This window comes from Cynocephalus volans, chromosome 1, assembly GCF_027409185.1.
Source record: "Cynocephalus volans isolate mCynVol1 chromosome 1, mCynVol1.pri, whole genome shotgun sequence".
Taxonomy (NCBI): domain Eukaryota; kingdom Metazoa; phylum Chordata; class Mammalia; order Dermoptera; family Cynocephalidae; genus Cynocephalus; species Cynocephalus volans.
Genome location: NC_084460.1, coordinates 161,658,006 through 161,730,094, shown reverse-complemented (window position 1 = coordinate 161,730,094; position 72,089 = coordinate 161,658,006). Strand labels below are relative to the sequence as shown.

General features: G+C 35.5%; 1 long non-coding RNA gene across 1 annotated transcript; it reads right to left on the bottom strand.

The window, feature by feature from the left end:
• Positions 1-34,065: 34,065 nt before the first annotated feature.
• On the bottom strand, positions 34,066-49,981 carry LOC134363032 (uncharacterized). Its single transcript, XR_010021676.1, has 2 exons — positions 49,768-49,981; positions 34,066-34,623 (listed from the first exon to the last, which is right to left on the bottom strand). It is a non-coding gene; the product is annotated as an uncharacterized LOC134363032 (long non-coding RNA).
• Between the last annotated feature and the right edge of the window lie 22,108 nt (positions 49,982-72,089).

Below are 72,089 nucleotides of genomic sequence, written 5' to 3'. Positions count from 1 at the left end.
TGTAGAGGAAATACAGCCTTGAGATCTGGCCTTAAATACTCATCTTCCAATAAGCAAATGTAGCTTTGTCCACAAGTTAAATTGGTCACAATTTCCCTTGGTCACAATTTCCTACTGTGTAAAGTCAATTGGTTGCACTGATTGTCAATAAGGTCATTTGGTTCCATGAAATGATGGAGTTTCTGATGTTCCAATCAATAGATTTAATGTTAAAAATCATCATCTTAGCAAGTAGGCTACTAGATAGTAAGCAGCGAATATGTAAATGGAGAAGGACACTATCACATATTTTCAGCAAAATCTTTATGAGAGAAATCTCTTTAATTTTTCTTTTAAAGCATTTCTAGCAAGTATGATGGATGACTAATTAGATGTTAATTGCTCATGTCTACTGATTAGGAAACTTAGAAAGGGTTTTAGAGCATTGATTTAATAAGAAATGACACTTGAATATTACCCATAATTAGCTTATTACATTTGGCTGCAGTTTGAATCTATGCTATGGGAATGATTTAAAGAGATTAATCTTTTTCAAGGACCAAGTTAGTACCAATACATTACCTGAGAACACCTTCAAACTAACAGACAGTGATGACCTGAATAATCTGTGATATGTTGATATGTTTGCTAGGTTAGAGGGAAAAGCAAGATACCTAGCCTTTAGGTAGATCACAAACTCTCTCTGTCAGCTATTAAATGGTTAAACAGTTGTTAAGGGTTACACCATTGTGCCTCTTTTAATGAGGTTAATCTCAAGGTGCCAAAACAATGAAAAATCCATTTTTCAGCCTGTGCTTCAAAAAAGAAGCTATGCTGTTCTTTACCAAATTTCTTGGTTATAAATCCTACTTTTATTCCAGATGGACAGAGCCCTGCTGACAGCAGGAAAAACAGAATCAAGTGAGAGTTGCTCAGCTTCAATAAAGGAATCTGCAAAAATGTTTTCAAGAATAATCTAACAAATTATTGTGTACCTAATATCCAGCTTAAGAAATGGAACATTATTAAGAGGATGAAGCCTTCTGTGTTGCCTGAGGTTGGAGATTATTCTCAGGCATAGCTTTACATTCCCATGACATATTTCTGTATCCCTAAACAATACATTGCATTTTTTCACTGTTGGAATTTGATGGAGCTTAATAAATAACAACTTTTTACTTTGGTTGAGTTCAGAACCAATTGAGAGATTAAGAAGTCAGAGAGATGGAAATAGCTTGATAGCTGGCTCAGAGAGTGAAGCTTCACTGTGCGGCAGCCCTGAACTCCAGAAATAAAGTAGCCCCCTCATTCATTAGAAGGACAGAACAATTACAGGCCTTCCCATGGAGAGGTAAATGGTACTGCCTGCCGGAGCAGGCCAGAGTGCCTCTCTGTGAGGGCAGCCAGCTCCCAGTAAGGAGAAGTGTAGATAGAACAAAGATATGTAGAAGCCAAGGAAAGAACGCTGGCATCACCAGGGAATTCCTCTGTCCGTAATTAAAAGGGTTATCACCTACTTCCAGTAAGGAGGAAGGAAAACTTATTTCACAGCCCCACTGTATAGCAGCTTTAGTTATTGCATAAATTTATGTCTGTTAAAGTTCTGGTAATAGAGACAGTTTTATTTCAGGTTAGAGGCTTAATCATTATTCTGTGCCATCTTCAGAAATGTTTAAGTTTAAAGATCTGTTGAGAGGATGTTATATAAAGGATTAGTGAACTGAGTGGACCCTATTTGACTGGTAGAGACAAGATTCTTTTACATAGAGTGAGAAAATGCAAATATGTAGAACTGCTAATGGAATTCAGCCCCTATGTGACTTATTTTTGCCTGGTTATGCTACATGTTCCAGACTCAAGAATGTTTATACCTTGCAACAGAAGCAATGCCACAAACATAAAAACAATATAACCTTAATCTGTATGAAATTATATATTTGTATATATAAAATAAGAGCATACATATGCACCCATATAGAGATTGATAGATGCATTGTGCATTGTCAAAATAAGAAAAATGTATATAAATATATGAACCAAATTTAGCATTAGATACATAGTTTTTGAATATTTTCTTAGGCTTGAATAAAACGTCTTCTCTTTCCCACTGTTTCCATGCCACTCATAGTTTAATTGGGCTGCTGAAGGATTTTGAGTCATGCATTATTTACCTTGATATAGACCAGATAAATTTGCTCTCTTCCATGGCCTCAAATCATACCTTTAACTTGAAAAGCCATTTTCAAATCATAAATTGAATGAGAGAAGCCAAGATGAGACAAACAAATCCATAAGCATTTGAGGAAAACATAATAGCGTTCACATTTTAGAAAAAGGATGTTAGGACAATAATAGAATCGTGAACTCTTTGTGATGATTTTTGACTTACTTCTGGTGAAAGGATAATAGGAAAGTTCTTTTCTGTCTGAGGAACAGGGAAATGTCAAGGAACTTGCTAGGTTTCACATATGACTCTTCCCTTCTTTGCTACCACCAGGGGCATCCTCGATGCTATTCAAAAGCAGTACTTGGATGTGGATCTGAGAATCATGCAATTGGTTGTCCCCTGTGCATGAGTCCGGATATGCCTGTGTGTGTAATTATCATTACAAGACAAAATAGGTAATATTTTGAATCATATTGAAATATTAGCCAATGTAAAGGCTACTGCTTTATATCTGTATAGTCTTCATAAGCATTCTCTCATTTAAAGCTCACAATAAAAGGAGTAGGTATTACCTCCATTTTGCTGTACCCCGTCATAGAGATGAACAAGGTAAGGCACAGAGACTTAAGTGGTTTACCCAAGATCACACAGCTGGAAAGTAAGTTATGAACCTAGGTGGTCTGATTTTGGAGCCTGTGTGCATAACCACTACACCATACCATAAGATTAATGGAAGGCAAACTTCTTCATCCAGGTCAAAATATATTTACCACGTTATTCAAATACACTCCAAAACAACTCAAAAGAACCCAATTCAGTGACTTTTCTCCCTAGTCTTCATTTTCATTCCACTGAAGTATTTGATGCCTTTGGAAAATTCTGTTTTTAAAACTCCCTTTCTTTGGTTTCCATGTTGATTAAAATAATTATATGTCATATTTGCATAGTGTTTTGGTGTTGCTTTCATATATAATTATTTTATGTATACTGCGCTTGATCTGTGCTGGAAAGTTTTGTGATTACTATTATAGAGATGAGGAAATTAAGGTGCAGACATGTTCAGTGACTGACTCACAATTACACAGTCCAAGTGGAAAAAACACATCTAAAACTTATGTCTTCTGATACCTCATCGTGCACAGTTTCCATTACAAACTTGTACCTTCTTAAATTTTATTTCTGTTAGTCTTCTTCAGCTAAGTTAATTAGATAATCTTAAAGTTAATATTGATTTTACTTATATTGAATCATCTCTGAATTTGTTCATGATGATTGGATTTTACTGAGATTGAGTTAAGAGTAATAGTTGCCATCCTATATGAAAAAAGTATTATGTGTTGATAGTGTTCAGGAATTTATGGATTACTACCACAAAATCAGGATACAGTATAATGCTTTTAGGGATGTGGTATCTATATTTATTAGAAAGAATAGCATACTTTATTCATTAGATGCTCTGTCTACATGAGTAATACTGGTAGTGTATAATTTATTTCTCAATCTTCCTGAGGACTTTGTAACAGCCTACTGCCATCTACTGGGTTCTGTTAAGAACTGTCATGTAATTACCCAATTAGAGCTATTAGTTTTTCTAAGTTTAGGGTCTGACAACTTGATATTGAGATTTCGGTGACTTTTAAACTCTGTTCATTTTAGAGATTCTGAAAGTATTTAATGAAAGACTGGTTTATTCGTTCTTTAGTATCATTTATAGTTTGATCCCATAGGAAAAATGAAATTCAAACTTCACCAAGAATATCATTACTATGATTTTTTTTTGTTTTATTTAGACCTTATAATTCATTTCATAAAGTTTTTGTCAAAATTTTCTTATCCTTTTGTATTCCAAATTGTATACACCATAGATATTTCCCCTATTAAAAGTAGATAAAGTCTTAAAATAGCTTAAATCTCCAACAATTCTTCATGGCTAATGAAGTAGTTATAATAACATATATTATTACTTTATTTGGAATAAGTATAATTGTAAATAGGATTTAAAATTTTTTGTATGTTAAAACATAAATCGTTCATTGAATACAAATTACTAGGTATTAGAAATCAAATTCTCCTGATAGAATTGAACTTAACAGAGTTAGAATTTTGTTTTTATTTATATTTTATAAGTGTTAGTTTGGTTTTAAAATAGGATTAAAAGTCTGATCAACTTATATATATGTTATTCACTTATTTTACTTATATTAGATAATATAGTAATAATTGTTACTACGTGTATGTGTTACGTTTTTCAAGGCAATTCCTTGTACCTTCTTTCATGAATAATAACTAACATGGAAATAAGTACTCTAAAATCATTTATAGTGATGGTACTAGTTTTTTAAATAACCAGCAATATTGAAGTTATTGCCAGAGGGTCTGATACAGCTCATAGTCAAACTGATAAGCACAGTTGAGCCTACAGTATAATAAACTATCATACAGAAAAGTGCGTCATAAATGGGTTTTATATTTCCCCAGATAAAAATGCTTTTATATATATATATAGCTGTATTAGAATGCTTCTCTCAAATTGCAGGAAAAGGAGAAAAAAAAAAAAAAACTGACTGATTGGTAGGAACAAAATTAAGGGTGGTAATGGAATTTTTTTTAAAGGGAAAAAATAAAATTACAGCAGTGTGGGTTTGATGATTTAGAAGGGTAGAGAAATGCTATATTTCAGGTAGTACTACTAATAATACCATATGTCATTTGTGAGATAAAATATACATGGCAAAGTCGTTGTCACCCTAAGGAACTTCTGCAGAAGCCTGTGAGTCATCACTCATTCCTCCGTTTCTCATTAACTCCACATATAATCATTTACTATGAATATGTCTACTGTTCCTCCTTCTTTCTATGCTTTTCATTTCTCCTTCCACTAGCTCTTTATTCTGGCCCTTTTCCCATGTTTTTACTGATACTGCAGTAATTTCTTAACTAGGCTCCAAACCTCCAGCCTTCCATTTCTCTAGTTCATCTTCCCCACTGCCCAAAGCTAAATTTAAAGAAAGGAAGGGGTAGGGAGTTAGCAGTACTGAAAACTCTCCATTTGCCAAATACTGCTCTGAGCACCTTACCGAAATGTGCTCCACTGTCATGAGATAGAGTGGTCTTCATTTGCAGGACAATAAAACTGAGTATTGTAGAATTTTCATAACTAGTCCAAGTTCACACAGCTAGTGACTTTCAGAAACAGGATACATTCCCAGGTTCCTATTCCATCTATCCTAAATTATATAGATGGGAAAGCTTCCTAAAGGTATGAGCATTGCCATATTTCAATGTCAGTTTATACATTAATAATAATAATAGCTTATACATAGACAACAATTTCACCTTACCAGGCATTCTTCTTAATGTTTTAAGTACTAGGTACTATTTTTGTCCCCTTTTTAATGATGAGAAAATCGGAGCAGAGAAAGCTAAATAGAATGACCAATATTAGGAAGCAAGAATTTGAAGAACAGGGATTTGAAGCCACATATTCTGGTTCAAAGTACATGTTGTTAACCATTGCAAAGGACCTGATTGTTGCTCAGCACATATTTATTGACATGAAATGGAACTCAAACAGACAAATTCGGTGTATGCAAAGGGATTTTATGGATTAAATATAAAATTAAAATATGAAATAAAAATGACATTGATGTCTTAAAATTAAAGGTCAAAACAAGAAAATAAATTTTACTAGTTATTTAAGAACTTTGGAACTGTGAGATTCTGAACCTTGGGATTAGGGTAAAGAAAAACTTTGAAAATATATAGGGAAAAGGCAGTTATGACACTAACAAAATGTGGCATGCTTAAGAAAACTGAAAAATTCATTAAGCAACGCAGAATAATCTTTATTTATTTAATGAAATAAATTAATAAGTTTGTAAAAACATCATTTTTCTTGTTTTGAAAGTGTTCTTCATCATAAAAATAGTATTAAAAGCTCACATTGTTTTCTCTTTTCAATCTTAGTTTCAAGAAAATTATCATTTTTTATCTAATCTTTCTAGCCAAGCAAATTATGACCTAAACAAGGAGACTGTTGATTTTGTCAAAATTTTGGCTTACCTAGTGTTAGGAGTTGAGTTTTGTCTTCCAAAATGACGCGTTGAAGTCCTAACCCCAGTATCTCAAAATGTTACCGTATTTGGAAATAAGGTGTTGCAGATATAATTAGTTCAGATGAGATCAGGCTGAAGTAGGATGGGCCCTTAATCCAAGATGTCACTATAAAAGAATGACAGAGGACAGATGGCCCTTATGCAGACACAGGGACATATAGGGAGAACGCCATGTGACAAAGAGGCAGAAATTGGAGTGATGCCCCTGCTAGCCAAGGAACACCAAGCATTGATGGCTATCACCAGGAGCTAGAAAAAGTCAAAGGAAGATTCTCCCCAGACTCTCAGAGGGAACATAGCTCATTGACACCATGATATTGGGCTTCTCACCTCCAGAACGATGAAAGAATAAATTTCTGTTGTATTAGGTCACATGGGTGTGGCACTTTATTATGGCAGCCCTAGACAATTAATAAATCTAGTGTCATGTCACACTCTTGGAGATTCTTGCTCCCATGCCAGCCAGCCATAGAATGTTCTCCATCTGTGGACCTATTTCTGCCATCACAATTTTATGCCATTGCCCAGAATGGTTATATGCAGAACAGGTAAAGCTCCTTTTGTAAATGTATAGCACTTTATAACACTAGAAGGTGTGAGTCATCCTCTCTTGTTATGACTCAAAACACATCTGTCTTGAAAAGGCACTCCATGTGATTCCACTGTGCGGTTATATTTCCTTTCCACACTCAAAAGGACAAGGAGATGCACCTGCTCCAACTAGAATGTAAGCTACACAAAGACAGCCACTCTTTCTCTCCCTCTCTTCTATCAATTCAATTAATGGATAAATGACCTGTCAAAAGGAAGGGCCTCACTGAATACCGAGCTTCCTCACCAGTCTGAATACTGCATACTTCTCAGAACTGACACAAATAATGGTCTTATTACCCATGGCAAAGACATCCATATTCTGGGGCACTTTGGAATAGAGGACCCCCACCTCACCCCACCCCACCCCACCGTCAAACTGTCACAATGAGCCGAGAACTCACAGTAGACTTCTCCTTCTACCCTGCCATAACTCTTTATTCATATCTCTCTTTGCCTTTTCTTAGCTTCAGGGATTCAATTTAACTTCCTCTTATATCCAGATTTTTTCCTATCTCTTGGGAGTTCTTTTCTAAATATTAGACTGGAGAGAGAAGTCTTCTTAACCATTCCATATCTCGATCCCCAAAGTGATTTTTAAAAATTTTTTTTGTGAGTTGGTCAGATATGATACTATTATTATCATGGGCATTTGGCCAAAATTTCAGAATCCAAACATGATTCTCATATTGAAATACAAACAACCTAGGCATATTGCTCCTATTCCTCTCTTCTTATCAAATCTGGTAGAATCTTCTATATCTTAATCATATTACCAATTATCCGTGGGTTTTAGGCTATTCATTTGTTTTCTTATTCAGTGAGAAACCTCCTACCATGCCACTTTCCAGCTGTAGATAATATATATGTTGGATTATAGTGAAACTATGGATATGGAATTCAAGTGTCCTATGCTTAAGAGTGTAATTTGTCTTTCAGAACAACTCTTAACTATAGACAATACTTTTATGTGTTCTATCCCTGCTTTACTTGGAAAAATTCAAATTAGATTATTTTTAGTCCAGAAGCAAAATAAATTATTTTCAAATAATTTTAAAGATATAATAAATATTCATGTAATTAAGATTTTACAATTCATTTTTGCATATCTATTTTTTCTAATTTTATATTTTCATAAAGTAGTATTTTTATGGTTCTGTTTTCTTTTTAGCAGGCAAAACTATTATACATCATAGAAAACTCTCAAATTTAAATGGACAGTTTTTTAAAAATGATAAAGTACTTTAAAAGTAAATTTTCAGTTGACTATGATTGATTGACAATTAGTTTGTATTAATCCTTAATGGAATCATGTCCACAAATAAATTCAGTGCCGTGTTTTCTTGGTTGTTAAACTCATAGACTGAAAATAAATGAAAGACAGAAAGATGAGAAATAGTTTACAATTGATGTAGAATACTCTTGATGTAGAAATAGCATTAATCATTAAAGGTTTATACAACTATCCTTTACTGTGCGTAATAAGTGAATGTGAGAAAAGGTTGTAATAAAGATTAACAGAGGCCCAAAGCAGCTGAATTTTAAACATGGGTCTCCAAATCATCTTTAAGATAGCAGTGAATGTTAAGTTCAATTTGCATAAAAATGTGAATTATGATTTAGAATTAAATGAAGAAAAATTATCAAGAATATTATACTGAGATTTTACCAAAGGCAGAGGCCTTTATCCTTAAGCCTTTACCATCTTCATTAAAAGGTATGGGAACCTTCTTTGTGGAGAGAACTATTAGCAATACATGTGTAAGTGGCTTTCAACAACAGCCCTTTACCTATAACTCATCCTCAAAATTATGGCCTCCAATAGGAACTAAAAAGAAATGAAAATGTGAAGATTGAGTTATGGCAGTATCAGAGTACTTGAAATTTAAAATTGTATTTTCCTCCACTAAAAAAGTAATATATGCTTAGAAAAGTTTGGAATAGAGTGAAATTATAAAGTGATATAATTATAAAGAATCATACAAGGATTTGATTTTTTTTGTATTTTTTTTCTGAGCTTTTTCTTCTAGATAACTGTATTTGTTATTGCTGAAATCTTTTTGTTAACCAAGAAAAGCTTTTTATGCTAAAATAATTTTGTGTTATACTAGACATTAGGACACTTCTGCAGTTATTGTAACCAGAAAAGAATGTTTTCTTTAGCTTTATTTTTGGTTAGTCTTTGGGATGTATTACATAAACGCTCCTGCCCGTGCGCTACCTGTGTCCAGCTTTCACCCACTAGACGAAATAACACAGGTCTGTCTTGCTATTATACTGCAAACCTGAGAAATAGTACTTCAAAACTGATCACACACACACACACACACACACACACACACACACTCACTCACGAACCATGAAAACCTTCCATTAGGAGAAATAAGTAGTGTAGGTACTAATAAAGCACTTTCCTCTATAATCTATCAATAAGGAGTTGATAAAAATGTTTATAAATTACTTGCTTTAATTGTTGAGTAGTAGCAACACATTACAAAAAAATAAATAATTGAGAAAATAAAGTAGATAAAAGAATCAACTCCCCGATGCAACTGCCTTGGTGTATTCCCTTAATAGTCATCTTAAAAAAAAAAAATTGTAGTATTCATAATAGTTTTTATACAGTTTTTTATTCTTCAATTTTTAAGTTGCCACTTGACTTTTTTTTCATTTGTTGCATTAAATTGAATAACCGTGTCATAATTTACCTTCCTTTTCCTCGTTCATGGACTATTTCATAAAATTCTAGAATAATCCTCTGTGTATATTTAGACTTTTAAAGATTATTTTCTTCCAGTAGACTTTGAAAAAATTAATTACTAGATCTAAACAACGTGAAAACATTTGTCTTAATACGTATTGCCATATTACCATCCACAATGGCGCTAATTTTTATTAGGCAAGTTGGACCATTTTCCCAACTTCTTTTGCTGCATGTAGGGTGATTTTGAGCAATGAGCGGAGGGTACCTTATTTGATTCATTTCTTAAAATCTATTTTTCTTCTTATTAAAAAAGGTATAGTCTAATTTAAAGTGAAGTTTCATATTGGCCAACAGCCAAAAAATTTTTAAAAAAATACAATTTCAACTTATTAAATAAAGTGAATTTTAATATCACGTGTTTGTGATCCCCAGTTGCAACCTCTCAGTGAAGGAAGAATATTAATAAAAATATTATAATAGCAAGAAAAACATTAATATTTAATGGCTACTTAGAATGTCAGAATGTTGATTTATATGCATTATTTTAGGCACTTTGCAGCAGCCCCTGAAATAATTATTATCACTATTTTTAAAGATGAGGAAATTGAGCTTTATTGTTGTTAAGTGATATGGCCACACTGGTAAGAGATCAAGCTGGAGTTAAGACCCAGATAAGTCAGACTCCAGAGCCCATGTACTTGTCACTTTATTACACTAAAAACTTAAAATTTAGCTTCTGTTTAGTAAGGGACATATTAGTGAAAAATTGAAAAAAATAATTGTTCCCACAGTATCAATTTTTAGAGCACACTGTGATGATCATTCCTGAGTGCTACCACAGATACCAAAGTACTAAATGCAAATTGTCTTGGGCACTCGGAGTGAAACTGCTCCAAAGTGAGCTTTGTTGTCATGTGACTTATAAAAGTGATTTTCCATTCAGTGAGATTATGATTTGTGATAGTTCCTGGATTTCATTCAAATGGATTTTGAATAACTTATTCTCTCAATGTGGCACATGCTTGTGTGGAACTAGTACTCTAATAATTCATCTCTCTACCAGAGAATCGGTGTATATCTTTGGAGACCACTGTTCCTGAACTGATTAGCAAATCTTCTAGATGGCCTGGTTGCAATAATCACTTGTGGAACATTCTCTGCCTATGTGTTATGAACAATATTCATATTAGAAGCTGGTTACTGGATTTCTCTGCTATGTAAGGATACTTCACAAAATTCATAGAGAGATTTGTATCATCTTTCAATTCTATTTTTCCATGAAGTTTTTGAAATACCCTCTTATGAAGATGGGCTACTACAAATAGAATCATTGGAATCCTTAAGTGTAATTCTCACATGCTATTTTGGTTAGCCAGTAGTCCTTTTAGAATTATAGTTCAAGTGTTCTTAAGAATACTATTTTGAAAGAAAATATTTCCCCGCGATAACGGTAAACTAGATCTTTAATGAAAGTTCTTATGGTTAGAAACTCCAACTTTGCATAAATCACTGTAAGATCAAAAGAAAAAGATCACTAAGTGACTTTCTCAGAGTGACATTAATGAAGCAGTTATAGTCTGTTTAACCGGAATCAACCAACATAAACATTTCTATTAAAAAATCCCCTTTTCTTGCACAAAGATAGGCACCAGTTAAAAGGAAAAAAATGACTGTGACAACAACAGATAAGAACAGTTCAGATCCATTTTGTGTAATACAACAATTAATTCTGCTTTTTAAAAATATCTTGCATTTTAGTTATGTAAATTTTTTTTTTTTTTTGTCCTCACCACCACAAGACGTGCCCCAAATAGACTTTGTGGTTAAAGATTTGGATTCAAATCCAGGTTCTTCGGTTTACTAGCTATGTGAGTTGGAGAATCATGTTTTTGGCTCAGCCTCAGCTGCTTGGTGTGTAAAACTGATTTAAAAATAGATCCCTTCACATGATTATTATGAGATACAAATGCAGTCACATATATTTGTCAAAGTGAATACGATTTTAAGTATCATGATACTAGTATAACTAGCATGGTCCTAAAAAATTTCAAATAAACAAATCTCAGTTGTTTTCTCCATGCCTCTTTGCATTACTAGCCTGAGATGAAACAGCTATAATAAAGTTCAACACTTCTTCTCTTATGTCTTTTAATTCAGCCACGCAGACATCTTCCTGTATCTCAGCAGCTATACATAATGACAGCCAATCTCTTGAGCTACCCCCAGAAACCCCAACACTGGATTTCAAGTGTGCTGTGGCACATAGATTTCAAATTATGCCATCCCAAATGCCTTCAAATTTGTTGAAAATACAGACACAAAGTTTAACACAAACGTTTTAAAGATAATATATGTCTATCCCATTTAAATGAGAACACTGTTAACTGGGTTTAACCAAATTCAGACGTATCAGTACTGGCAGAACACTAGAGATCTAGATTTTAGAGAGGCAGAATAGCAGGGGCTCTACAGCTGACAGATTTTGTTCAAATCCTGGCTCAGCCCCTCATTTAGTATGTGACCCTGAGCAAGTTACTAAAATGCTTCTGCCTGTATTCCCTCATGTAATGCCTGAAAGAGTGTCCCTAGGATTAAATGAGTAGGTTTTGTATTAAACATAACAGTATAAAAGTGGCAGGTGCAATGCAAGTAATAATGCATTTTGCTGTTATTTCTGACATTCAATTAAGTATTCTTTCTATCCCCTCTCCTCAATGATGGTCTTAGTGGAATTCTCTAACAGTCATAGAATGAATTAACATATGTAACTGTCCCAGTCACTCTGCTATACCCCCTCTCTATATAATTCCACTGAATATTAGCCAAGCACTTCAGAAATATTAATGTCCTCATTTTACTGATGTAGACTTACAGGGTTAGAACCAGGAGGCAAACCTAGATCTTTTTAGTGCCTAAGTTCATTCTATTTTTATGACTGAATCTAAGTCTTGCTATGCAGGAGATTTTGGACATCATTGTTTTTATAGATGTTCTAGTTTCTCAGCTCTTAATCTTTCTTTTACTAGAGTCAAGTACTCGTAAATAATGTGTTAGCTATTGATTTTATCTTCAATTCTTTTGATGCTACAGACAATTGAGCAACATCCATGAATTCTTTAAAATAGTTTTGCAGATGTTCTACTGTTATCGGCTAGAAGTTTCACTAAGTTCCATGTATGTGTAATACAGGTAAACACAGCCACTTTTCTGACCCCTAATTTAATTGCTTCTTATTAGGAGCTCATGAACTACTTTAAAATTCTGCTTTCAGAAACAACTTCATTGCAAAGTTCAATAATAATTGACTGTAAACCAAAACACTAAAATATCTGGTGTGGAGTGGAAATATAGGTAGGCATTTTAATAACTTTGAAATGAATTCTTAAAATGTGTGGAGAAGCTCCACGGGTAAGATCTACCATCACAGCACATTTCATGTAGAGCGAAATTTATTCTGGAAAACATCGGCTTATTCATAGTTATTTGTCATGAGCATGATGCCATTCAATTTTCTAGTCCATTATCATGGCTCTTTTAAAAAACAGTGAAGTTGAAGGAACTGATTAAATGAATTGGCCTCTTTTGAGTCTGACCTTAACCCATTTGAGAATATAAAATCTATTTAACTCAACTAGGATAAAACCAGCGCAGTAACTATAGATGTTTAAAGTTATTGTTTCCAAAGAGAAATTATGGGACACCAAGTTCAACAAGAATATCTCTGTGTATGCCATTAAAAATCAGTAATGATAAATATTTTGTACTCATATAAACTAGTCTAAGAGCCAAGCACTTTGTTGTGATATCATATCTGTTCTGATTTCATATGAAAAATTGTGTTCTGTAGTTGAGGTTTTGTTTCCCTTTACTAGCTTCATAATAGTCATCATTTAACAAATGTAGATCCTGTTCTAGGTTTTGCGATTCAATATAAGCAAATGCTATGTTCTCTGCTCTCCTAAAGCTTTCATTCTAGTAGGAAAACAGATGTCAAAGATAAAAGATTCAAAAAATTTTAAAGAACTTTGATAAGCATATTATAAATTTTATAAATATATTTGATAAATCAATTTCATACTAAAAGAGAGAACTAACATTGTCTCAGTAGCCAGGGAAATTTTTCCTGACCTGGAACAAAAGCCATAAGAAAGAGCAAAATTTTTGCTTTCCATAAAAATAGATATATTAGAAAATGACAACATTACTTTTCACTTTCTGCTGACTACCTAGGGACAAACTGAGGAAGGAAAAGGGAGGGGAGGGAGGAGAGAGAGAGACAGACAGAAAGTCAGTCTTTCAACTGCAGGTAAAATGGAAATAGACTACTACTTGAAGAACCACTCAGCAAAGTTTATCAGTTATTTGTAGCAATGGCTGCCAACTGTTACCTGTTATGCACCCATATATGCAAATGATGGGAATGACTCACTAAAGAATTAGTCTCAGTTCGGGGTTTTAGGGTTTTAGATTCCTTTTTTCTTTCATTTTCTTTTCTTTTCTTTTTTTTTTTTTTTTTGGCTGCTGGGCTGTATGAGAATCAAACCCTGGACCTTGGTGTTATCAGGCCAGGCCGCTGGGTTTTAAAACAATATCTAACAATATCCTAATTTATATGTTAGTGCCAGGGGAGAACTCCGTAGTTCGAAAAAGCTCCTTCTGAAATTTACTATGGAAAGGTCACATACTGTTTCTCTGAATGAGAAAAACAAGTTAAAATCTGATGGAAATAAGAGTCTCAAGGCCTTTCTACTCAAAGATTTTGACATGAGGAAGCATAGTAAAGCTGGAAAACATCAAGGATTGTGGTAGAACTCTCGTATTATTGGATCACACTCGGCCCAGGCAGATATGGGATGCACAAGAAGAGTGTAGTAAAGGAAGCATCTCATTTCTTCATCACTAGGAAGTGCATTTTCCTGTTTCTCTTGCCTTTTCCCACATGCATAGAACTAGATGTGTTTCTGAAAATGTAAATCTTTTCTTATCTTAGTAAGAACAATTTGTGATTTATTTAAAGAAATGTCAAATACCAATACCATTGCTGCTATTATCTTGAATACTTCTAGTACTACTATCAATAACAGTATTATCAAAATGAACAAGGTTTAACTGAAAAATCTGTGCCTGTTTCTGTGCTATGCTGAGAATGCCAGGGTTCTTGGCTCTTTCGAAATATACGGCAAAAAATGTTTTGGTTAGCAATATCTTTTGCATGGAAAACCATCCAGCTGTAGGGAAAATGAAAGAGAATCTCCTCCAGTTGCTTTTTTAAAGCAACTGCTCTTGAGAAATGAATGCAATATGAGGACTTAGCAGCGAGAGAGAAAAATAATGTACATAAATTGTTTCTCATCGTGTTCACCTGAACAAAATGAACTGTGTTAAATTGCTTATGTAAAGTAGGAGGACTGATTTCATTCATGAATAAATAGCATTTAAAACATTGCTTTTCTAAAGTAATAGATGAATTTGTTGTTGGTTCATGAATCAAATCAATTTCGGATGGACCAAATGAACTAGATATTGCACTGTTATAATGGCATGTGTGCTACTCAATTCAAACAAAAACAGTAGATAAAACATTATTTTCACTGTGAATAATTTCATAATTTTTTTTGTCATTGCTCACTTAGTTAACAAAAATCTCTTGACTTTATGGCCAGAATATCAATAAGATTACACATATTCCTAAATCTGTTCACTAACTCATACAAATTACTAGAAGTTATCTTGTCAGAATTATAGGTTAATTAACTTATTATAATTGGTTAATGGCCCAACATAATATTAATGGCTTCATATAATTATCGAGTTAAGATCATTCAAAGAAATTCAGAAGCAAGCTTAGGGTTTTCTAACAAACAGTTATACTTTGAACATTTGCAAAGTGTCATATCATCATAAAAAAAAGACATTCAAAATAGGAGCCAACTTTACTTTACACAAGTCCACTGAGAATCTTGAATAGATATCATCAGTTATGACTGATGGAATGTTAGAACAGAAGGCGTTTTTAAAGACCATGTATAACTTACCTTTTTTTCTCTCTTTCTTTTCTTCCTTTAATGTTTGTCTTTATCACTGACAGATCAGATTTTAAGTGGTAGGGCAAGATTTCAACATACATTTTCAGAATTACAAAGTCTATTTAGTCTACTTTATAATCTGCTTCTCCTGACATTAAACACATGACTGTTCTTTAATAAATATCATTCAGTTACTTCTATAGGTTATTTTTATATGGATTAAAATATTGTATTTATATACAGACTTTCATGTGCTTTTCTTTAATTCAAATTATTTTAACATTTACTTGTACATATTTGTGGGGGTACAAAGTGTTGTTTCAATACATGCATATACTACACAATGATTCACGTAGAGTACATATTTTTCTACCCATTAATCCACCACTTTTCCTTCTACTCCCCCACCCCACTGCTCCCTGCTTCTAGTAACCATTATCCTACCTTCTACTTCTATGAAAATTACTTTCTTTTTCTTTTAGATTCCACATAGAATGATACCATGAGGTATTCGTCTTTTTGTGCTTGGCTTACTCCACTTAACATGATAGTTTCTGCATATGCTAGGATATCATTTTTCTTTAGAGCTGAATAGTATTCCATTGTATATATACCACACTTTTTTTAATCCATTCATCCACTGATGGATATTTAGGTTGATTCCACCTTTTGGCTATTGTGAGTAGTGCTGCAATGAATGTGGGAGTACAGGTGTCTTTTTGATATATTGATTTCATTTCCTTTGGGTATATACTCAGTAGTAGACCAGCTGGGTGGTAAGGTAGATCTACTTTTAGTTTTTGGAGGAACCTCCATACTGTTTTCCACAGTGGCTGTACCAACTTACATTCCCACCAACAATATCATAGTGTTCCTTTTTCTCTGCATCCTCACCAGCATTTTTTATTTTTTGTCTTATTGATAATAGCTATTCTAACTGGAGTGAGATGATATCTCATTGTAGTTTTAATTTGCATTTCCCTGATGATTAGTGATGTTGAACATTTTTTCATGTACCTGTTGGACATTTGTATGTCTTTCCCATTCTGTAGATTGTCTCTTCACTTTGTTGACAGTGTCCCTTGCTGTGCAGAAGCTGTTTAGTTTGATGTAGACCCGTTTGTATATTTTTGCTTTATTGCTGGTGCCTTTGCACTCTCACTCAAAAAAGTGCTGCTGACTCCCATTTCACATAGCATTTTCACTATGTTTTCTTCTAATAGTTTCATAGTTTTGGGTCTTATATTTAGGTCTTTGATCAATGGTGAGTTGATTTTTGTGTATAGTGAGAGATAAGGGTCTAGTTTTAATCTACCACATGTGGGTATCCAATTTTTCCAGCACCATTTGTTGAAGAGGCTGTCCTTACCCCAGTGTATTTTTTTGGCATCTTTGTCAAAAAGAAGTTGGCTGTTAGTGTGTGGGTTTGTTTCAGGACTCTCCATTCTATTCCATTGGTCAATTTGTCAGTTTTTATGCCAGTTACATGCTGTTTTGGTTACTATAGCTTTGTAGTATATTCCGAAGTCAGGAAGTGTGATGCCTGCAACTTTGTTCTTTTTGTTCAAGATTGCTTTCACTATATAGTCTTTAGTGGTTCCATAAAAATTTTCAGAGCCTCTTTTCTATGTCTGTGAATAATGTCATTGGTATTTTGATAGAGATTGTGTCGAATGTACAGTTTGCTTTGGGTAATATTGGCATTTTGATGATGCTAACTCTTCTAACTCATGAACCTGAGATAACTTTTCATTTATTTGTGTCTTCTTCAATTTTTTCACCAATGTTTTATAGTTTTCATTGTAGAGATCTTTCACCTCCTTCATTAAATTTACTGCTAGGTATTTCATGTTTTGAGTAGCTATTGTGAAGGGGATTACTTTCTTCATTTCTTTGACTATTTCATTATTGGCATATAGAAAGGTTGTTGATATTTGTGTGTTGATTTTTTTATCTTGCCACTATACTGAATTAATTTATTAGTTCTAGTAATTTGGGGGTGGAATCTTTAGGGTTTTCTATGTATATGATCATGTCACCTGCAAATAGGAATAGTTTGACTTCCTCCTTTTCAATTTGGGCACCCTTTATTGCTTTCTCTTGACATATTGTGCTGGCTAGAATTTCTAGTACTATGTTGAATAAGAGTGGGGAAAGTGAGCATCCTTGTCTTGTTCCAGATCTTAGAGGAAAAGCCTCCAATTTTGACCATTCAGTACGATATTAGCTGTAGGTTTGTCATATATGGCCTTTATTGTGTTGAGGTACATTTCTCCTATACTTAATTTATTGAGTTTTTTATCATGAAGGGGTGAAACATTTTATCAAATGCCTTTTCTGCATCTATTGAAATGATCATATGGTTTTTAATTCTCATTTGAAATACTTAGACAGTTTAATCAATGAATGGTTTAAAGTCTCTTTTCCCTCTATGATTCTGAGGTGGCAGGGACCACCCTACCCTAACGACCTAGCCACATACTAGTCATATAGAAAGCACTCTTTATATTCTTGTTGGGTGGCTAAGAATCTGTCCTTCAGTGATGCAGTTATAAGAGCAACACCAATTGCTCTTATAATTAAAGGGAAGGGACCTTACCGATCTCAGAATCAACCCTGCTGTGCATCTCCTACGCAAATTATCTTGTTCATTTTAACCCCCAAGAAACATCTGTAATACTTCTCCTAAGGTACATAAGGTATTATATAAGTTCCTTCTAGAACGCTACCCTTCCTCCCCCTACCCTGTTTTACTCTTTGCCCATCCATACCAGAGCAATACCCCCTTGCAATATATATACTTTACTCTTCAGTACTATTATCTCATTTTTTTAACCCTTATAGCACCAACCAGACTGATAACCACATAATAAATAACCAGAACTTATTTGAGGAGTCAAACTGAAGGGAATGCAGTGGCAATAGATGAGATGGGCCAGAATAAGATGGAACATTTTATTTATTAGATAAGATTTGTATTCCAAGGATGAAAGAGAGACAATAAAATTATTGGGTCTCTAAAAGAAGAAAATGGTGGCTACTCCACTAAGGGTCAAGTATACTATTTAATGAGAGCAGCAATTTCACAATCAATGCAACAGAGTCCGTATGTAGAATTATTACCCCAGTAGAAGCAATTTGGGTGATTACTGTCTTTAGTATATTGGCTTACATTTACCTTTCCCAGTTCAATTTTTTGGTTCAACATAATAAAGAAATATCATTGAATAGTAAGAAAGAAGAAAGAAGATAATTGTCTAACTGTACATAGCAAAGCATCTGTGTGATTCATTTCCAAATTCTTTGTAATCAGGGAAAATAATTACAGTACTCTGTTCTAAAAATGATACAGGAGTGATTATTAAGCAGATGTACAGCTATTTGTCATTGAGGTTGGACAATTTCATTTATAAACTAATGTGTTTATGTAACAGCTCTGGATCAAACCTACACCATCTGCGTTGGTTAAAAAAGCTTATTTGGGACATGTGTTGCTTACAGTACTGAAACAGTTCTTTTGCTTTGCTATCCATTGGGTGTGTTGTTCTGTGTGATTAGACTCCAGCATTTTACTTTTCATTTACCTTGGGGAAAAATTCATCTGAGTAGTTATCCTTGTTATTCACATGTAATTCACTGAGAGGGGTGCAATGTTCTGTGAAAAAATATTTAAATATTTATGTCATGTATACTAAGGTTTGTGTCTTACAGAACTCTAGGGCTAGAAAGTACCTTGGAGGCAGACTGACTCTAATATATGGCTAAGTGTACAGCCAAACAGACTGAATGCAGATCCTGACTTCACAATTTATTTAGTAGCTATGTGTTATTTAACTTCTGTGTCAATTTATTTTCCTTTAAATTAGATATGATACTAATAGTTAACTCATAGGATTGACACAAGGATTAAGCATTAATGCAGGAAAAGCACCTACAACACTGCATGTCCTATTGTAAGCAATGCATAACTATTATTTTCTAAATCCACTCCCTCATCTTACAGATGAAGGAAGAAGGGCTCTGATTCTCTGAAAGGCATTGATGAGTAATGTGAAATGAACAAACTTGGAGTCAGTCAATCTGAGTTCAAATTCAGCTCCAGCTCCTCCAGTTTAGTAAGTGGCTATGTGGCTCTTGTACCTCAAATTCACCAAATGTAAAATAAGGGAAACAAGACCATATTCTTGGGAGGTGATTTCAGGATTGTACCTAGGAAGACATTTAGGGTTTCCTTCATTTTTTTTTTCTGGATATTTTTCTATCTTGCATAGACTCCTCTGTTACCCAAGAAGAGAGATTTCAGTTTTTATTTTCAGATGGTTTTGTTTGTTATTATCATCATTATTTGCAGTGTGATGAGAAAATGTATGCTGTCCTTTCCTAATTATTGAAATGTATTGATTTTTCTCCTTGTAGCCTAAAATATGGCCAATTTTTGTAATAATCCATGGATACTTGAAAGCACATTGTGTTCTTTTTTTCAAGATACAGAGTTTGGTATATATAATTGGATGTATATTAGTTATTTAGTTCTTCTAAGTCCTTAATTACTTTTGTCCCTTTAACTTTCATGATGAAGAGAAAAGACTAAGGGCATTTGTCTTTTTCTCTCTATTATGTTCTCTCTAGTTTGCTTTAAGACTGTTAGGCTGTGCATTATGGATAAAGATATTCATTATAAACTACAACTTATAACACCTTCTTCAACTTTTCAAATGCTTTGTGGCCTGAAGTAATCTTTACCTGATAAAAGATTTCAACTCTTGATTTTTCTTTGTGCATATCTGTGATGTCAATTGAAAATACTTACATATTTATTACTTTTATGGTGGATGTTTACTTCAATTACTAAAGATTAGGGGATCAGTGAACCTACTTTCTTTTGGCTTTGCTTCCCCCTTCTTCCATTTATTTTTTGTTATGCCGTTTCTAAAATGCCAGTACATAAAATATTTGCATTGTATTCTAAAACTCTAATCCCCAAATTTGTTTTAGTCATAATCTTGCAGTTTAAAAGGTTTAATGTTCTCGACTGTTAGAGTTGTCAATTCAGCAGATAAAAAGAGGACACCCAGTTAAATTTGAATTTCAGACAAACATACAATAATATTCTAGTATGAGATGTCTCATGAACAATTTGAAATATTGGGCATCCTGTATTTCATCTGGCAACCCTAAGCAGAGTCCCTTTGCCCAAGATTTATAATCATTCCTCAATTGTCTGGAGTATGTCTTCTAGTAGATCCCTAAAAAAGGACTTATGGGGCGGAGCCCGTGGCGCACTTGGTAGAGTGCTGCGCTGGGAGCGCGGCGACGCTCCCGCCGCGGGTTCGGATCCCGTATAGGACTGACCGGTGCACTCACTGGCTGAGTGCCGGTCACGAAAAAACGACAAAAAAAAAAAAAAAAAAAGAAGGACTTATGGCGATAGTGGGCATGTTCAAACTGTATGCCTGATAACTTGGTACTTGAAACACAGGTCAGTTGTATAAGAACATTTGCTGAAAACTTTTTATTTTAGACTACTGCAAATGTTGTCCCATTGCCTTATAACATTTTACCGATGCCTGATAACCCAAAGACAATGTGATTTTTCCATGTTTACATGAGACAATATTTTTGCCTTTCTACACAAAGGATGTTTCATTTGAATTTATGCACCTTTGCTAGGATATGCCTCAGAGTTGACCATTCTGTGTGAATTGTACCAAGAACAAAATATGCTCTTTTAATTTTAGAAATTTTGCTGTCTTTTGTTTCTGAAGTTTTCTTGTATTATATTTTTAGATTTTTGTTCTGTTACATTTTTAAAATTTTCTTTTTAAGGATATCAACCAAGTTTAAAATAAATTTTCTTTGTTTTCTATATCTATTGTCTTATTAATTTTTTCTCTTTCCTCTTTAAAAATTTGTATTCATTTAGCTATTTCCATTTTTTCTTCTTTTTTTTTTTTTTTAAATTTTATTTTGTCGATATACATTGTAGCTGATTAATGCTCCCCATCACCAAAACCTCCCTCCCTTCTCCCTCCCCCCCCTCCCCCCCAACAATGTCCTTTCTGTTTGCTTGTTGTATCAACTTCAAATAATTGTGGTTGTTATATCTTCTTCCTCCCCGCCCCCCGGTTTGTGTGTGTATGTGTGTATGTGTGTGTGTGAATTTATATATTAATTTTTAGCTCCCTCCAATAAGTGAGAACATGTGGTATTTCTCTTTCTGTGCCTGACTTGTTTCACTTAATATAATTCTCTCAAGGTCCATCCATGTTGTTGCAAATGGCAGTATTTCATTCGTTTTTATAGCTGAGTAGTATTCCATTGTGTAGATGTACCACATTTTCCGTATCCACTCATCTGATGATGGGCATTTGGGCTGGTTCCAACTCTTGGCTATTGTAAAGAGTGCTGCGATGAACATTGGGGAACAGGTATACCTTCGACTTGATGATTTCCATTCCTCTGGGTATATTCCCAACAGTGGGATGGCTGGGTCGTATGGTAGATCTATTTGCAATTGTTTAAGGAACCTCCATACCATTTTCCATAGAGGCTGCACCATTTTGCAGTCCCACCAACAATGTATGAGAGTTCCTTTTTCTCCGCAGCCTCGCCAGCATTTATCGTTCAGAGTCTTTTGGATTTTAGCCATCCTAACTGGGGTTAGATGGTATCTCAATGTGGTTTTGATTTGCATTTCCCGGATGCTGAGTGATGTTGAGCATTTTTTCATATGTCTGTTGGCCATTTGGATATCTTCCTTAGAGAAATGCCTACTTAGCTCTTTTGCCCATTTTTTAATTGGGTTGCTTGTTTTCTTCTTGTACCGTTGTTTGAGTTCCTTATATATTCTGGATATTAATCCTTTGTCAGATGTATATTTTGCAAATATTTTCTCCCACTCTGTTGGTTGTCTTTTAACTCTTTTAATTGTTTCTTTTGCTGTGCAGAAGCTTTTTAGTTTGATATAATCCCATTTGTTTATTTTTCCTTTGGTTGCCCGTGCTTTTGGGGTCGTATTCATGAAGTCTGTGCCCAGTCCTATTTCCTGAAGTGTTTCCCCTATGTTTTCTTTAAGAAGTTTTATTGTCTCAGGGTGTATATTTAAATCCTTAATCCATTTTGAGTTGATTTTAGTATACGGTGAGAGGTATGGATCTAGTTTCATTCTCCTGCATATCGATATCCAGTTATCCCAGCACCACTTGCTGAAGAGGCAGTCCCTTCCCCAGTGAATAGGTTTGGTGCCTTTGTCAAAGATCAGATGGCAGTAAGTGTGTGGGTTGATTTCTGGATTCTCTATTCTATTCCATTGGTCAGTGTGTCTGTTTTTATGCCAGTACCATACTGTTTTGGTTATTATAGCTTTGTAGTATAGCTTAAAGTCAGGTAGTGTTATGCCTCCAGCTTTATTTTTTTTGCTGAGCATTGCTTTGGCTATTCGTGGTCTTTTATTGTTCCATATAAATGTCTGAATAGTTTTTTCCATTTCTGAGAAAAATGTCTTTGGAATTTTGATGGGGATTGCATTGAATTTGTATATCACTTTGGGTAGTATGGACATTTTCACTATGTTGATTCTTCCAATCCAAGAGCATGGAATATCTTTCCATCTTCTTGTATCCTCTCTAATTTCTCTCAGCAGTGGTTTGTAGTTCTCATTATAGAGATTTTTCACCTCCTTGGTTAACTCAATTCCTAAGTATTTTATTTTTTTGGTGGCTATTGTAAATGGGCAGGCTTTCTTGATTTCTCCTTCTGCATGTTCACTATTGGAGAAAATAAATGCTACTGATTTTTGTGTGTTGATTTTGTATCCTGCTACTGTGCTGAAATCATTTATCAATTCCAACAGTTTTTTTGTAGAGGTTTTAGGCTGTTCGATATATAGGATCATGTCATCTGCAAACAGGGAAAGTTTGACTTCATCTTTTCCAATCTGGATGCCCTTTATTTCCTTCTCTTCTCTGATTGCTCTGGCTAGTACTTCCAACACTATGTTGAATAGGAGTGGTGAGAGTGGGCATCCTTGTCTAGTGCCTGTTCTTAAAGGAAAAGCTTTCAGCTTTTCCCCATTCAGGATGATATTGGCAGTGGGTTTGTCATATATGGCTTTAATTATGTTGAGATACTTTCCCTCTATACCTAACTTATAGAGGGTCTTTGTCATGAATGAGTGCTGAACTTTATCAAATGCTTTTTCAGCATCTATAGAGATGATCATATGGTCCTTGTGTTTGAGTTTATTAATATGGTGTATCACATTTATTGATTTGCGTATGTTGAACCAACCTTGCATCCCTGGGATGAATCCCACTTGATCGTGATGAATAATTTTTCGTATGTGTTGCTGTATTCTGTTTGCTAGTATTTTAGTGAGGATTTTTGCATCTATATTCATCAAGGCTATCGGCCTGTAGTTTTCTTTTTTGGTTATATCTTTACCTGGTTTTGGTATCAGGATGATGTTTGCTTCATAGAATGAGTTTGGGAGATTTGCGTCCGTTTCAATCTTTTGGAATAGTTTGTAAAGAATCGGTGTCAATTCCTCTTTGAATGTTTGGTAAAATTCTGCTGTGAATCCATCTGGTCCTGGGCTTTTCTTTGTTGGGAGCCTTCTGATAACAGCTTCAATCTCCTTTATTGTTATTGGTCTGTTCAGATTTTCTACGTCTTCACGGTTCAGTTTTGGGAGCTTGTGTGTGTCCAGAAATTTATCCATTTCCTCCAGATTTTCAAATTTGTTGGCGTACAGTTGTTTATAGTAGTCTCGAATGATTCCTTGTATTTCAGATGAATCAGTTGTAATATCGCCTTTTTCATTTCTAATTTTTGTTATTTGAGTCTTCTCTCTTCTTTTTTTTGTTAGCCATGCTAATGGTTTGTCAATTTTATTTATCTTTTCAAAAAACCAACTTTTTGATTCGTTGATCTTTTGAATTGTTTTTTGGTTTTCAATTTCATTCAGTTCTGCTCTGATCTTAATGATTTCTTTCCGTCTGCTAACTTTAGGATTGGATTGTTCTTGTTTTTCTAGTTCTTTAAGGTGAAGTGTTAGGTTGTTCACTTGCCATCTTTCCATTCTTCTGAAGTGAGCATTTAATGCAATAAATTTTCCCCTCAATACTGCTTTTGCAGTATCCCACAGGTTTTGGTATGATGTATCATTGTTTTCATTAGTTTCAATAAACTTTTTGATTTCCTGCTTGATTTCTTCTTGGACCCATATGTCATTAAGTAGAATGCTGTTTAATTTCCATGTGTTTGTATAGTTTCCAGAGTTTCGTTTGTTATTAATTTCTAGTTTTAATCCATTGTGGTCTGAGAAGATACATGGGATAATTCCAATTTTTTTGAATTTATTGAGACTTGATTTGTGACCTAATATGTGATCTATCCTGGAGAATGATCCATGTGCTGATGAGAAGAATGAATATTCTGAGGTTGTTGGGTGGAATGTTCTGTAGATATCTGCCAATTCCAATTGGTCTAGAGTCTTGTTTAGATCTTGTGTTTCTCTACTGATTCTTTGCCTAGATGATCTGTCTAATATTGACAGTGGAGTGTTCAGGTCCCCTGCTATTATGGTATTAGTGTCTATTTCCTTCTTTAGGTCTAATAGAGTTTGTTTTATAAATCTGGCTGCTCCAACATTGGGTGCGTACATATTTATGATTGTTATGTCTTCTTGATGCATCAGTCCTTTTATCATTAAGTAGTGTCCCTCATTGTCTCTTTTTATGGTTTTTAGTTTAAAGTCTATTTTGTCAGATATAAGAATAGCTACTCCAGCTCGTTTTTCTTTTCTGTTTGCATGGTAAATCTTTTTCCATCCTTTCACTCTAAGTCTGTGTGAATCTTTATGGGTGAGGTGGGTCTCTTGTAGGCAGCATATAGTTGGGTCCTGCTTTTTGATCCAGTCAGCCAGTCTGTGTCTTTTAATTGGGGAATTTAAGCCTTTAACATTAAGAGTTGTTATTGAAAGGTGTTGATTTATTCCTAGCATTTTATTGGTTGTTTGGTTGTCTTAGGTGTCTTTTGTTCCTTGCTTTCTGATTTACTGTTTGGTTTCTTTGTTTGTTGGTTCCTTAGGTTGTAGATAGTGTTTTTGTTAGCTTGTTTTCTCTTCATGAATGCCATTTTTATTGTACTAGCGGGTTTAGATTTTTCTTAGGTTTTTATGGCAGTGGTAGTTATTTTTCAGGAACCAAACCCAGTACTCCCTTGAGGATTTCTTGTAAGGGTGGTCTTGTGGTAGTGAACTCCCGCAGTTTTTGTTTGTCTGAGAAATATACTATTTGCCCCTCATTTCGGAAGGATAGCCTTGCAGGGTAGAGTATTCTTGGCTGGCAATCTTTGTCTTTTAGTATTTTGAAAATATCATCCCATTCCTTTCTAGCTTTTAGGGTTTGTGATGAAAAGTCTGATGTTAACCTGATTGGGGCTCCCTTATAGGTGATTTGATGCTTCTCTCTTGCAGCTTTTAAGATTCTCTCTTTGTCTCTGAGTTTTGCCAATTTGACTATGACATGTCTTGGAGAAGGCCTTTTTGGGTTGAATACGTTTGGAGATCGTTGAGCTTCCTGGATCTGAAGATCTGTGATTTTTCCTATACCTGGGAAGTTTTCTGCCACTATTTTTTTGAATATGTTTTCAATGGAATCTCCATTTTCCTCCCCTTCTGGAATACCCATGACTCGGATATTTGAGCGCTTGAGGTTGTCTGATATCTCTCTCAGATTTTCTTCCATGTCCTTGATTCTTTTTTCTTTCTTTTTGTCTGCTTGTGTTATTTCAAACAGCCCATCTTCAAGTTCAGAGGTTCTCTCTTCAACTTCAACAAGCCTGCTGGTTAAACTCTCCGTTGTGTTTTTTATTTCGCTGAATAACTTCTTCAGTTCAGCAAGTTCTGCTACATTTTTTTTCAGGACATTGATTTCCTTGTATATTTCCTCTTTCAGATCCTGTATACTTTTCCTCATTTCATCATGATGTCTAGCTGAGTTTTCTTGTATCTCATTCAGTTTCCTTAGAATTATCACTCGAAATTCCTTGTCAGTTATTTCAAGGGCTTCTTGTTCTATAGGATCTAGAGTATGAGATTTATTAACTTTTGGTGGTGTACTTTCTTGATTTTTTGTATTTCTGGTGTCTTTTTTTTGGTGTTTATTCATTGTTGCAGGGGGTTTCACAGTCCACCGGTTTAAGACTAATGGCTAACTAGGATGTTGCTGTGGTTGCCAATTTGGTATGGCTCCCGATGTGACTGCTCAGTTGGCCTCTAGTGTCTTGTGTGTGTGGTTGCCTCGGGTCTTGGGCTTCTCCGGGGAGCCACCTTTCTGGTCAGCTTGGACTCTGCTGGGCTGGTGGATCACGTACCACAGGGTGTGTGATCTCTGTTGAGCTTTCACTTTCTGTACAGGACTTCTCCCCGTTCCGTGTGCTCTGGCCCAGGCTGTTAGATCGTGCAGTGGCGACCCCACCGGGTGTGTGGTTTCTGTCGAGACTCCGCCTCCCTGGCCGCACGTCTCCCCCCTCTGTGCACACTGTGCTGGGCTGGGGCGTGTCTTCTGCACCCCTCGTCTATCAGCTGGGCCTTCAAGACCCTGCTCAGCACCGCCTCGCCCAGGAAGTCTACCAGGTTTCTGCTAGGCACAGACGACCGGTCTCTCTGGGTGCCTTTGTAGCACTGTGTAGATCTTTCTCGGGTCTTGTTCACCTTTGTATCCCCCCGGTATAAACCGAGTCTAGTGCCCGCCTGCAGCCTGCTCTCCGGCAGGTTCAAGCGGACCTGGGAACTCTCCTACCACACACTATTCCCAACCAGAAATTCGTTAGGCTTTTTTCCAAACTGGTGGTCGCAGAGATGGTATCTGCCTCCCAGTAACAGGAAGTTTACCGGGGCCGGAGTCCAGGGTGTGGTGGAGTGACAGTCGGCCTGCCCGTACTTCCTAGCCCTCCCAAAACTGGTCGGGACGCCCCACACCCCCAGTCCTGCCAGAGAACCGCGGAGGGAGTGGGAGAGGAGGTCGGCCCGCAGGGTCCGGAAAGCCCCGCGCCAGGCCAAGCAAATGGGCTCAGTGATGGCCGAGCAGGGCGGAGCTGCCCGCACCTGGGAAAATGGAGGCAGCACCGGGGCAGTGAGTGGCCTGGTGGTGCAGGCGGAAGCCGCGTGGGCATTCACCCCCCGAACAGAGCTGTGCCAGGGATCACTCACAGTGCTGTGCCAGGTCGGGCGCTCGCTCTGTCTCTGGTTTGTTGCCTTCCGTGTTCTCGGCGCTGCCGCCTCGGGCTGTTCAGTCGCGGCGCCGCTCGGTCGCTCCCAGGAATCTTCTTTAATGCCGGCCTGAAACCTCGAATCCTGAATAGGGCAGCTGGCCGCCTTCAGTGCGGCCCCAGCCTCCGGGATCCTGGCTGCCTCCACAGCAGCCCTGGCGCCGTGTTCCCTGTTTCAAGACTCACTTTTGCAGCTAAGAATCAGTTCTTTTCCTGCTCCACACTTCAAAGCTGTTGCCTGTAAATGAGGCAGCCTCTCCTGCCGAGGGCAAAGTGGCGTTGAGCCCCCACGACCGGCCAGCAGCAGCAGTCCTCCCCCAAGAGATGGCCAGAGGAAGGTCCACAAGTTTCCCGGCTGCCCGAGGCCCAGTGGCCACCTTTTCCACCTCAGCTACTCCGCGCCAGCCGCCGCAGCCGCCGCCATCTTGAAACTCTCCATTTTTTCTTTTTCAATTTCTGTCCCTTTTGTCCCTTAATCTTATTTAGCCATATGTGTTCTTTCCTTTGCTCCTTTCAGATTCACCTTATGTCTACAATGTTTTTATATTTTCTTTCACTTTTTTCTGAATTCCCACAGCTCAGTTTTTAAATCTCTCCCAATTGTTTTCTCATGTTGTCCCTAAACTCTTGCCTTGTGTTCTTGATTCATGAAGCAATTACTTTTTAATTTATGGTGAAAATATATGGTCACAATATTTATCTGCTTTCCAGCAACAGTTTTCTGTTGGAAATTTTTTATTTTTGGTACTTTTCCCTTATCATTTACTCCTTTAAAAATTTTTTGTACATATCCTATTCAAATGTCTTAAAATAATTATTGAAGAATATTTTTATGAATAAACTAAGGCTAAACCAAGGCTGAGTCCAAGGCAATTGGAAATTTTCTTAGAATACTGAGGTTCTTATATGTAAGTTCAATTTTCCTTTACTTCTCTCCAACCAAAGAGCTGAGAAACTTCATGTGAATTCTTTTCATTTTTTGCTGTTTTGTTTCATTGTTTTTTTTTTTTTTTTTTAATAGCAAATTTTTCTCTTCTACAATCAAACAGCAAACTGGTTAACTGGTTTCTGCAAATATGGCTCATCTATTAATTACTTATTTAGCCTTGTTTCCTGTGTTTCTCAGGCCTAAACTAGGTTCAGGACTCTCCTGTCACCAGTCAATATTCCTATACCCACTGTTGTGAAAAGAAAATTCAGAGTTTCCTCCTCCTTGAGTGCCCCTCACCCTGAAGAAGTTCTTTGCTTTCTCTTTTTTGTTGTTGCTTTTTCTTTCAGGATGACTTCATAGAAATCTTTATTTTATGCTGAAATGTTTAAACCTCCATATTCACTGTTGTACCTGTTATCAAAAAGCTCATTCAGTGAAAAAAAAAATCACTAACTTCTTAATAAGGTTTGTCTTAAAAATAATGAGGTATTTTTTCTTTGTTCAAAAAACAACCTGGCTTGGTGTCAGGAAAGATGAATAAGAGAATCAGCATGCTTAAATGTGAAAGTATTTTTCCTGAATTCAAACAAAGTTACCAAATTCAAAAATGTGGAAACTTTCCAGGGAAGCCAATTAACATTGTTCAGGTTTTGAAGAACTTCTTTGTATCCTATTAGTTTTTCTGCTGCATTGTTTTCTGATTTCAATTAAACATTTTTAAGTTTTTTAGCTAGAATGTCATTAACAATTGATTATTGATCTCTGCTGGGATTGCTTATCTCATGATGACTCATCACTTATGTCATGATAACTTCATCTAGTACTCAGTACTCCTAACATGTCCTAAAGTTGGCATTTTGGAACTATTTCCATGCTAAGGTTGCTTGACATAAACGCATCAGGGCAAGATGACAGCCTATTCTACATATTAAAGTAGGAATCAGAATAACACTTACCATAAATTTTCACACTCACTAATTGACATAATATCCATGGGGCACCAGAGTCAATGGAAAAATTTCTTTCTCTACATTGTTTTTTCAGGTTTTATGAGTCCTTGGATAAATAGTAGTAATGTCCACTAATATCAAAGTTTTAAACAATAAGATTGTAATAAGATATTAAATACTAGTTCAGGTAAAAAAAAAAAAGTTATAGTGAACTCTTTTCTCAATAAATCTGAAAAATCTTTCAAAATTAAAATCCAGTGTAATTTGCACATAGTTTTGTGCTGTGTATGTGATGAGTTATGCTTAATAAAAATGTGGCCTTCATAGAAAAAGCTCCAAATTTCTCTTGTAAAATAATAAAAAGGAGAAATGAAGTGAATGATCTTAAACAAGGAGCTCTGAATTTCTAGTCTTTGGAAGAAGGGCACATAAATCTTTCCTCTCAGCCCAGTGACATTATATTAATTTACAGTAACTATTTTCCAATTCAAAATCTACTTTGGGGAAATCTTTTAGGAAATTATCTTGCCTAACTGAAAAGATGAGATCTCTAATAACAGTCATTTTGTCTAAAGAAAGCTGATTTACAGGCTCGTTCTCTCCCTGAATTACAGGCTATCCCCTAGGTTATCCCCAAGGGTGGGTGGGTGGGTGGGTGTGTGTGTGTGTGTGTGTGTGTGTGTGTGTGTGTGTGTTTTCATGTTTATATGGATTCCCTGGACATGGATTCCCTGGAAGAAATTTTACTCATTTTAGAAATTTACATACAGCCATTTTGGCTGGGTCATCCCAACCAGAAGTTACTCACTCACTGACATTTAGTCAAAGATTATAAACTCCTGCTTCTTTTATAGTTGTTATTACATTGTATCTTTATTTAAAAATATAAATCCTCATTTAATGCTTCAAGTGTAATTGTGTGTAACTCCTTAGAAATCATTTGTATCCTTTGCTTCACAATAAAAGGAGAGATGGCAATTATAATTGTGATTGGGGAGTTTGCATGTATAGCAGTAACTTGTGAATAATCATTTTGCGGTAGCTACTGGTCTTCTTGACTTCAAAGAATTTATAGATACCGACACATTCATTGCTGTGAGGTTATACTCTATAAAAACACAGAATGAAATAAAAAGGTTTATCATTTCAAAAAAAAAATCAAGATCTGGGGACATTTTTTCTTATTGAACTTTGAAAGTATGATTTCCATAGCTGCATTTCCTGTGACTTTGGCAGAGATAATATAGTTCACACTTCCATCTATTGATGATCAAAGTCCCTGCTCAAATGATGTGAAAAATATTCTCTGGCATTGATAGCACCAAAATAAAAAGCAAAACACACTAGGGAATGAGATAACATATATTCTAAGAAAATTAAACTTTTGTTTTATATAGGGGGATTCCAAGATGGATTTTGCTTCAGTGGTCATAATCTTAAAAGAAATGTGTTCGGTTCTTGTATTCAAATGTGTCTTTGTAATTAGAGGCCAATTGAAATGCACTACTCAATCTCCTAGAATTTAACTCCAGTAATCCTAGGTAATGAGGATAATGCCTTACATTTATATAGTTCTTTAGAATACACATGGGTGCTTTCACATATATAACTTTATATTTAGGACTGAACTGAATTTAGATAAGAGGGCTTTTATTATGCCCATTTGAAAAGTGATTAAACATGCCCAGTAAGGCTCTGTGACTCTTCTAAGTCATGTAGCTAGAGAGCTTTATGTGCTAAAAATAAAAAGCATGGTTCTTTCATGAGAGCAAGAAGAGAAACCTAAAATAAAACCTCTAGAGGCAGTAACCTGAGGCTATTCCTCATATGCCTGGAAATTTTCTAGAATGTCTGTTTAATTCTATTTGGCATCAATTAACAGAGGGTTACTTCTTGATTCTTGTCCTAGCACCAGGATATCTTCATATCTTATGCCTATATCTATAGATCATTTTGATATATTTGAGTCATCTCTCATGCTAAAACACCTGATACATCTGAAGTGTAAAAATAACATAAACTAAAAGAAATTTTAAAAGAAACATATGAGAAGGTTCTCAGCTGCTAGTCATTGGGGAATATATTAAAAGAACAGTAAAATACCATCTTCACCCTCCAGATTGAAAAAATAAATGGAAGTCTGACAGTACCAATTTTGGAAAGGGTGTGGAGAAATGGGCAATTTCATATATGCTTGGTGGCACATCTGCTTTTTCTTTGGTTGTTAGTATCTAGCAAAAAAATGAACAAGTATGTGGATTGTGCCCCAGAAATCCATGCTAGAAACTTCTGTGCATGAAAACCAGACTTGGATTTGGATATTTATTGCAGCATTATTTGTAGTGGTAAGATGATTAAAACAACTTTTATGTTTACACTGCTGTAATTACATTTGATGGCATATTTCTCAATTAAAAGAAAAACTATTATCTACATAAAAAAACACTGAGAGATCTCAAAACATTATTATTGAGTAAAAAAGGTAAGTAGTATGTTGCATAAAATTCTACATAATTTATATAAGTTTAATATTTATATATATACTCATATACACACACACAGCTGATGCAGTTCCAGGTATTATATTATTATATCTTCATTCATGGAAGGAAGCTGAGCAAAGAGGTAGCACCCACTGAAATCTCCTTTTATCTTATTGACTAAAAGCAGGCCACGTGGCCATCCCTAATTACAAAAGAGCCTAAAAAAATCAGTTATTATCCGATGAGGAAGTAGATTGTTCTTACTGGCTGGGACTAATCACGATTTATTCATGTTCCAAACAAAATGAGCATTCTGTAGGCAAAAAATTTAAGTAAACCAACAGTATCTGGCAGTTAGTAAATCACACTGTTGAATACAGTTTTATTTTTTTCAATATTTAATGACGAATGTACCTCTTGAATTCCCTCCTGATTTCAACCTCTTAGTGGAGAGATCCTATATTTAATGTTTCCCTCATTGCCCCCAGTGCATTCAGTGATGGGTATATGGGAGGCACTCAAAAAGTACCTGTGATTAAATAACCCTGAGCAGAAGGAATTTACAATCTTGCAAATGAGAAATTTAACTTAGTATTTGATAGAAATTTTCTGGACCATAATTGCCACATTTTTAAAAAATGATGGAATTAATTTTATACTATATTACAGCATTTCTCCTAAAATTCAAAAAAGTAATGCTTAATATTCCTTTTACATAACTGCTTGAAATTGAAAACTCTGCCAATCTATACTATTAGATTTCAGCATAGTATCCATTCATTCCAGTGGAATTTATGAAAAGATTAAGCCCCAGCTTATTAATTCTTAAATTAGAACTTGTTTTATAATCTGAAGGACATCTTGAAGGTCTGGGTAGACTGTTTTCTTTAGAAACTTACTAACAGAGACTTTACTGAAAAATAAATCTGAGATAGAGATTTGTTTACAGGACGTTATTAATGAGTGAACAGAATACAATACCCATAAGGAAGTGAGGAAAGCTGGATCACACAGAGCAGGGAGTTGAACCACAGTATGTGGTGAGAGAGGGTAGTGCATGGGGAGGGACTCAACTGCGACCTGTTAGCAACTGACATTTCTGGAAGTTCAGTCCTAAGGAGAATATGGGCAGAGCACCACAGCATTTTCTGCAAACAGATTTTACCGGTCATTGTTACTAAATACTTCAGCACAAATAGCAGATGATGACTGATATTTCTATAATTTCATAACTGTTTTGACATAAAGCATCTGAATATTTAGCATTCTTCAAAGCATGATTGGATCAAGATCCCATGATTCTGTATTTACAAATTACAGGAATAAAGTTCTGTAAGCTGTAATTATTAACTGTTTATTTCACAATCAAATAAAATGTCCTTAATGATTAGTGAATAAAGTGGCTTAAATCAGGAAAATTATACCACAGTGACCCATACCCATATATCACTAGTAATGTTGAAAAATAACTAATAGCGATTACGACAAGTGTAATCCTTTTGCAAACTCTGATAGCCTCTTATGTCAAGGGGCTCCAAGACCTCCCCCAGGTTCAGTGATTTACTGGGGGGGATGGCATGACTCCCCATACAGTCATACTCACGGCTAAGATTTATCACAGCAAAAGAATACAAAGCAAAATCAATGAAGGGAATGTCGGGTCTGCCACCGGCCGACCTGAACAGCCCTAGCCTCGTTGCTTTCGGTAGGCGAGCGAATGGCCCAGGATTCCTCTTTCCCTCCTGTTCCCTTTGGAAGGAGACGGGGGAAGAGAGCTGTGAAGAGAGGTGAGCACACCGCCGGCCCCAAACCAGCCCAGTTAAAGGACACTCAGATGCGTCGGGGGTTCTGTCGAGCAGTTCCGTTTATTACCACACAAGCACTTGCTTTTATAGGCAGATGGGGAAGGGCGGTTTTAACATAATCCAATCAGCTTAAAGGTCAAGGGCATGCATCCTGTCTCAATGCCTAGCTATTGCAACCACGCAGTGTTCACGAGTGCAGAAGCATGTATTTGGCCAATAAGGGCTAAGGCAAGGTTCCCGAAGACGCTCCCACCCTACTTCCTCCTGGTGAGGCCTTAGGCTGCCATGTTAATACACCCTTGTGGGCCTATAATGGCACCGCTTGTAATGTCACTTAAGGTGGCATTAGTTTTAAGGCCCGACAGGGAAAAGGCATGTGGGGCAAAATCCAGAGGTAACCAGCCTCAAGTTCTCTCCCATTGGAGTTACCCAGGATGCACTTCATTCCTCCAGGGTCAAATTGTGACAACATGTGAAAAGTGTTGCAGGGAAGTTCATTACTGCAGTGCTGCAGGGACACCAGAGATTCAATGTCCAAGGTTTGCACCGGGCCTGGTCACATAGGCTCCCTCTGCCATTGACTGACAAAATCTCAGACTCTGAGGAAAAAAGCAGATGTTCGGTATGAACCACAGGTGTGACACTTCAGGCACGGTAAACCACATTTATCAATTAGGGAATGACAGAAGCATTCCAGAAATCCAAGTTTTCAAATGCCAGCTGAGGACTAACCTTGCAAGCAGGCCTTTCTAAGGACAGAAGTTAAGGCCTGCTATGTAAACCCTTTTCTGTACACCTCTGATGCTCCATGATTATGCAGTAATTTTACTACACAGCACTATGGGGCCTAATCCATGGCTTTATACCCTCTTCTAAAACATGTAAAATATTTATATTTTTAGTACTGAGGCAGAATAATGTTATCACTTCTTTTATGCCAAATGAGAAGCCACAAAAGAAATATTTCCTGAAAATTATGGGAAACTTGACTTTGTGCTCTTTTCCTTCTGTGTGGATAGGAAGAGCCAAGGTTAGGAAAAGAACAGCAGAAATAAGTAACATCTAGTAGTGGAAGCAATTGAGCTGTGGGAAGTGAGAACACAGCACATGGGTTAAAAGCATAGATGTTGGAAAACATCTGGCTATGACCCCAAGCCTGTCTGGGCCTCTGTTTCATCTGTAAAGTGGGGCTACAGATAGTACTTGCCTCTTACAGTCCTTTCAGGAAATGAATTAATTTTTCTATATTTTCTAATATATTTAAAAAATGCCTGGACATAGGAAAGGTCACACTCTTCAAAGTTTGTAAAACAAAATTAAATAATATAGAATAAGAAACAGGTACCTTATTAAAATATTAGTGCAAAATATGACCAAGTTAACTTCTTAGCACAGACTATTAAATTAATGTTGAAAAAGCAAGTCATTTAGAAAAGGTTAAAAATAAATTTTACAACCAAATTTCAGGTAAGGTTTTATATTTTTCTCTATTGTCTTCTTCTCTAAAGAACACCCAATGGTTCCTAAAAGAACAATCCGATTTATCCTTTGCTTTCACAGTCAAATATACATTTTCCCCAGAAAATCATGACTTTTTTTGTAAATTAGCAGATGAGTTATGTAACTTCTCTGACCTCTAATTTACTAATTCTTTTCAATAAGTTACAAAGGATGCAAGACGGAAAATACAAATGAAATAAAATACCTAATAACATTTACACTGCTGTGCTTTAATCCTTAAACTTGCCATTTCATATTACTTTGTGCAATTTATGTAGTTTTTCCATTTCAATAAAAGTAGTTCCTATATCTTTTCATTTCCTGCTACATAAATTGCTGTGGTTTTATTTCCAAAAATTTTCAGATTTGAGCTGTTTTAGAGCTGGTTTGCATAGCCTTCTTTCTGATATAATGCAAGAAAATCACTGAGAGACACTAGAAACTTCTCATGGTTCATCTCTTTACCTCAAATTTCCATATGGTGATACTTTGTTTTTTGTAATCACCACTTTCAGTATAGAAACTGTGGCAGACACACCCAAAGATGACCCCCCACAAAAGACCCCCCCCTTATATGAGTTAATGTTTTCATATAATATGATGTTCTCTACTTGACAGTGGGTAAAATCTGTGAGAGCTTCTAACCAACATGATATGGTAAAGGTGGTGGAATGTCACTTCTGTGGTTTTGTTCTACTATATGGCAAAAGTGAAGGGATTTTTACAGATATTATTAAGGTCCCAATCAGTTGACTTTGAGTTGAGACTATCTAGCCTGACCTAATCAGGAAAACACCTTAAAAGAGGATCTGGAGGTCAAATAACCTCTCTCTTGCTAAAGAAACAAGCAACCTTGAGTATTTCACCTGCATGAAATGAGGTAAGCTTGGAAAATGACCACAAGCTTCAGATAAGACCTCAGCCCTAGCTGACACTCAGCGTGCAGCATTGTGACACCCTGAGTAAAGGACCCAGTTAAGACATTCCTAAATTCCTAACCCATGGAAACTCTGAGGTAATAAGTATCTTTCATTTTAAGCTGCTCAATTTGTAGTAATTTGTGGTGCAGGAACTGAAAACTAATAAAGCAACTGTAACAAAACTTACTTATTTTTGAGAAGCACCTAGGTGTCCTCTAAACCTCACAAATAATAATTAGGGTAGACTAAGCTGTGATAACCAGTAGATCCAATCATATAATGGTTCACTTATAAGGAGGTAACTGTTTGATTATTGGTCACATTATGCTCTTCAGCAGTGACAGAGCAACAGGAGGGCACTGCTCACCATTACTTAGGACCTCAGGGGGCCAGGAACTCTGCCATTTCCAATCTCTGGTTTCCAAGGTCTCCCTTGGAGTTCGCCTCCAATTTGTAGGAAGGGGAAGAGAGCAAGGAGGAGCATGTGGGGTAGGTTTATGGGATACGCTTCACGCCTTCTCACATCTCCCTGGTCAGGACAATCACATGACTGGTTATACAAGAGAAACAGGAGAATGTGATTCAGCTGTGTGCTCAGGATAAAGGGGACATAGATCTTAGGAAATAACTAGCCTGTTAACAAACTCCACAAGGTAGCAATAGAAGGCCCTGTTGACAAATGAGATGACCTAGGCTCAAAACATATTATAACTTAGCCAAGGCCAAATAAGTAAATGGTAGGCATAGGATTTGAAAACAACTTGTCTTTAAAGAATATGCTCTTTACATTAGAACACATAGTGTAAAAGAAAATAATGTCATAGTTTTTTGTTTTGTCTTGTTTTGTTTTTACTGTCTTTTTTCCCCAAAGATGCTCCCTTCTATGAAGGAGATAGATGTACACAGTTCATACTGTGTCACTCCCTCTTTTCTAGCTTTACCTTTCTCCTTCATGGTCAAGGATAGCATTTTTATAGGTAGAATAGTTAGAACTCATATACTACTTTTGTATGATTTGCTACAATTTTACAAAAAGTTTTCTGAATATCTTTTGATAGTTCATTAATCCACTCAACACACAGTTTTTTCAATAAAGGCAGTTTGCAAGGGGCTGGGACACAAACACATCTGATGTATCACACTTACCCTGAGGAGTGAGATGAGGAAGTCACTGCTGTCCTGATTTTCATCAAACAGATCAGTGATCCAAAATATTTTTTAACTGATAAAGTTAACATGTCTTATAAGCAGCTGAACTGAGACTAGAACCCAGATCTCATGACTTCCAATTTATTTTTTCCGGACTATGCATAGTTCATATTTTGTAAGGAGATGTACCTTCTCTAAAACAGCACCTTAGCATTTTTTAAACACTTAGAAATATTTTCCATATGACAAACTCCAGGTAATAATTTTTCACATATGAAGAGAAAATATTACTTCACAGATATTGCTAACTGGTGTTATTTATGAATATGTTTATGCTACTACAAGGCAATATTTACAAAAAACACTATAAAGTTTATCGTAGGTATCTGACATTTGGTACTTAAATAATTCATTTTTAAATTCACTGTAATGAAAGAAACAAATCTGAAGTTTACCATTTTCCATCATGGGGACCTTGAAAATAAATTTAAATGTTCTGAGTTGTAGTATTCTTTTTTTTTTTTTTTTTTTTTTTGCTTGCAGTAATTTTTTTAATTTATTTTTTCATTGTACATGTTTATGGAGTACAGTTAATTTCAATATGTGTGTATATTGTATAATGATCTAATCAGAATAGTTAACATACTAATCACTTAAACATTTATCATTCATTTGTGGCTATAACATTCAAGATCCTCTTTTCTGGCTATCTTGAAATATACACTATTACTAGCTATTGTCACCCTAGTGCACCAGAACTTATTCTTCCTTTCTAATCCTAACTTTGTAATTTTGTACCAGTCACCAATACTTTCCCTAGTCCCTCCTTTTCCCTCCCTTTCCCTGTTTCTGGTAACTACTGTTCTACTATTTTGCTCTCTTTTTTTTTTAACTGACCCATGATAATTGTACATATTTATGCTAAGTTTTCACATTCTTATATATAAATTGGGACGAATACTGAAAGCATTGTTGGGCGGTATTATTGAGGTAGTACTTGCTGGTGGCTTACGCAAAGTTCAAATATTAGCTTCTCAGCCTCAGAAGCTGGCGGTGCTATAAGAAGGAAACTCAGTCTTATTCCTGCCTCTTTGAAATTTTGACAGTTCAGAAGAAAAACTCCTTTCCATGTTTTGAAATCATTCCTCCATCTAAACAATTTTATTAATAGAAAACGGTTTAAAATAAAAGGTGTTCAGAGATTAATAACAAAAATAAAGGGGAAAAAAACTTGATAGATTGGGAAATGGATAAATAATCCTCCCCAATCACTTCCGTCTTATGATATTCTGGATCTTGGACAAGCTTGAGAGGGTGAGAAGGGAAGAGAAATATCTAAAAAGTTTGCCAGTAGGAGAGAGGTGGGATAGAAGAATAGAAGAAAGATGTATGTCTTAACCTGCATGTATTGCATACGTGTGAGTATCCATTCATACGCATCTAATTTTGTATTTATTTATACCCCCATGAAGGATTTCTGATAACTTAAAAATATTTAATAAGATACAGACCTCTAAAACACATGCTTGAGAAAAAAATAGGACAAGGGGAAAAGGAGACTGAGGAAACAATAGATAAATCTAGGAGTAACTTTACTGTAGAAAATAAATGCAGAACTCTGACGACTATACCAAATGCAAGCCACTTTTTAGCCCCAGGTACAAAAATGATCAATTATGCAAGTCAGTGTCATGAAAGTCCCCCAAAAACTGTAATCTGGGGAGTGGGGGAGAAAGTCTACAGAAAATTATGCTAAATGGGTGCTCACAGAGAGGAGTTGAAATATCATTAACAATTTGGGAGGAAATGCAAAACCCTCAGATATTGTTTAGTTTTATATTGCTGCCAGAGCAAATTATCATAAATGCAGTGGTTTAAATTATATACATATAATTTATTAATATACAGTCCAGAGGTCAGAGGTCTAACACAGGTCTCACTGGTTTAAGATTAAAGTTTTAGCTGTGTTGTGCTTCTCTCTGGAGACTCTGTGGGAGAATCTCCAGTTCCTGGAGGCTGCCCTCATTGTTTGGATCATGGTCCCTTTCCTCAAAGCCAACCACTGAAAGTCAAATCCTTTTTATACTATGTCTCTCTGATCCTTATTCTGTTTTCATGTCTTTCTTTCCAACCAAAGCCAGGAAAGGTTCTCCAATTTTAAGGTTTTGTGTTATTAGATTAGACCTATTTGGGTAATCCAAGATATTCCCCATGTCTCCAAATTAGCATTCTCAATTACATTTGCAAATTCCCTTTGCCATGTAGGGTAATATATTCACAAGTCAAGAGATTAGGACATGAACATCTTTGGGGACCAGTATTCTGCCCACCACAAAAGTATAACCGTGACCTAATCATCATGTCATTGGTTGTAGATGACTGTAAAAGGATAGAATTTTTTTTTTTAATTTTTGAAAAAGAACAATCAATTGAAAATGCCAAAAGACTCATCAAGATACGTGATGCCTAAATAACTGTGGATTTTTAAACTACCTGTGAGATGAATAATATAGAAAAAGTATTTTTATTTCTTACTTCCATATGGTCATATTTTGTTACATGCAAATATGGAAAATTAAAAAGTAAAAGCTATAACTGTTTGAACTTGAGCTAGAAGAATAAAGTGTCAAAATATTTTATAATATATTGGTCAATATTGATCTAGATTCTAAATATACATGCTTTCCCTTACCACATAAACGCAAGAAGAAATACTTTATAAAATAATATAAAATGGAAGAAACTAGAAATGTGTTATACTTTAAAAGAGAATTTGATGCCTAGGACAAAATGGCATGTTAGAATTTTTAATAAGATTATCTGAAAGTTGGGATCTAATTGCCTCTTTTCCAATGTTCCTTGAAGCTTACTTCAGGCAGCTGAAACTTTTTCAATCAAGAGGGAAAAATTAAGACATGGGACAATAAGACATTGTGTTTTTTTAGGTAAGCTATCTAGTATCTGCTTCTTGTCCACAGAATCAAATTATTTGTAGCATTACAGTGAAATCATGGAAGAACTTTGACAGCTAATTTTTCTAATTTTCTTTTAATGCTTTGCTGTGTTCACAATTTCATTTTCATTTTATTACAAATTATAGTCTTTCATAGCTCTTCTCAGATACCTCTGTTTTTTAGAATTCGCTGGTAAAGTTTTAACAGTTCAGTAAAGCAGAGAGTTACCTGAAAGGAAAATCCTTTAACTGATCAATGGTACACCTGGGTAAACAGATTTACTTGTATGGAATTTGCTTCAAGAATGAGCCACAAGAGAATGTTTTGGCAAGAAATGAGGCTTGCCTCTGATTTCCGATAAAGATTTGAGTTGAAACAGTGTGTGTTCACTTAATCTTGTTAAATGTAGCACAAAACACTAAGTGTATTAGAGCGTGTACTTCAATGATAACAAACCCTGCTGTTAGAGCTAATAGGAAACAGTTCTTTTCTCATTGAGTGGCCACAATCAAGCATTCTTTTAGATATCATCATTTGCTATGACTTCTTAAGCTTGACTACAATATTCTTTGCAATTTTAAGCCTTTGTCTTTTTTATTGCTAAGCTACAGTTTCCTTTTTCATTAAAGGGATAAAGTTTGGGGATAACACTTTGCTCAAAAGAATGCCAACTATTTAAATTTAATGCAAAATGCACAAATATTTAAGATTAAGTGGGACATTTATGATTGAAAAATAAGAACTGAATCTATTGATGATAAGAATAGGCATTAAAACAGAGACTAATGTTTTCTATTGAGGATTGTTTTCAACATTGAAGTGTATCGTTTTATCTTAAGCTTCCAGAGTTTGCAGAGCTGGGGGATAGAGTGTGGAGAATGGTCCTGCAAGAGTAGAAAGAATTCTTAAATTCTTCATCTTTTCCTTTAGAAGAGATTAGGTATACTTTTCCTAAAGGCAGGGTGACGACCTCTCAGGGTCCCTTTCCACCTCAAGCACCTGTGAAGTAAAAGCACTTATACCAACTGTAGAATACATCTTGAGATATATAGTTATAAAAAGATAAAGAGTCCCTGAAGCATTTTCTGCACTCAAGAACCAGTATTGTTTATTACCTCTCTGTTAAGTTTAACAAGAAAATTGTCAGGAAAAACACTGAGAAGTTTCATTTCCAAACTCACATTAGACCTAATGGGAATGGCCATGTTCTCCTAAGCATCAGCTAGATGTGTACTCAAGGTTTAAGAGCTTGTTGTAAAATGCTACCATCGTTGATTCTTTTTCATGGTTATTAAAGAGTATAATGCCATATGTTTGTCTTGTTAAGCTTCATTCTAATTTATTTGATCAATAAGACTGGCATAAATAGCCCAACTTACTGCATCATTTCGGTTTTTCTCCCCTAATAATAATGGATATGGGCTCTATTTGTGCCTTAATCGGGCAGCTTTTGACTGTGTCAGCTGACATTCATTAATCAAGTAAAAGTCAGCCTCAAAAAGCACCTCAAATTGGGGAAGGTAAGTGAAAGCTTAAGTGCATTTACAAAGAGCATTATGACTAGCTTGACATAAAATATTTGGAATGGTCTAATCCTGTTTCTATATTACTGCATTAGAGTACAGGAACCTTATAAATAATATAGTCTAAAATCAACTATACCTTTCCAGGTTTGTGGGTTGAAAAAAAAAGTGTATGTATTTATGCTTAAGGATAGTAATGCTAGGTTATTGTGAATAAGGCATTATTTCATTTTCTTTATTTTTATTAACCGATTTACTCCTCAAACCATCTTATTATTTTCATTTTGCTGAAGTGGAAGTAGGGTTAAAATGGTGAAATTGCTGAGGTTACAGTAGCAGTAAGTAGTAAAGACAAGACTCAAATCCTGACACCTTATGGCCCTCCCTCTAAACCTCCACATTATATACATCCCATCACTAATTACCTGTGTCTTACTGCAGAGTGTTCTCTGTTAATAGGATATCTTCTTCCCCAATTCTACATGTTGAAAAGTGTGTTCAAAGCTATACAGCTAATTAGTGGTAACCCTAGGGAGAATACTTAGATTTTTCACTTCCCAGTTTCATTGTTTTTCCTATTGTGTTTCAATCCTTCTAGATGTCCATTATCCTTTGGGGGTGGGAGGAGAAGAGGAAGACCAGTGAACTGGTATTTTTGATTATAATGTCACATCCATATTGTTTGTCTCTTTGCAAGAACTATGTGAGATGTACTATAAGAGAAACAATTATTAATAAGAACTGTTAGATTCTAAGGGGAGAGATAGGACTATCCCAAAAAAGTTAAACCCTCAAATTTAACTTAAGAAAGTTAACTATGCGCGCGCACGCGCGCGCGCGCACACACACACACACACACACACACACACACACACACACACTCACGGGTACTTCCAAAAGCTTGTGGAAAAACAGAATTAAAAAATTATCATATATATATTCCAGACACTAAAATAAATATTCTTTCTGGCTTTGCTGAAGTGATAGCCAATTTGAGTCTTAAAAATGGGTATAATTTTGACAGGTGAAGATGGGAAGGAAAGATACATCAATTAAAGGGAATTATGTGAAAAAAATCTTAGGGAATGGAACCTAGCAGGATTTAGTAAAAACACAAAGTAGGGAAAGAGAATTAGTAGAAAATAATCGGGAAAGCAAATTTAGTTATATCTAGTTAGTTCTCACTTTAGAAGTTAAGATAAATTATTTAGGCTTTATGAGATAAGCAGGAGGATGTACTAGATTTTTACTGTTAAGTGATTGAATTCCAGCAAAAAAAGCCAGCTGTGGCTAAACAAAATATCTCAGTTGGTTTGGGGTGGAAGTAGAGGGAAAGGTGAGCTTTATCTAGTCCAGATTTTTCCTGAAAGATGTTTGTTAGAAACAAATAAATCGAAAAAGTGAATTATAGTGGTTGAAATGTAAGCTCTACTGGAATGTAAGCCCTGTGAGGGCAGGGACATGGCTAATTTTGCTAACTTTTGTATCCCCAGCCCCTAAAAGTGTGGCTGTTCCATATAATAGGCACTAATACACATTGGTTAAATGAGTGACTGGGGACATCAAGATTTTAAGTATTGAGTAAATAAATATCTAAAGAGGAAGGAAGTCAACAGTTTGAGGAGATCAAACATATATGATATGAATAGAATAACAAATGGATTCAGTACAATTTTCAGGAAAAACATAGTGAAAAAAATAAGTTACAAATGTCCAATCCTGTCTAACAGCTGTCAAGTGGCATATGATAGCATTCCTAACACTTAAGACACACAATAGGCACTCAATAAGTAGTGGCTGAGTTAAGAAATGAAATGAAACCTAGTCCAAAAAATCAGCAATAATAGTATTAGCTGTGACTTAAGAGGATTAATGTGGTTAAGGTAGAAGATGAATTGGGTGTGGCAGAAGAGACATCAGGCAGTGAGATTAGTGATGGGTCTCTTGAGGATCTCAAGCCAGCTGCACAGGAGTGGTAGGGAGGACAGAATTTATGGAATTTGTTAACTAATTGAATGTGCAGATAAAAGAAGCATGGTAGAAACCAAAGATTCAACTGAGCTATCCAGGACTATGAGCTGACTTGCTGAAAAGAGGTGAATTCTATTTTTTGCTGAGATGAGGTAGTGGTGGGACATCTACGGATAGATGATAGTTAAGAAATACAAGATTTGAATTCAGGAGTGATAATTCAGGGTTGATCATATATATTTGGGGCCACTAGTACAAACATTATACTTAAATCCATGAAAATAAATAAGATCAAGGAAAAATATGTAGAATAAAAAAGAGATCCAAAAGACTGAGAAATTTGAACACGTAAGGAACAGTAGAAAAATAAGAAAATGAAAGAATTGCCAGAGAAATAACTTGCTGAGAATAACTTTGTCAAAAAACTCCAGACAGTTTTAAGAAAGAAATGATTTATAATCATCTCATATAGATTACTTTGTATGAATATTGTCTCATTTATTCTTCAAAAGAACCTGTTATCTAAGGCTAAGTGAAAGAGTTAGGACTAAAACTTTGTTTCATGTGACTCTAAACCCCAAATTCTCAGAGGTATACAATTCTAAAGCAGAATAAATGGAGACTGAAAGTAAGTGTTTGGATTTAGCAACACTGATATGGTTGTTATCCTTTGAGAAATGTTCTATAGAGATATGACAAATGGGGCTGGATCACAAGGAAGTATAGTCACTGCCACTTTATAACAAGGATGGTCTTTCCTTCAGTTACCAATAACATGTTCCACATTTCCCTCTGAGACCACAACGCAATGGCCTTTAACATTCATATTTATACCAACATTCTGGTCATGATTATTTATGCATTTTTCTTTAGCTCTCTTCTTTTCTTCCTAAGCTCTTGCCCTTATCACCTTTGAAATTCATATTTCTAGCATGTACCTCAAAACTCCTCCAGCCTCTACCTGTTACCCAGTTCCAAAACTGCTTCCACATTTTTAGCACCATTTTTCTTATAGCAGTACTCCACATGTTGGTACCCAAATCCTTCTGTATAAATTAGAAAACTGAAGTCATTTTTTTGGAATGTGGAGTAATTCCTCATGGTACACACAATTAGTACCTCAGTTTGGGGACCTATTGGAACTTAAGTTTAGTCATAAGTATAACTTATGGTATACTAAGTTACGGTATCTACAGAAGCAAAGAGGGGTGGAGTGGAGATGCTTCTTGAGAAGAATCAGCATTGTCTTGCATGGCAACTGCCTAATTTTCCTGATACAGAGTTAATTCCCTCAGATGGGGGTGAAGAGGCCACTGGTACTGGGGGTGGGGAAGCCTTTTTTACTGGCAAAGAAGACTTATCAGAAGTCAGGAGTTCAATGTCTCCGGTTTCATCAGCGTCTTCCCACATATCCCCATTTCAATTTAAAAGATCCCATTTTTTCCCAATAAATACCCTGACTTTCACAGTAGACACTCTGGGAGGCTGAAAATTTAACTTGCATTGTAATTGAGCCAGTCACAGCATGAGTTGCTAGGTTTTTCAGCAATCTCAACCTTGGGGCTATAGTAGATAAGTCTCCCTCAGGCCATACATGGAAGTTTCCAGGTCATTTATGTGGTGCTTGTGGTCATATCCCCGAGCTCAGCCTTTCTTTCACCAGTTTGTCTAGTGATGTTAGGAACAACCAGCCAACTTCAATTTATTCATTATTTTTTAAAAAACTGAAAGTGTCATATGTATTGCCAGTGAGCTCCTTGCTTCTTATAAGTGGTTGATTAGGGAGGGATATCCAATGAAGATATTTTGTATATCTCTTGGCAGATCATGCCATGGATGCTTTACTAATAGAAATAGAGTCATTAGTGTCTTTAAATCTAATTATATTAGAGAGCCAATTCAAGAAACCCCAGAACCAATTCAGAAACCTCGTCCTTAAAATTCTGTACCTCAGCACCAAAATCTGTATTGGTCTGGGTTCTCCAGAGAAGCAGAAAAAAATAGTATGGCTAGATAAATAGATTTCTTTTACAAAGAATTGGCTCACACAGTTACAGAGGCTGAGAAGTCCCAAGATCTTCAGTTGGCAACCTGGAGACCTAGGAGAGCTAATGGTATAATTTCAGCCTGAGTTTGAAGGCCTGAGAACCAGGAGAGGCTGTGATATTAGTTTCACTCTTGTTTGAGTCCATAGTCAGGAGACCAGTATCCCAGTTCAAAAACAGGCAGACAAAACAAATTCTCTCTTCCTCTGCCTTTCTTTTCTATTCAGGCTTTCAATGGATTGGATAAGACCCAGCCACAATAGGAAGGGCAATCTGTTTACTGAGTCTACTGATTCTAACGTTAATCTCATCCAGAAACATCCTCCCAGACACACCCACAATAATGTTTAACCAAATATCAGTTAAATTGACACTTATTATTAATCATTGCAATTGGTGAAGAAGCAGAGGAAATTATTAACACTAATACACACACACACACACACACACACAAATGTTTCAGATTAAAAAGACATTTCTAATTACCTGCAAATAGAAAGTGGAGGGAGGAATGTGTTAAAGTTCTTGAAAGAAAAATAGGCCTCAATATTTGAAATACTATAGCTATTTATGAATTTCATGAACCTTCATTTGTGAATATATTATAGCAAGAGGTAAGAATGCATCAGATTTTAAAAGAACTTGTCTCTGGAAGGTACAAAAAATAGAATTGTACTTATCACTAAGCTCTTGGGTTCATTTTAATCAGATACATATAAAGACACTAAGGTAAGCCATTTCACTCAGACTCGTTTATACATCCCTGCATGAATTAATTACAGGTTTGAGACACAATTGGACTTTTAACATTCATGTGCATGTTGGAGATTATGAAAAAGAAAATGAACAATTCCTGGGGAGGTCTTATTTATTGTCATAGTCACAGCTAATTTATTTCACAGCTTAGCTACCCCAAACTGAAGAGCAGTCATGTTTTCATTTTCGGATTTTTAACCTGCAGGGTATGGATGGGTTTCATCTGGACACTAGGGCTATCTTGAAAATAGACACAAAATGTTGAGTGGACGTACATTTTTCTAAGGAAAATTTCCATGGCTTTCATCAGGATATCTCACTGCCCATCAATTTCTCTGTTGAGATGACCGTTTATCTACAGCTGCAAGCTGCCTTTCAAAAGTAGTGACTTTAGTGCATCTTTGACTTGGTAAAAATGACCTTGTCATACAGCTATGATTTAAAAGTAATTTTTTTTTTCATTTTCCACAGCAAACATTTGTTTTAGAATTCCTTTATTTTTAAAATTAGAACAGTTTTACAATTCCTGTGGTGGATGATTTGAAGTACTTTGATCGGGTAACTTGTAAGGAAGAAAAAAAGAAATGGCTTTGAAATCACAAAGTTTTTATTTGAAGGCCTGATTAAAGAAAAGAAAATGATTTTCCCTATCCAGTAAGCAAAAAGGACCTTCTAACCTCTGAATCTTGACTTTTTTTTTCTATTCTACATGATAGAAATATTCTAGGTTCTCATAAACCTTTCTAACATAGTTTTTATTAATTGTTAATTTAGAAATACAGGCATAAAAGATAACATGGCCCCACCAAAATATATAACCCATGCCTCTGAATTGCAGCATTGTCATTAGATATAATTATATTAAACTAGACAGTCATTGAGTTATTTTCCATATAATAACTTTGGAAGAGACCAGTCTGATCAGTTCACTGACTCTGATAAATCGAACATTGTTCAACTTTGTCTCGGTGTTTGTGATTAGCTATCTCTTTTACAAAAATACAAAAATTAATAAATTTATGTAAAAAGAGAAGTTGCTAGTCTATGACATCATAACATTTTATATTTTAAAACAGCTACAGGTTTTCCATATACAAATATCACATATTTATGAGAGATGGATACATATTTACCTGTATATAACTCATTAGAAATGGGACTCAAGAAGTTCTTACTTCTATTTATTTCTCTGGTTAGAAATTCATATTTCTCCTAAGAGAAATAAAATACTGTATTCAAATGAACTCTAATTTTTTCTAACTAATTAGGCATCCCTCAGTTGTTTCATGATTAACAAAATAGATCCCCAAATTTCAGTACTCTTGTTCATTCAAAAATATCACCTTCCATATTTTGCTTTCACACACCAATCTTTGCATTTTTTTCATCTTTGAAACTTGTGAAACTCCAGGAAGTTGGAAGGGGTTGTGGTGGGGAGTGGGAGTGGGTGGAGGAAGGAGTGTTTTTAGTCAGCTTTTATTCATGTTTTAAGCCTGAGCTTAGAGACACCTAGATAAAGTATGACTCAAGGAAAAGAGCAAAGACTTTGGAGTTGGAGACCTGTGTTTAATTCTCATTCACATACTTGTTTTAAGACTTCTGAAATTTCATTCATTATGTTTGCATCCTGTTTCTTTACTTTTCCAATGTGAATAACATGTTTTACCTTCCACACTGAGTCATAGTTAATTAGATGAAAATGGTTTGTATTCCATAAAACAACATGTGAAAGTCCCCTGTGGATGTTTGCAACCATTTTTTGCAAAAAAAAAAAAAAAAAAAATTAAAAATCTGGCCCTGCCCTTCTTAGTTTCCTCCTCATTTCCTATCCCCTCACTTCCCTATCATTGTAGGCTCTGTCACAGTCTGTGAAATAAACTGCAATACAATTTTTTAAAGCTCTTTATTCTTTCTGAATATTGGTTGGTATGAAAATGAAATGATATAATTTATTTACCTAGGGAAGAATTGCATGGTTGCCTTGTTCCTGCTAATGAAGTCAGTGGGAATAGGATTACTAATGTATCCTACGTTTTGACCCAGCCAGCTGTACCTGATGGAAGAGGGGGAGAGGCCGGAGAGGTAGGAGCAGGATCAGGAAGATGAGGCGCTGCCAGAGATGAACAGATCATAGCAGATAAAGCCCTTCCTGGATATAACAAATGTTCAAGTGCTGCAATGCTATTTTGTGTGTGCATACAATTAAAGGCTTTAGGCATCTTTAATTATTTCACAAAAATTTATCAAGAAAAAACATTCAGTACAAGGTTCTTTTTAGCAGCATGGATTATCCACTCTGTCATTCACCCTTTATGAACTCTTAAAAGTCAAGCAATACTATTGCTTAATATTTGATGTTCCTAATAGATGACAGTCAAGTTGGGTCTTTACATGGTGTTACTACATGGCCGCCCTTCTCTATGGGCAGGGGAGTGTTTCTTGCAGGCCTAAATTTTAGTTTCAGCTTTGCCATTATGTATTTGGAAAATCTTTAATCATTTGAGCTATTACAGAACTCTGAAATTGTGTTATTGAAGAGACTATGAATGTAGTTGTTAAGAGAGATTCTGGAATGATACTCCTTAGTTTTAAATACCAACTCTACTCTGAGTAAAATGGAAGTAATAAAAGTACCAACTTCATAAGACTGATATGAAGTCTAAACAAGCTGCTAACGGGATCATGGTCCATGTGGTTACTATAAATAACCAAATGTTAACTATGATTATTGTAATTTGTAACTTCCTGAATTCTGGTACTGTTTTAAATACTTAGAGGCAAACAGTGTACTATGCGTTCATTATATTGGTAGTCACTTTCATTTTCAATGGTGAATATTTGATTGTTATATTAGTCCATTTCTGTTGCTTATAACAAAATACCTGGAACTCAGTAATTTGCAAGAAAACAAAATATACTACTTACAGTTTCTGAGGCTGGGAAGTCCAAAGTCCATGGAACACATCTGGTAAAGGTCTTCCTTGGACGTGGCTTCAGCAACACAGGGTTTCATATTTTGAGAAAGGTCGGAGCAGAGAGAGACAGGTCCTCATGTGCTCTCCTTTTAAAGCCCTCAAAACCATGCCAACAAATACCAGTAAACCATCAACTTAATCACCTCTTCAAGGCCCTGCCTTTCAATTACTATAATAGGGTTTCCCACCCTCAACAGTTACAGTGAGGATTAAGTTTCAGGGGGACATTCAGTCCAAGGCAAGTGTGTACATTTAAAGAGCTATAAACTTATTCGTGGAAAATAGGATTAAAAAGAAGTGGTAGCTGCCCATAGTCAGTTCCATAAATGTTTTGTAGAGTTCATTTTTTCCTAGTGTAATGTTTCTTCTCTGGGAGCTGATATCTAATTTTAGACAAGTTTCTCTTCAGCAAAGATTTGGCAGTTCTTTAAAGCAAAATAAAAATATTATGGCTGAGTTTCTAACAAACGAGTAAAACATTTTTCTTGATTTTCAATCATCAGGCTTGCTTTGTGACTAAAACACATAAATCAAGGTGTTTGAATCCCTCAGGTGTTGGACATTATTAAGCATCTCTTTGCTTCCTGCCCTTACCATTGGTAAACATGACTAATGAAAAAAATATATAGCCTGGATATCAACTTTCTTCATTTACTTTATTAATGAGTAGAAAAATTAAATTGGACATTCAGCATTTATATTTAACAGAGAATGTACCAAATAGCAAAATTCAAGCTTAAATTTACTCTGCTAATTTGATCTGTGTTGAAAATGCCAAAGGAAATAATAAATAGGTTTGGAATTTTATTAGCAGAAAATAAAAAGTTTTAAATGTTCACGGGAAGAGGGTCAGAAAGAAACGTCTTCATAAATGTCATTTTAAATGAGGTGAGTACATGTAAGAACTACTTGATAAACTTTATAATATATACTCATATGTGTAAAGAAAAAATCTGATTCTACTATGGTAGTTTGCAGTTACAGAGGTCAAATTTAAGAGTTAAAACCAATAAGGGAGGAAGCTCGATTCCTCACTGTCACCTTGTAGATAGAAAGCAAGCTGCAAGTCAACGTAATAGGTTTTGTTTTTCCTAAGCTAGAATTACAGAAATCTTTTTTTTTTCCCTCCAGAAACACACAGACGCTTTTTTTTTTTTTTTTTTTTTTTTTCTTCAGCTTCTTGATTCTTTTTTCTGTCTGCTCTCATTTTCAGAGCTGGAAATCACTTATTTAAATTTGAAGATATACTGAAAATTATTTGGATACTGCCAAACTATACCTAAACACGAAATTGTCTGAACAAAGAGAAGCTATGTATTAGAAATTGCCTTGCTAATTTTGCAACTCAGATAAATAGTGGTTAATTTTTATTAATTAATCTATTTAGTAGGCTTCTCCTTGTGTCTCCTTAGTTAGAACTTTATTATATGATGCATTAGTCTGCTCAAGCTGCCCTAGCAAAATACCACAAGCTAGGTGACTTAAACAACAGAAAATTATTTTCTCACAGTGTTGGATGCTGGAAGTCCAAGATCAAGATGCCATCAATGCTGATTTCCAGTGAGGGCCATCTTTCTGGCCTGCAGATGGATACCTTCTTGCTGTGTCTCACATGGTCTTTCATCTATGTGCATATATAGAGAGAGAGGTCTCTGGTGTCTCTTCCTCTTCATAGAATACCAGTCTATCATGTTCAGGCTCCACCTTTATGAACTTATTTCACCTCAATTTATTTCCTTAAAGACCCTACCTCAAAATACAGTCCCATTGGAGGTTAGGGCTTCAACATATGAATTTGGAGAGGACACAGTTCAGTCCATAACATACAGAGACCTTTAGCTGCAGGGAAGGCTGGAGATGGGAGAAAGGATTTCCAAGCTTGGCTCAGACCAGGGTTTCTCATTTGCAGTTTAATAATTCTTCATAACATTTAGCAGCATACCCAGCTTCTACCCAGCTAATGGTAGTAGCAAGTTGCCCTTCCCCACCACCTCCAAGTTGTCACAACTAAAAATGCCTTCAGATATTGCCAAATGTAGCTGGGGAGGGAGGACCAAATTCATAACCCCATCCCCCCAATTGAAAACAACAGCTTAGACCATCAGCCATGCCTTGATTTTGGGTTTGTTGAGACCTTGATCAAAATAAGGGCTCTGTTCATTAGAACATCAATAGATCATTAGGGAGAAGGTTGGCTACAGATGAGGGAATAGATTGTGGGGAAAAGTTGTGGGATAGACAATTTGCACAGCCTGCCAGACGACTGCTTGTCTCTTTATCAAGTTTTTGTAGAATGGGACAGTGATGTACTGCCACTCAACTTCTCCTGTTGGATCAAGTACAGTTTTTTGTCTAAAAACTTCCTTAATACTTTGTTATATCTGACAAAAGGAAGAGAATTGGAAGGTCTAATTTAATCCACTCAAATACAAAGCCTTATAAATAGTTAAACAATAAAACCAACACAACTACATCCAGAGTATGGATATCCAGAGAAGAGTTACAACCAGAAGACTGTAACATGGGTGAATTTGTTTTCACCTCAGATTCTAACTAGAAGTTGTTCTGCTCTAGAAAGAGGGGGATAAAATTACCTTCACATTACGGCAAAATAACCAAACCACAGATAACTGACCAGAGATAATTGGCCACAGATAATAATGGAAAATAATCTGACCACATCTCCTAATAAGTCAATAAACTATGATGAATGATCCAGTCTTCCTTTCCTCTCCTCACTTTCGCCCTACGCCTACATTTTGCTGTTGGTTCTGGCACTTCACTGTGATCAACAATCTTTTCTGTATTTTCAATCTATTATTTGAATGCTGGCTTCAACTCCTGTTATCAGAGTCAACCCTGCTGCGTGTCCCCTTTCCCTCAGGTCTGGAGGTAGCCCGGGTGTCTGCATTGGACCCCATTTCCACATCCAGACAGTGTCTTCCCTTTGTCCTGCTACTACACCATCCTGCTAAGGCATCCCTGACCTGTCTCCTTACTTTCATTTTCTGACACTGATCCAGATTTGCTTTCACTACCCTCCTGCCTGGGAGTTCCCAAGTGCACCTTAACTCCTGCTGTCAATCTGTCTCTCCACATGGATGACTCGTTCAACCCTGAGCAGTCAGTGTCTTAACACTTAAATTCCTAAGTGACTAGTTCTGTGCTTTATTTCAGCCAACCATTCTCACATCCTTGATTGGAACTATTCCAGCTTTTCATCACCAAATCCTAAAACACCATTCATCATCAAATCCTTTTATGTCTTCATTCGAGGACTTCTACTGAAAAAATTACTTGAAATCTAATTATTTGACAGCTAATTTGGAGACCTTAATTCCATTGATCCTACTATTTCTTTCCAACTATTCATTAGTTTTAATCCTGGCTTATACCATACACAGCATAGATTCCATAGTTTTTATTATCAGACCCCTGAAATTACACCCTATTTGCCCTCTTTGCTTGCCTCTTTCTTCTCTGTAATATTTGCTGGGAAAACTCCAACTCTGGATCCACCTAAACCCCGACCTTCTCCATAACTATATCCCAACAGTAAAAGATTCTTTAAAACAATTACTCAACAAGACTGATTTCATTTACTTTAAATTCATGATCCCAAACATCAATGTTGTATAATGTTTCCTTTGCAGGCTCACATCTTCCCTCTCTAGGGAGACTCTTTTGTATCTTTTCTCTCTTCAGACCATGCTCTCTAGAAAGTAGGATCTGTCATTAGCAACATCCCCTGTATCTCCACTCTCTTCTCGAGATCCTCATACTTCCTGCTCTAAAGGAATCCTTTTTCCTCCCCATGTCTCTAATCTAGGAAGTGTCTCTGCTACTTCAAATATCTCCGACCTCTTTTAGAGAACTCACCAGGTCAAATCAGTCCTACCAGAATAATCCCCTTTTGATTAGTTTGAAGTGAATTTATTAAAGACTTAGATACATCTGCAAAATTCCTTTACTTTTACCATGCAGGGTAACCTAATCATAGGAGTAATATCCCATCATATTCATAGTTCCCATTCCCACTCAAAAGGAAGAGATTACATATGGTATATGCAAGCGTGGTGGAGGGACGGGGTAGGAATCTTGGTACCATCTTAGAATTCTGTCCCTACCACAGATAGCAAAATGAAGATAGAAAATTTTAATTAAAAAAAATAGGTTTCATTGAAATAGAGTTTATGATGCACTGTAAATTCATAATGATACTTAAAGTTTCAGGATACATGGAGGTAGTGTTACTGTGAAAATAAGTGAATATAATAAACATGTTCAACTTTTTATAAATTTTACTATTTACTTTTTAAAAATTGTAATTAATACATTATTTTAATAATGATTTTATTAACTTTAATAAGTAAGGGTACGTATATATATATATGCATATTTTGTTTCTTACATTACATCCTGATTATTTATAAAGTATGAGTATGGCCTTATTTAGGTTCATGAAATTTAAACAGTTTCAGAGATGACTGTTTCATACCTTCAGTCTTTTCAAGCATTCAATAACCTCCCAATTCTGCTCATATTTCATAATCTTGCTTCATACTTCATACTTCATACTTTACTGAGAAAATAGAAGCAATCCATAGAAAATGTACTGCCCCACTTCAAAAGAAAATGCCCATGACTACCTACCTGTCTATGGATGTGCTGCTTCTGTTCCTGCTGAGGATAACTGTGTTAGTCCGTTTCTGTTGCTTATAACAAAATACCTGAAACTAGGTGATTTAAAGAGAAAGAAAATTTGTTGCTTATGGTTTCTGAGGCTGGAAAGAGAGAGAGAAAGAGACTCTCCTCTTCTTTTAAAGCCCTCAGAATCACACCCCTGACCACCATCTCTAATCCATTCACTACTGCATGGTCCTACAATCCAGTCACCTCTTCAAGGCTGTACCTTTCAATTACCATAAGAGGATTTCCCACCCTCTTAATGGTCACAGTGGGGGCTAAGTTTCTAATACATAAAACTTGGGGGACAAAATTCAAGCTTCAGTGAATTTTGGGAGGACATAATTCAATCTACTATGACAACTCTTCCAGATGTACACTCTGTCTCATCTACCATCTGCTGGAAGAATTTTGACTCTTTAATTACCTCATATCTCTCCTAAATCATCCCTTTTTCCTTTGTATGAGATAAGTTCCCTAGCATGTCAGCATGCTGTAATGTCTCCCAATGTAAACAAACAAAAGCAACCTTTCCTTTCCCTTACACTCTTTCATTCATCTGCTCCCTTTTATGACAAAATTTATACTGTCTTGTTCCACTTGCACATCTCATTCTTCAGCCTTGTCCAGTCAGGCTTTTATTCCCACTAACCTTCTGGAGACTCCCTGTTCAGTCACTAAAAACCTTCATCTTGCCAAGTTTCAGTGTCTGATTCTCAACCTCATTTTGCTTGAACTTGCTTCGCTATTTTAATTAGGGAGTAAAGACTTGGTTCCTCTTTTCTTAGCAATTCATCCTTCACTTGGATTTCAAGATTCTTCATTCTCTTTCATTTCTTCCTGTCTCCATGGTTTTCCCAGTCTCCTTTACTGGATCTTATTTTTTCTGATTGTTAAAGTTGTATTCCTTTAGTTTTCAGTGCTTGTCTTTTATTCTCTAAATTATCTCATTCAGTCACCTACTTTTATTTTGAATATACCGTGTATATGCTAATGACATCCATATTTATCTCTCTCAGCCCTGAGCTCCCGTTTTAACACATCCAGAACAGACTCCTGATTCCCCACCCCCTCAAATCCCAGTTTTTCTCATCTCTGTAAGTAGCATCAACATTCACTCTTTTTTTTTTTTTTTTTGGTATGTATTAAAAACCTTGATTTATTTCTCTTTTTTCCCCCTCTGTATATCCAAGGTATCAATAAGTCTAATCAGCTCTCCTTTAAAATATAACCCTAGCATGATAAACAATCTCCACTTTCACCAATTCCCTCCTAGTCCAAACCCCCATGCCCTTTAAAAGGTGATCCTTTTAAAGTGTAAATTAGAATATTTTCACTCACTACTTAAACCCACATTTAGAATAAAATGCAAGGCCAGAAGCCTTGCTGGATCTAGCTCCTGACTGTTTCTGTGACATCAGCTCCCTTCTTTCTTTTCGTTGACCACATTGATCTCAAAGATATGTAGCCCATTCCCACCTAAGGGCCTTTGCACTTTTGTCTGAAACACACATCCCGTAGGTCACCATATAGCTAATTCCCACTTTCTTCAATGTCTGCTCAACTTCACCTCAACAAGAAGACGTTTCCCAAGCAGATACTAAAATACCATTTTACCCTCAGTCACACTCTAGTCTTTTTCCAATTTTTATTTTTTCTTCATGCCACTTTCTCCTTACTTGAAATCTTATTACATATTAATTACTTTACTTATTTGTAGCATGTCTCCAAACATGTCTCCAAAATTAGAATTGAAGTCTAGGATGGTGGGGGGCTTTTTCTGAGCAACCAGTAAATATTTGTTGAATTAATGAATAACAGAGTTTAACACATCAATGACTTTGAAATGAAAGTCATATATTATTGCTCCTGAAAATTCAAGGCCATGCCCTTCGGAGGTTCCTGACCTCACCATGTTGCTGAGTCTCTCTTCTCTTGCATCGTCTCTCTTCATTTTTCTTTCCCCCTTTCTCTCTGCAATAGTTGAAAAAAATATCTTCAAAACCCTGTGACCTTATTAGAAAATAAGTCACCAATCCAGACTAGTTATTAAGAAACTTCCATAAAAAGAAAGAGTCTCCGTCTCTAGCAAAGTTTATGCTGGTCTCCTATGGTGCACATGTGGAAATCATCTCTCTGTCTCTGTCTCTGTCTCTGTCTCTGTCTTACCTTTCCTTTCCACTTTAAAATGGAATACATTATAATCAAGATATTCCAAGCCTACCTGCTTGGTGAGGCACCAGAGCCACCAAGGCATGCTATCTCCTAAGGCAGTCTATTTCAATTTCTAACAGCTCTAATTGTAAGAATTCTCTTTTTATGTGATGAGCTAATATTTGCCTGACTGTAACTTTGATCCGTTGGTCCTATTTCTGGTGGCTGGGGCTCCTAAGCATAACTATTTCCTGAGCAGAAGTAGAACAGCTGCTTAGCACCTCCCATATGCTATTGCTTTATATAGTTGAAAATGGTAAATCCCCCAGCCTCCAGAACCTCAACCATATACTTTGTCAGCCTTCTGTTCTCTGTCGTAAATAAATTCAGTTCCATAGCCTTTCCTCAAATGACCCATTTCCAAAACACTTTATTACTTCTTTTGCTGAACTCAAGTGAGGAGACAAAGCCTTTATTGGGCAACTCAATCATTCCTGTTCATTATTATTATTATTACTATTATTATTATTATTCAGGGAAGAAAATACTATATAATGTTATAGATATTGAATTCTCATTTTAATAACTTAATCATTTAGTTTCTGTTTATTTAAAGAAGGACATAAGTATTGATTCTTTCAATAAACTTTATCAAGTGTCTCACTAGACATAAAACACTATGCCAAGATTAAAATAAGCATAAGATATCACTACTGCTTTTGAAAAATTTGATTCAATTTATGCAATTGCTAAATTTTCTTATGAGGTTTAAAATGCCATTTAAATTCTTTGGTGGCCAGTGTTGTTGGTGAAGGGCGCATGTGGTGTTCAGTAGCAGCCTTAATACACCTCCAGGTTTATGGAGTTCCAGAGCTGAACCGAATGGTGCTAGGTCATCAGGCTCTCTCCCTCATGATGGGTCCTGCACTTTGACCTCCCTCTGGGTAAATGGCAGCTGCATTCATTTCATTAACTTGTGGGTTATAAGTTAATTTAGGGAGAAAATGCTATTATAGATTTGGATGAGTTCCATTAAACTCCATTAAAACTTAGACTGTAGGATGCATTAATAGAGCTTCAAAGTCAGTCAATCAAAAGATTGATGGAGTATATAGAATGGAACGTTAAATGGAATATTTGATATGAACTATTAAATCTTTCAGAGGAATTCTTTGGAGGCTCTGTGGATACACATTTATTAAATTTTTTTTTCAACTTTAGATAGGCATTTGGGGATTGCTCTTCTACTGTATTTACCTGTGTTAATGCTTGTGAATGGAAATTGTATAAGATGTTTAATTAGAGTTCTCTTTGTGATACTACCGTGAGGAATTAGTTTATCAGTTTAAGCCTTCAATACATTCTTACAAACTAGCATTGTCTGACAGTATTATGCAAGAAAGATATCTGAAGATCTTTGAAATTATAAATACTTGCAATATTTCAAGAAGGGAGCTAAACTCTTGTATGTTCTAGGAAAGTGCCAGGTGCTTTCAATCACATTTTATTCCATATAATTTTTGAGGTAAATATTACTTTTTCTTATCCCCACTTTACATTTGAGAAAACTGAGACTCAGAAATTTATGCAAATTGATAACATAATTTAGCAAAATGGGTATTTAAATTTAGATTTTTAAAATGAATTTGTTTTTTAATTGAAATGTATTAATTGTACCTATTTATGGGGTACAGAGTTATATTTTAATACATGTAATACAATGTGGAAAGATCTAATCAGGATATTTAGCAAATTCACCATTGCAAAAATTTATCACTGGGAACATTTGTATTCCTCTCTTCTAGTTATTTCAGAACATACAATAAATTATTGTTAGTTATAGATGCCTGGCACGACCAGTATTTAAATTTAGATCTGCCTTATTCTAAATCCCAAAAATAGAACAGCTGCTATTAATTTAATGTACCAGGCTGTTTGCTGGGCAGTAATGATCATAATAAGATAATCCAATCTCACTTCTTACAATGTGTTGTTAGTTAACTATGAATAGATGAATATGAATAGTGAATGAATGAATATCTTGTGGATTTTAGTCCCATGGAAACTTAATTCAAGACTAAAAAGTATGGAAAGTAAGTGAAGGAAGTAATGTCTGTTGTTAACTTTTGATAAGTCTCACAAAATTTAAAGAAACATATTTTACTTCCAGTTTAGAGGAAAGTAGTTGCATCCCAGAGAGGTTAAATCATTTCCTACAGCTGCATAGCTGGCAAAGTGCAGAACTGAATTCAGACATGTGTCTACCTGCCCCTAAAAACTTGATTTTTTTTTAATACCAGAAGAAATGACCTATGTTTGGCTTTGATTTCATCTTAAGGATAATAAAATGTATGCAGGCAAACATTAATTTGGAAAGATGACTGTTTTTTGTTTTGTTTTGGAGATGTGATGAAAACATAACCAAGAAAAGTACCCTAACCCAAAATTTCTCCGAGAATTTCTTCTTACTATAAAAATTGCACATATTAAACCATCCCCTTTATTTCAGTTGGAGTGAGTGATGCTAGGTGCTGCAAAAGACACATCTCACAGTCCCCAGGGATTAACACAAAATTGGACTCACATGAAATCCATTATGTATCAGGTTGTTCCCCTCCAAACAGTAACTCAAATTCTGTCTTTCTGTTGCGTCATCTGAAACCCACACTTCCGGAGTCCTCACAGTGAGATAAAAGAGTTTAAGATTCAAGTAAGATAATTTTAAGTATCTGGTCTGGGAATGGTTTACATGACTTTTATTCACATGCTTTTGGGAAGAACCTGATCAAACAACCCCAACCCAACTGCAGAGGAAGCTGGTGCCTGTCCAGAAGCATATGGAGATGTAGCTAGTACTTTAAGTTTATGCCACCTTTCAGCAGGAATTTATTTAACAGATTCCTTCTTCTTCCCAGGTACCTAATACACATTCTTGGATGAACCGGACACATAGCGGAGCCACTGTGGTGCAATCACACAGAAAAACATATGCTGATATCCCATGTTCTAAGTTGAAAGGAGAAAATATGAAATGTTTTAAGGGGGAGGTTAGAAATACACAAACAGATATTTCTAAATGAGAACACTGTTTTGGTGACCTTGTCCCAAAGCAGCATCAATCTCTTCAGAGAAAGAATGATACAGGTTTGGCTTGCCTTTTCTTTCATTGTTTAGATTCTTCATCTTTAGAAAATGCTAAGATAAAGATGTATTCTTTTGGATTATCAGGTTAAACTAATACATATATTCAGTAGTGAAGACATTCATGGGGTGATTCGGTCAAAATTTCAGTGATTCTTAGGATGATTACACTATTTTAAAAGATTAGATAGAAAAGTTCACAAGAGCATGATAGCAATAGACTAGTTCAACAAAATTTCAAAGTGCTATTAAAATGAATAAAATAAACAGAGGCTTAAGAGAAGATTCTCATTGCTAGTGATAAGACAACTATTTAGAAATTATTTTGCTAGCTGAGTCATTTCCAGATTGGATTATTATTAGAGAGAAGTGAGGAGTTGAGATTTGAGTATATTTGATTTCATTTTTTCAATGTATTCACCTTGCTTTCTATTATATATAAAAAGGAAATCTGCCTTTTAGTAGGTCACCATGGATAAATAAGTGAATTATGCCACTAAATTGCAACTAGCCTTGAAACATTCTGGAAATATTATGACATTTAACCATCTCTTTTCTTTTATGTTAAAATAAATAAACATGTATTTTCTAGTCAGACATATATGTATTTTAGGGGTAATGACACAAACATATTGATTTTCTTTTCAGCAACTGTTGACTTTTTGGTTGATTTTATGCAATATACTTTGTGGACAAATATATGTTGTAGTTATTTCAGTATCATGATTGATAGCTTGAAAATTTATGCTTGATTGACAACACAAAAAATCTGAGTTGATTGATTGAAAGATGTCATATTAAAGATATCTGAAAGCCTGGATAATGGGAAAACTTATCCTGCCTTTCCTATATAAACTGAACCATTAACCAAATAGTACCAGAGAAGTGTTTCTTTGTCGGGTCCGCCACCGGCTGACCCGAACAGCCCTAGCCTCGTTCCTTTTGGTGGGCGAACGAATGGCCCTGGATTACTCTTTCCCTCCTGTCCCCTTTGGAAGGAGACAGGGGAAGAGAGCCCTGAAGAGAGGTGAGCACACCGCCGGCCCCAAAACAGCCCGGTTAAAGGACACTCAGACACGGCGGGGGTTCTGTCGAGCAGTTCCGTTTATTATCACACAAGCACTTGCTTTTAAAGGCAAATGGGGAAGGGAGGTTTTTTACATAATCTTATCAGCTTAAAGGTCAAGAGAGCATGCATCCTGTCTCAATGCCTAGCTATTGCAACCTCGAGCGTGGAAGCGCATATTTGGCCAATAAGGGCTAAGGCAAGGTTCCCGCAGACACCCCCACCCTACTTCCTCCCGGCGCCGTCTTAGGCTGCCACATTAATACGCCCTTGTGGGCCCATAATGGCACCGCTTGTAATGTCACTTAAGGTGGCATTAGTTTTTAAAGCCCGACATTTCTTTATAAAATTATCACAGGTAACACATTAAAAATAAATGTCAAAATTGGAAATAACAATTTTTCAGTCCCCAATGAATTAATAGAAAGAGGCCCATATATTGATGGCTTTTGACATCAGAAAAGGACAGATGACTAGATATTACATGCCTACTGATAAAAAAACACAGCACAGACTATAGTGTCAGAAAAAAAAAATTATTCTGATTCAGTTTATGAATACAGCTTCCAATTTGCCAGATACACAGAGAACAGAGGAACATATTGAATTTTAGTATGAGATCACAACCAGCAAAATCCAGACTATAGAACAATGAAAAACACTACTGGGGGGAAAAAAGATGGAGGAAAACTGATTACAAGCGACTTACAAGACATAACATTTTTAAATGGGCAAAATTAAATTATGGTGTTTATGAAGGTATGTGCAGACGATAAATCTATTTAGAAAACAAAATAAAGAGGGATTGAAATAAAAGTCACAATAGGCGTATTGTGGCGGGAAGGGAGTGGCTGTGGTTCATGACACAGTTTTCGAGGACGGGGAGCAAGGTTCTATCCTCATATGAGCTACAGTTACGAGTTGGTATGTCTTTGAGTAATTCATGAAGCCATACCTAACGTCTGTGTGGTTTTCTTTACCTATTTTATAATAAAAAAAGATTTTAAAGCACATTTAATCATTATTCAATGTGAAGAATATCTGAAACTTTCTAAAACAAACATGCATGAGAGCAGGTATAATCTGCACTCAACTTTATTGACAAGCAAATCTAGTTGTAGAAATGCTTAGGGTGCTTTCTTGACCACTTTCCATGCAGACTATTTTCCTTTCTACATTTTCCTGTCAACAAAACTGGTGGGTTACATGGTTTCTTCATCCAAAAGATGTGCTGATCTTACTAGGAAGCTAATAGGAGGCTAAACGATACCATTTTGCTTTCCCCAAACTGTGTCTTCTCTAAGGTTCTAAATCTCAGATCTATCATTTTTGACTTTTTTTTTTTTTTTTTTTGTCTGCTCTACCATTTCCCCCCGCTAGCTTAAATGTCCTTTAGGATTACTTTTTCTGAATCAGAACATCACAAGTGTTGCATTACATATGATAGAATGAGATGAGGTTTTAAGAGAGTAGCCATGTTCTCATAAGAGAACCATGCACTGAAGATAAAAGAAAATAAGAAAGAAAGGAGAAGATTTCTTCCATGTGCTTAAAGTGACAGAATAAAAGCCTTTCAGAGGTTATTTGTCTAGCCTACATAGTAAAGTTATTTATCAAATGCAAAAAAAAAAAAAAAAAAAAAAACCATACAGGTGCAAAATTGAACAAAAATAGTGTATTTGTAGATATGTTATAGACCCCTCATTATTGAGGCCCTTTCTGAATTGGACTGCAGAATGGGATTTTATAACTATGAATCAGTTTCTGTCATCAAACATTCCAAACCAGGTAAAATGAGTTGAAATCTCTCTTTGGTAAGTGTAAAGTAAGGGAGAAAAAGAGACAGATGTGTTTGTCAATGCAAAGATCTTATTGTGTGTCCGGCCGTGGGCTCAATAACAGCTTTAAACAGGAAATACTCCAAAATTACAGAATCAATGAATTTTAAAAAAAACAACAGTTATAATTAAGATGTGTTTCTGTTTGTGCAAGAATAGGTATATAAAATCCTTATCTTATCTTTCAACAAAGAAAATTGGTATCCTCAGAGCCCCCAAAATTGTCATTTTTCTTGGCTTAGGTAGACAACACTATCCACTCTGTAGGGTTTCTTTAATGTCTTATCAGCTTATCAATAAGGTTCTATGTCCACGCCTACTTCCAAAATAAAATTTGTTAATAATACTTTGCTTATTGATATGAACCTTCTAACTTTTTCAGTTCAAACTTTTCTGAAGCAATGCTGTAATCTGTCTAGATAGAGAAATTTTCTGGAGGCACCGAAGAGATTTGTGGGTCAGTTCTGCCAGGAAGCACAGTTAAGTCTAAATAGAGCATCATATGTCAACAAATCAGTTAATGTTAAAAACAAAAGTATTTCTTAAAGCATACTAAGCCGTACTGTATGTAATCCGTGGCTATATAATCAAGAATTGATTGCGAGTCTCATGTCAAATAAAATGTACTCTGTGCTAATTACAGAAAGGCATATTTCTGAATGTTTGTGGTTCTCTACCTGACGTGGTAGAAGTGGGTGATCATAACTGAAAGTGTGTGCAAATGCTTCAGGGGTCAATTAGGCATATTCCCTGCTCCAGGCTCATTTTAATACCTGCCTTTTATAGGAACAACACCATTAAATTTCCAGGAGCCAAGACATTATCAAAAAGGCAGTGACCCAGCACTTCCTCATTTGTGGATCATTTTTTCTTTGTAGTCTTGGCTATGATCATTTTGATAAAGAAAGCCTTGTTCCACTGCCATAGATTTAACTACCACTTCTAACGATAAATTCCCTGAGAAGAAAGAAATTTCACCATGTACTGGAATTCCTACCTCTTCTCTCCTTCCAGACCCTGACACTTGGCAAAGCCTCAAAGCTACCATATTTGACATGGAATTAATTACCTTTTCCCCATATCAGAAGATGCCTTTATTTTCTATTATATTTTATTTCTCTCTAAGCAGCTCTCCTAACCCAAATATGTTGTTTCAGGAACTTGGGAACCCAAGAGTTCCTCGAAGGTGATAAGTTTGCTTTATATTTTGGATGGTCAAGTCTGTCTTTAGGCAATACACTCTCAGTCTAGGATCATGAGGGAATTATTCCCAGAATCCCCTAGGCCAGGAACCTGGGAGTCACCTAAACTCAGCACCCCTGCTAGCTTCTATCAAACCAACTCCCCAAATCAGCCCGCCCCGCCTCCTTAACTTCCTTTCTCTCCATCCTCTCTGCTCTTGCCTTAGCCAAGGCCCTCAGTAGCTCTGCGAGCTTCTTAAATCCTCTCTCTAGGAATGGGTTCTCATCCAATCTCCAGACCAGAAATCTCCAAACTGGGGTGAAGTTTACTTCAAAAGACCAAAGGCCAGATATTTATGGACATTTTACCTAAAACCTTCGTAAACTCATATAGTTGCACTATCTCCTCTTTGAATCTATTTGATATGTGATCAAATAAGCTGAACAAGTGTTGATAATTCATTTGTGAATAGACTCAGCAATGAATGGGGGTTGGGGATGAGGAAAGGAGGTGGAGTGAAGTGGTTGAGGTTTGGCTGGCGAATGAGTGATGGGAACATTTACATATTGGACTGGCTTAAAGCATCTGACCCTGCATTCTCTCTTCTCTGTAAGTTGGCAGTTTGGTGAGAAAGACTTGTAGCAAGCAAGTTACCCTCGTTTGCAAACTCGAGGATCCTTTTTCTGATAAGGCCAATTTCCTCACTGAAGCTATTGTGGGACAGTCTACTACATAGATTAAAAAGTCAGAAAACTTATCTTTTCCATAAAAATATAGTATGTTCTATATTGTTTTACATCTAAAGTTCTGTATAGTAATTCTTAGGCACAGTGCAGTTTGGGAATTGCTAAATTAAACTCAAAGAACGAAGAAAATAATTTTTACGTGCAGAATGCTTATGGGCATTTAAACCACTGCTCCTTTAAGATAACTAAATTTTCTGAAGGAGAAAGTGGGATGTATAGTGAGTTTGAAAGTGTCCCTCCTTGCCTGCATAGTTAACTCATTTTCCCTAACATTCACAACCCATGAACTTAACAAAAGCTGAAAAATTTGGATTTTGTTCAGTAAAAGAGAGAGCAGAGTCATAATGCAATTTAAATAAGATTAAGTTGGAACTCTTCTGTGTTTCAGTGGGGGGAGACTGAGTCACTGCAGCTCCTCAAGTACAGCCCACAAAGTACATCCTTGGACAGAAAGACTCAGTTCTCTTGTAAACACAAAAGTCCACTGATCACTTCAGATGTTCTTATTTAAAACCAATAGTATTGTACTTATTAATTTAGATTCTTATCCTAAACCTGAAAATAATGAAGGCTGTGAGAAAACACAAAAGAATTAAATTTCGCACATAATAAAATAATTTTTCTTGGACTGTTACTTGCAGTATCCTTCAGTTTAGAAGGTTAAGAGTCTTGTTAAAAGGCCTGTGACAAACATCGAGCCCCAGTTGGGAAGAGTTATTCCAGAGAAGTGCAAGTCGCCGATGCAAAGGCCACAAGAACACCCGCACAGCCTAAGCTGGCTTTGTCATTGTCTTCCATAAATATTTATATTCCATTACGAAACTTTTCTTATAAAGAGTCTGACACATTACATGAAATTTTTTTTTCATGTAATTTGAATTTGTCAGGATACCTCATGAGTAACACCAACAGAGTGTCTAATGAGCTTTGTGAACCTAAAGGAAAACATGCTAAAGTTTCTATTTCTTCTGAATGATGGCAGTTGCACAGATGCTTTATCTTTGTATAAAGCAGAATTAGATTCCTTTTTTGGGTGGTGTTAAAATTACTTTTCATTCTTAGCCAAGACCACTTAATTTGTTTTAAAAATATATATACAGTGATATTTATGACTGAAAGGGGTTAAAAAGTCAAATAACAAATTTAGTTGAGTACATTAAAGTTTGCAATCAAATCAGATTTCTGAGGAAAAGAACAACTTTTTACAAAAGTTGAGCACAAGCTCAGGCTATCTTTTGTCTTAGGGTATGGTTTTATTTTCTGTTTTGCCTATTATTGAATATTTCTATGTTAATGTAAGAAAAATTGGAAAATACACATACAACATTGCCAAATATAAAGTGAAATACGGTGACAGCGTGATGTCTAATTATAAGCTAAAATGCTTGATATGATATTTCAGTGTATTATCACCAATGTCCCCAAGCCAGTGAGTCACTGAAGGAATCCATCCTATGAAGTGCTATGTAGCCTACGGAGTTAGTCACTGGAAAATCATGACACACTTTTGCTCTTTATATGTTATGAACTTTCTCCTCTCATTCTCCATTACTCAGAGAACTCCTATTTTATAAACTTTTCCTGACTCCCCCAAGCATACAAAGCATTATCCTCTTTTACCCAGATTGTAGCTCACATGAAGTTTTCCCTGTGCTTTCATAATACCCTTGGTTCTTACTCTGCTGTAGAATTTAATACATTTCACCGAGGTTTTTACTTGCCTCTGTCTCCCCTATTTAATCATAAAATTCTCAAGAGAATGATTCCCGTAAAAATCTGTCTCAGTGTCACACTTTTCGATAATGTATGTGTATTTGAGCACGTTAAATGCAAGGGTGGCCTCTGCCATTTTGTTACAGTCACCATCTGAATTTTTACCTCACTTTAATTAAAATTAACTTGGTTATAATAGTCTGTGTAGTTGGGTAACATTTCATACAATCTTTAGTTTTGGTAGGCTTGAGTTCCTGCTACCATGAGCTACTACTGGAAAAAGGAGAATTTTAACTAATTTGGTCATAAGTTGTGTGGAGAGATTTGGATGAAAGTGCTTTCTTACATGAGAGCTCAAATGTATTTACTGGACATAGGCTGTATGTCAGGTAGTGTGTCAGACATGGAGGCTACAAAATGAGTGAGGCAACATATTATTAATATAGCATAGCAGTTGCTATGTTTGAATGTGCCCCCCCAAAGTTCATGTGTTAGATTCTTAATTCCCAGTGCATCATTGTTGGAAAGTGGGGCCGTTAAGAAGTGATTGGTGAATGGATTAATGGGTTATTGCCATTATCGTGGGAGTTAATTCTTGCAAGAGCAGGTTGTTACAGAAATGAGCTCGGCTTGCTCTCGAGGTCTCTTTCACACACACTCCCTTGAACTTCTACTTCTCTGCCATGAGTTGAAGCAGCACAAGGCCCTCATCAGAGGCCAGCACCATGCCCTTGGACTTCCCAGACTTCAGGACCATGAGCCAAATCAGCTTTCTTTCTTCACAAATTACCCATTCTCGGGTGTTCTGTTACAGTGACAGAAAAGAGACTAAGGCAGCAGTTAAGAGCAAGAACTTGAGGGTAAAATGGCTTTGATTTGACCTACCTCTTTGACATGAGCAAATTATTTATTGTGTTTTATTATGTTTTTTGTTCATTATAGAAAGTTTAGAAAATATACTAATCACTATATTCCAGATAAAATTTACCTATTCATATTTTAGAATGTTTATAACTGATTTTTGTTTTTTTACCTCTATATACATATTAATTCCAAAATTGGGACTATAACATGCATGTATTTTTGTGTATTTATATTTTTTCTCACTAAACATTCCTATATGATTCATTCATGTTATTACGTTGACTTAAAAATATTTTGATACTTACATTATTCTATTATTGAATTGTATATCTGTATGATTATTTTTAATTTTTGCTTAATCTGTATGATTATTTTTAATTTTTGCTTAAATAGTACTAGAAAAAACATACTTGTCTATTAATATCTTTCCACATACATAATAATTTTTTTTTTATTTTGGGGGGAGGCTGGCTTATATAGGGCATAATCAAGTTTTTTAGAATGAATCACTAGATACATATTTGTATCAAAAAACCTGAATGTAGAATAAAATTTCATCAAGTTTACTGAAATCTTCCATTAGTCTAGTGTTTTGAATTTTTCTTCATGAATGATCATATCAGTTTAATATAATAATTATTATTTTATCATATTTATTGTTGTTCTTTCCATCTTATTTCTTTGCCTCAAAATTCTAACGTTCAAAGACTGGCTAGTTATTTCATTTGGTTAGAGCATATCCTTATAATACCAAGGTCATGGGTTTGGATCCCTATACTGGCCAGCCACCAAAAAAATAAAATTTACCTCTAAATTTTAATGGTGAATACTCTAGTTTTTCACTCATAATATAATGTTAGGTATTGATTCAAGAAGATAGGTTAGGGAATTTTGACTTATTGACGTGATGGAGATTTTCTAATACTGAAAAACCATGAATTCTTATGATAAACCTTTTTAGCAGTGATGACATATTATTTCAAAGTGGTATTTAATTTTACAATATTTTATGGGGATATCCATATGTGTCTTTGACCTACATTATATATATAATTATAAATGTATATTAATATAAATATATATAAACATATAATTTTTTTCAAAGTGTTGCTATACTTGGGACAGGGATTTTCCTATTACAATTTGAAAGGCCAGTTTCTAAAACCTTAAGCTTTACTATATCTATTTTTAACTTCTACATTCAGTCCATACAATCCTCTCATTCTCTTATTCTCAGACCACTTCTTTCATCATCATCATCTAATTTTTCGGTCCTTGAACCAACCACTGTCTTCCCATTTCACAGCCTTTTCCTGTTCTCTTTCCTATTCCTATACAGCCAGTTAGCTCAACCTCTAAACTAATCCTACTTTAGCTCAACTATTCATCTACCTAATACCATAACTCAGGCAGTTGAAAATAAATTATAGCCCCCTTCTGGGAATTTCCAGCCAAACTTCAGATGGATCCTCAAGGCTACTTCACCATATGCCAAAAAAATAAATAAATAAATAAATAATCTCAGCATAACATACACAAGAGCGCACTAGAGTATAAGTTCAAGGAGGACATGGACTTTTGATTCTTGTTGACTCGTATATACCCAGCATATAGAAAAGAGTTCGTTCATAGTATATATTCAATAAATTTGGTTGGATGAAAAAATAAACATATTTCCTTAATTCGTACTGCCTTAGCTGACTTCTTGCCATTAAATTTTTCTGTAATTCCCTATTTTGATTTTTAAGTTGACAAGACCTGTGCACTGAGTAAGTTCCTAATCTCTCTGGTTATCTTACCCCTTCACACATTACATTTGAGTTTTACTGAATTATTTGTATCCACCCTGCTTGCTCACATCTCTGTTCTTTGCTCAGGTTGTTTGCTCTAGTTATTTTTTTTTTGCCCGTTTAGCTACTCATCCTTCTTCAAACTCAGTTTAAGAACCAGAAGTTCTGTGAAGTCTTCCCTTGATCACATCCCTCTGGATTAAATTCCTCTCCCATCACATGCTATGCCTCCTTCCATTGTAGCATTTATACCACCATATCGTGCATCTCATACATGCCTGCTTACCTCTCTGCCCTTCCTCTAATTGGTGAACCCCTCAAAGATAAAAATACCTCAAAGATAGGAGCTTGAATTATAAACTAGCACCCATTCTTCTGCTTTACAGCATTTTCCCCTTTTATTGTACTATGTAGATTTTTTACATAAAAATAATTGAATTTTTGAAATTGTTGATTTTCTTTACATTTTTTATTTGAAATGTAAAAATTAAAATATTGCTTCCTAACGGCAGATTTGTGTTTTAAAAAACTTGATTCCAAAAGTAGGTTGATATGTATAATTTGTGAGGATAGTTGTTATAATTTCCCCTGTTTATGTAGACTTATTCTCTGCATCAGCATGTGAGCCAAGCATTCCTGGTGGGTTAGGAGTCTATTAACACAGGCTCCAAATCTGATGGTTAGTGGCTCTAGGCTTCCCTCCTTCAGTGTTAACAGTTTTAGGCAAAGTGGATCATCCAGTCAACCTTGGACTAACTCATGCTGTTTTCTATTTCTTTTGCCTTTTTTTATATTGCCAACCTATTCATTAACTGCTGAAAAGAAAGGAACCTAGGGAGAAAGAAATGCAAGTTAGAGTGTAGTTAAGGTCACTGTCTCTAAATGAAAAATGTTTGCAAAGTCATTTAAAGTAACTTATATCATTCGAATGTCAAACTCTTAGATTAACATATGTGAGACCTCTGTCCTTATATTTTTATTTCAAATAAGATTAGATAATCTCTTCTATCACATACTGAACCTAAAGTTTAATGTTTCCAGAGGAGAAGGTATCCTTGAAAGGATTTTTTAATCCTATATTTTAGTTTGTTTATTTTTAATTTTTTCTCTCTAATTCATTTTTTGCCAATAAAGCCTGACTTTTTTTTTAACCACTCATTCTTTTTATATTAATCTTTATTTCCTCTGTACTGTCAATATCAATTCTTCTCAGTTAGTACTATTTTCTCTTTGTAATCTAAAGTGTAGAAAATGGAGTTCTGGGGCTACAATTTACTTATTTTATTATATTTAGGTCTCATCATCTCTCACAAATCCAGATATCCCTGCAAATTGGCCCTGTTTTGGAGGTTAATCATACTAAACCAACTCCCTTCAAAAATAAAAAGAGCATCTTAATTAAAATGTAGAGATAAGAATTATCATTAAATCATCTTAATGTTGCTTTTTAATGTTTTATATAATAGAATTAGAAGTAATAAAATATGTCTGTAATGCAATGTAAAAATTGGGGAATCTTTAAGTGGTCAGAATAATAATACTCTACCATAATGGAAGTTGTGAATATTAATTGTCTCTCTGCTATGCATAGGACATTGCTAAAGCACCGAGAGGTACAAATATGTATAAGTTATTGTCTTTGTTCTCAAAGGGTTTATATAGCAGATTATTTATTTTCATTGATCTCCTGATTTTTTTTAAAATGACAGTATAGTTCTTTTAAAACTTAATAATTCTCTGTAGAACTGTCTAACGTTATAGTGCGTATTCATTCTCTTTAAAAATCTAGGTAGTTCCTGAGAAGTTAGCATGTGATCTACTATATTATGTATGCTGCTAGAAATTCATATAAACATCAATTTTATTTTAGAAGGGACCTTAGAAACCATCTTATTCAATATTCTGCCGTCTTTGTCCATTATCCCCTTTTCCCACCTTATAGATGAGAAAACTGAGAATCATGGGGGTTAAACATGTTACCGAGGGCCAGACAACCGGGTAATCAGCGTGGAGTGCTCTTTCAAATACAACCTATGAAAACTGGCAAAGTTCATTTCCTACTTCCAACAACAATAATACAGAAGACACTGGCCTTATCTGATAACAATTGACATTTTCTGAATAGCAATGATATGGCAGGCACCATGTATGGGGCTTTAAGCAACAGAAAGAATTTATATGTGTTTACAGTATGAGAATCTGTCATCATAAGGATGAACTTAGTTTCTCTCCTAATGAAAGGCCTCTGATCATGTACTTCAATAGGAGAAAAAGAAACCCCCCTCCCAAAATATGAAAGCTTTCTATGCAGGTATAGGTGAGTATGGGAAATAATACAACTCTCTGCCACTTGATCTAATGTTATTGCATTACAGATAGTCATAATCATTGAGAGCAAATCATAATTTATTGATGTATCGTGGGTTTTTATATTAATAGCTTTCTGCCCTTTCACCAGATTAGAAATTCTCATTATTGTTGAGTTGTTTTAGTTTTGACTCACTGTCACATATCCTGTTTTCTTTGGCCCTTTCTAAGATAAATTCTTAGCATGGGAATGGAAGATTTATTTCCTTGGTGTCTTTATATTCATGCATTCTACAGAATAGAAGGCTCTAGCACAACAGAAATTTGTTTTTAAGTTGTCTATTAAAATCCACTTGCTGTATAGTCTGTTCTATTAATAGTAGTATTGTAGTAGTAATACATTATGACTTTCATTGAAATAGTTGAGTGTAAAAAAATTAATTTACAGTAACTTTGTACATACAACTAAAAATTGAGGACACATAGGCCCTACCTTCCAGTTCTAGGAGTTTCCTCAAAAAGCAACTGAAGCTGGCCAATAGTTTTATACCAAGCAAATTAAACATCAAGTATGATGAAACAAATTTAGGCAAAGTATATACTGTTACCTGTTTAGGCTATTAAGTGTCTCCACTAGTTAGGTTACTTTGAGCAAGTTACTTTACTCATCTAAGATCCTTTATCTGTACCTGCAAAATGAGGATAGTAATGGTTCTTCAGCCTTCAGAATTATAGAGAATTAAATAAGAAAATTAGTTTAAAGAGATTAGTATGGTGCCAACATA